Below are 72,089 nucleotides of genomic sequence, written 5' to 3' on the forward strand. Positions count from 1 at the left end.
TTGGTGGACCGAAAACTGTGTCAGAGAGCTCTGCCTGAAAGGGGCATTAACCCGCATCCTAGACCAGTGAAATTTCCCAAAATATTTTTGGCACGAAAAATGCATCCTATACCCCTGAAAGCTCAGAATAGGTTAGCAGCCCAAAGAAGCCCTTAAAATGCATTTTAGGCATAAAAAAATATTGAAAACTTTGGAGGCCCAAAAAAGGGGTTTACAGGCATCCTAGACCCAGTAAAGTCCAGAAAATGTTGGTGGACCAAAAACTGTGTCAGAGAGCTCTGAATGTCCCAAAAACATTTGCAGCCTGAAAGGGGCATTAACCCGCATCATGCACCACTGAAATGTCCCAAAATATTTTTGGCATGAAAAATGCATCCAATAACCATGAAAGCTCAGAATATGTTAGCAGCCCAAAGAAGGCCTTAAATTGCATTTTAGGCATAATAAAATGTTAAAAACTCTAGAGGCCCAAAAAAGGGGTTTACAGGCATCCTAGACACCCTAAAGTCCAGAAAATGTTGTTGGACCAAAAACGGTGTCAGAGAGCTCTGAATGTCCCAAAAACATTTGCAGCCTGAAAGGGGCATTAACCCGCATCCTAGACCACTGAAATTCCCAAAAATATTTTTGCCATGAAAAATGCATCCTACACCCCTGCAAGTTCAGAAAATGGTGGGAACTCTAAAAAAGGCCTTAAAATGCATGTTAGGCCTTCAAAAATGTTGAACACTCTGAAAGGGGCATTAACCCGCATCCTAGACCACTGAAATTCCCAAAAATATTTTTGGCACGAAAAATGCATCCTACACCCTTGAAAGGTCAGAAAATGTTGGCAGCTCAAGAAAAGGCCTTAAAATGCATGTTAGGCCTTCAAAAATGTTGAAAACTTTGGAGGCCCAAAAAAGGGGTTTACAGGCATCCTAGACCCCCTAAAGTCCAGAAAATGTTGTTGGCCCAAAATCGGTGTCAGAGAGCTCTGAATGTCCCAAAAACATTTGCAGCCTGAAAGGGGCATTAACCCGCATCCTAGACCTCTGAAATTCTCAAAATATTTTGTGCACGAAAAATGCATACTACACCGCTGAAAGTTCAGAATATGTTAGCAGCCCAAAAAATGCATTAAAATGCATTTTAGGCCTGCAAAAATTTAGAAAACTTTGGAGGCCCAAAAAAGGGGTTTACAGGCATCATAGACACCCTAAAGTCCAGAAAATGTTGTTGGACCAAAAACGGTGTCAGAGAGCTCTGAATGTCCCCAAAAAATGTGCAGCCAGAAAGGGGCATTAACCCGCATCCTAGACCACTGAAATTCCCAAAAATATTTTTGGCATGAAAAATGCATGCTACACCCCTGAAAGTTCAGAAAACACCACAGAAATGTTGGCAGCTCAAAAAAGGCCTTAAAATGCATCTTAGGCCTGCAAAAATGTTGAAAACTTTGGAGACCCAAAAAAGGGGTTTACAGGCATCCTAGACCCCCTAAAGTCCAGAAAATGTTGTTGGACCAAAATCGGTGCCAGAGAGCTCTGAAAGGGGCATTAACCCGCATCCTAGACCACTGAAATTCCCAAAAATATTTTTGGCACGAAAAATGCATCCTACACCCCTGAAAGGTCAGAAAATGTTGGCAACTCTAAAAAAGGCCTTAACATGCATGTTAGGCCTTCAAAAATGTTGAAAACTATGGAGGCCCAAAAAATGGGGTTACAGGCATCCTAGACCCCCTAAAGTCCATAAAATGTTGGTGGACCGAAAACTGTGTCAGAGAGCTCTGAATATCCCAAAAACATTTGCAGCCTGAAAGGGGCATTAACCCGCATCCTAGACCACTGAAATTCCCAAAAATATTTTTGGCACGGAAAATCCATCCTATACCCCTGAAAGCTCAGAAAACACCCCTGAAATGTTGGCAGCTCAAAAAAGGCCTTAAAATGCATCTTAGGCTTGCAAAAATGTTGAAAACTTTGGAGGCCAAAAAAAGGGGTTTACAGGCAACCTAGACCCCCTAAAGTCCAGACAATGTTGGTGGACCGAAAACTGTGTCAGAGAGCTCTGAATGTCCCAAAAACATTTGTAGCCTGAAAGGGGCATTAACCCGCATCCTAGACCACTGAAATTTCCCAAAATATTTTTGGCATGAAAAATGCATCCCATACCCCTGAAAGCTCAGAATATGTTAGCAGCCCAAAGAAGCCCTTAAAATGCATTTTAGGCATACAAAAATGTTCAAAACTTTGGATGCCCAAAAAAGGGGTTTACAGGCATCCTAGACACCCTAAAGTCCAGAAAATGTTGTTGGACCAAAAACGGTGTCAGAGAGCTCTGAAGGTCCCCAAAAAATTTGCAGCAGGAAAGGGGCATTAACCCGCATCCTAGACCACTGAAATTTCCCAAAATATTTTTGGCACAAAAATGCATCCTATACCCCTGAAGGCTCAGAATATGTTAGCGGCCCAAAGAAGAGCAAGGGAAGAGGACCCAAGGTTGGAGTCCTCCTGTCCCCTGCACACTCTTGGACTACGCAACAAGGGCGTAGATTCTTAAGGATATAGTTAGCAATATTCGTTTTTAAGCACTCTTTAGAGAATAACCAAGAATGTGAGCATAACCAAGAATGTGAGGACATCTGGTACCATGTATCAGATTGTCCAGCAAATTAGATAAAGGGATGTAAATGGACATATTGTGATGTTTGGATACACTCGAACGATACAGAAGTACTATTCGCATAAGTAGCACTACGTGTAGAAAATGTTTGGTAAAATAACTTTGTTTTTCGACCGCTGCTGTTATCATCATATTGTTCAAACTTATGCTACTCTTAATAGAATTTTGATTATGTAGTCAGAAGATGACTTGCAGAATTTTACACACGTAACCACCTTTACTAACAGGGTCCTTTTACATAGCTAAAGATGGCCGCCACATTTCTCGAACATCGGGTTAGTCCGTTGTTGATTTCTATCCCCAGAATCTAGCCCGCCAAATACTAGGCTGTTTGAACACGGCCCCTCGTTTCCATGGGCACCGTGCAAACAACGAGCAGAGAGAAGCACAACTGGATGTACATAGAGGCTGAACAGGTATGCGCTATGTATAGAATACTGTACACGTTTTTGACCGTGTGATCAATGATCCATATGATCTTGAATACTCACTAGCACCACACTGTCCTCCACAGAAAGCATTCGTACTTACGAGCTCCCAGATCTATCTGCACCCGTTCTTCCTGCAATGTTAGATGCAACACAGAGGAATCCTGCACGTCCGCCGTACATTGAACCCTGCCGCAACATACCCGCGTGCTCTACAGCACGAATTATAGCAGGTATATGGTCATTTCCTCACTAATGAACGCATTATTGTACTTGTGAATAGATATTTAGTCACACACAGTGACCCGTACATTAACATTGCTATCCACAGAGATTACCGGAAGTATTGAAGTACCAAGAAAACACCTAAATCGAGGTCTTGGCACTGCAAGCATGTCCACTTGGACTTATTTTTCGCCATAGATGGCTTTTCTGTTACAACATTAAACCTCAATAGGTTAGTACTTTTTTTATGTAAAATATCCTCTTTGTGAAAAAAAAACCTTCTTTGGTGTGTAGTTTGTATTTACCATGCTTAACAGTAAATCTACACTGGTTGAATATGCCCTTAAAATCGAATATGTTTCATTTGTTGAATTGAATTTTAGAAGCCTCCATTATAGCTTCCATTTTTAGATTACTATTGATATTCTATTTGGTTGGATTCCCATTAGAGGTGCACGGGATTATACTAGACAGTGTTTTGAATTTTAAAAAACATGGCCAGATAGTTACTCTGGTCAAACTAAATTGAATGTTTGCACTGTTTAACACACCACATGTAGATACTTAATTTGAATGAAGTAATGCTGCTTGTTGTTTATTTGGTTGACGAACTTACAATTATACCTTCTGTTGATTTTTTCCCTAAATGCATTTTGACTAGACAGTAGATCCACAGAGGCTTCTGAAGAAGAGGTATCACCTTGAAACGCGTCAAGCCATTGAGAGTGGAATTTCCATCAACTTTTGATTATGTTGACATTATAATGTTGTTATGCAATTTCTCCTGTCTTCACTACATTTTTATGTATAAATAAATAGGTGCTCACTTCATCCCTGAACACCTAAAATACAAAAACCATTGTTCCTCTGTTTGATGTTATAAATTTTGTCGAATCAATTCTCTAAAGAGTGCTTAAAAACGAATATTGCTAACTATATCCTTAAGAGTCTACGCCCTTGTTGCGTAGTCCAAGAGTGTGCAGGGGATGGGAGGACTCCAACCTTGGGTCCTCTTCCCTTGCTCTTATTTGCTATAGGGTTTTTGTGCCAAAACCCTCTTTTCCTCCTCTGCACCTCATAAAAGTATCGACACTGCTCCTTGTGGTTTTCAAAATAATATTTTCAAACATCTCCTCTATTTGGGTGTGCACTCATTCCACCACTATACCTAGCAGCCCAAAGAAGGACTTAAATTGCATTTTAGGCCTACAAAAATGTTGAAAACTTTGGAGGCCCAAAAAAGGGGTTTACAGGCACCCTAGACACCCTAAAGTCCAGAAAATGTTGTTGGACCAAAAACGGTGTCAGAGAGCTCTGAATGTCCCAAAACAATTTGCAGCCAGAAAGGGGCATTAACCCGCATCCTAGACCACTGAAATTTCCCAAAATAATTTTGGCACAAAAATGCATCCTATACCCGTGAAAGCTCAGAATATGTTAGCAGCCCAAAGAAGGCCTTAAAATGCATTTAAGGCCTACAAAAATGTTGAAAACTTTGGAGGCCCAAAAAAGGGGTTTACAGACATCCTAGAACCCCTAAAGTCCAGAAAATGTTGGTGGACCAAAAACTGTGTCAGAGAGCTCTGAATGTCCCAAAAACATTTGCAGCCTGAAAGGGGCATTAACCTGCATCCTAGACCACTGAAATTCCCAAAAATATTTTTGGCATGAAAAATTCATCCTACACCCCTGAAAGTTCAGAAAACACCCCTGAAATGTTGGCAGCTCAGAAAAGGCCTTAAAATGCATTTTAGGCTTGCAAAAATGTTGAAAACTTTGGAGGCCAAAAAAAGGGGTTTACAGGCATCCTAGACCCCCTAAAGTCCTGAAAATGGTTGTGGCCCAAAAATGGTGTCAGAGAGCTCTGAATGTCCCAACAACATTTGCAGTCTGAAGGGGGCATTGACCTGTATCCTAGACTTCTGAATTTCCCAAAAATATTTTGTGCACGAAAAATGCATCCTATACCCCTGAAAGTTCAGAATAGGTTATCAGCTCACAAAAAGGCCTTAAAATGCAATATAGGCCTGCAAAAATGTGAAAAATAGTTTGGAGGCCCAAAAAAGGGGGTTTACAGGCAACCTAGACCCCCTAAAGTCCAGACAATGTTGGTGGACCGAAAACTGTGTCAGAGAGCTCTGAATATCCCAAAAACATTTGCAGCCTGAAAGGGGCATTAACCCGCATCCTAGACCACTGAAATTTACCAAGAAATTTTTGGCACAAAAATGCATCCTATACCCCTGAAAGCTCAGAATATGTTAGCAGCCTAAAGAAGGCCTTAAAATGCATTTTAGGCATACAGAAATGTTGAAAACTTTGGAGGCCCAAAAAAGGGGTTTACAGACATCCTAGAAACCCTAAAGTCCAGAAAATGTTGGTGGACCAAAAACTGTGTCAGAGAGCTCTGAATGTCCCAAAAACATTTGCAACCTGAAAGGGGCATTAACCCACATCCTAGACCACTGAAATTCCCAAGAATATTTTTGGCACGAAAAATGCATCCTATACCCCTGAAAGCTCAGAATATGTTAGCAGCCCAAAGAAGCCCTTTAAATTCATTTTAGGCATACAAAAATGTTGAAAACTTTGGAGGCCCAAAAAAGGGGTTTACAGACATCCTAGACACCCTAAAGTCCAGAAAATGATGTTGGACCACAAACGGTGTCAGAGAGCTCTGAATGTCCCAAAACAATTTGCAGCCAGAAAGGGGATTTAACCCGCATCATAGACCACTAAAATTTCCCAAAATATTTTTGGCACAAAAATGCATCCTATACCCCTGAAAGCTCAGAATATGTTAACAGCCCAAAGAAGGCCTTAAAATGCATTTTAGGCCTACAAAAATGTTGAAAACTTTCGAGGCCCAAAAAAGGGATTCACAGACATCCTAGAACCCCTAAAGTCCAGAAAATGTTGGTGGACCGAAAACTGTGTCAGAGAGCTCTGAATATCCCAAAAACATTTGCAGCCAGAAAGGGGCATTAACCCGCATCCTAGACCACTGAAATTTCCCAAAAAAATGTTGGCACAAAAATGCATCCTATACCCCTGAAAGCTCAGAATATGTTAGCAGCCCAAAGAAGGCCTTAAAATGCATTTTAGGCATACAAAAATGTTGAAAACCTTGGAGGCCCAAAAAAGGGGTTTACAGGCATCCTAGACACCCTAAAGTCCAGAAAATGTTGTTGGACCAAAAACGGTGTCAGAGAGCTCTGAATGTACCCAAAAAATTTGCAGCCAGAAACAAGCATTAACCCGCATCCTAGACCACTGAAATTTCCCAAAATATTTTTGGCACAAAAATGCATCCTATACCCCTGAAAGCTCAGAATATGTTAGCAGCCCAAAGAAGGCCTTAAAATGCATTTTAGGCCTACAAAAATGTTGAAAACTTTGGAGGCCAAAAGAAGGGGTTTACAGGCATCCTAGACCCCCTAAAGTCCAGAAAATGGTTGTGGCCCAAAAATGTTGTCAGAGAGCTCTGAATGTCCCAACAACATTTGCAGTCTGAAGGGGGCATTGACCTGCATCCTAGACTTCTGAAATTCCCAAAAATATTTTGTGCACGAAAAATGCATCCTATACCCCTGAAAGCTCAGAATACGTTAGCAGCCCGAAGAAGCCCTTAAAATGCATTTTAGGCATACAAAAATGTTGAAAACTTTGGAGGCCCAAAAAAGGGGTTTACAGGCATCCTAGACACCCTAAAGTCCAGAAAATGTTGTTGGACCAAAAACGGTGTCAGAGAGCTCTGAATGTCCCAAAACAATTTGCAGCCAGAAAGCGGCATTGACCTGCATCCTAGACTTCTGAAATTCCCAAAAATATTTTGTGCATGAAAAATGCATCCTATACCCCTGAAAGCTCAGAATATGTTAGCAGCTCAGAGAAGGCCTTAAAATGCAATATAGGCCTGCAAAAATGTAAATAAATACTTTGGAGGCCCAAAAATAGGGGTTTACAGGCATCCTAGACCCCCTAAAATCCAGAAAATGTTTTTGGACCAGAAACGGTGTTAGAGAGCTCTGAATGTCCCAACAACATTTGCAGCCTGAAAGGGGCATTAACCCGCATCCTAGACCACTGAAATTCCCAAAAATATTTTTGGCATGAAAAATGCATGCTACACCCCTGAAAGTTCAGAAAACACCACAGAAATGTTGGCAGCTCAAAAAAGGCCTTAAAATGCATCTTAGGCCTGCAAAAATGTTGAAAACTTTGGAGGCCCAAAAAAGGGGTTTACAGGCATCCTAGACCCCCAGAAAATGTTGTTGGACCAAAATCTGTGTCAGAGAGCTCTGAATGTCCCAAAAACATTTGCAGCCTGAAAGGGGCATTAACCCGCATCCTAGACCACTGAAATTTCCCAAAATATTTTTGCCATGAAAAATGCATGATACACCCCTGAAAGTTCAGAAAACACCCCAGAAATGTTGCCAGCTCAAAAAAGGCCTTAAAATGCATCTTAGGCCTGCAAAACTGTTGAAAACTTTGGAGACCCAAAAAAGGGGTTTACAGGCAACCTAGACCCCCTAAAGTCCAGACAATGTTGGTGGACCGAAAACTGTGTCAGAGAGCTCTGAATGTCCCAAAAACATTTGTAGCCTGAAAGGGGCATTAACCCGCATCCGAGACCACTGAAATTTCCAAATATTTTTGGCACGAAAAATGCATCCCATACCCCTGAAAGCTCAGAATATGTTAGCAGCCCAAAGAAGCCCTTAAAATGCATTTTAGGCATACAAAAATGTTGAAAACTTTGGATGCCCAAAAAAGGGGTTTACAGGCATCCTAGACACCCTAAAGTCCAGAAAATGTTGTTGGACCAAAAACGGTGTCAGAGAGCTCTGAATGTCCCCAAAAAATTTGCAGCCAGAAAGGGGCATTAACACGCATCCTAGACCACTGAAATTTCCCAAAATATTTTTGGCACAAAAATGCATCCTATACCCCTGAAGGCTCAGAATATGTTAGCGGCCCAAAGAAAAGCAAGGGAAGAGGACCCAAGGTTGGAGTCCTCCTGTCCCCTGCACACTCTTGGATTACGCAACAAGGGCGTAGATTCTTAAGGATATAGTTAGCAATATTCGTTTTTAAGCACTCTTTAGAGAATAACCAAGAATGTGAGCATAACCAAGAATGTGAGGACATCTGGTACCATGTATCAGATTGTCCAGCAAATTAGATAAAGGGATGTAAATGGACATATTGTGATGTTTGGATACACTCGAACGATACAGAAGTACTATTCGCATAAGTAGCACTACGTGTAGAAAATGTTTGGTAAAATAACTTTGTTTTTCGACCGCTGCTGTTATCATCATATTGTTCAAACTTATGCTACTCTTAATAGAATTTTGATTATGTTGTCAGAAGATCACTTGCAGAATTTTACACACGTAACTACCTTTACTAACAGGGTCCTTTTACATAGCTAAAGATGGCCGCCACATTTCTCGAACATCGGGTTAGTCCGTTGTTGATTTGTATCCCCAGAATCTAGCCCGCCAAATACTAGGCTGTTTGAACACGGCCCCTCGTTTCCATGGGCACCATGCAAACAACGAGCAGAGAGAAGCACAACTGGATGTACATAGAGGCTGAACAGGTATGCGCTATGTATAGAATACTGTACACGTTTTTGACCGTGTGATCAATGATCCCTATGATCTTGAATACTCACTAGCACCACACTGTCCTCCACAGAAAGCATTCGTACTTACGAGCTCCCAGATCTATCTGCACCCGTTCTTCCTGCAACGTTAGATGCAACACAGAGGAATCCTGCACGTCCGCCGTACATTGAACCCTGCCGCAACATACCCGCGTGCTCTACCGCACGAATTATAGCAGGTATATGGTCATTTCCTCACTAATGAACGCATTATTGTACTTGTGAATAGATATTTAGTCACACACAGTGACCCGTACATTAACATTGCTATCCACAGAGATTACCGGAAGTATTGAAGTACCAAGAAAACACCTAAATCGAGGTCTTGGCACTGCAAGCATGTCCACTTGGACTTATTTTTCGCCATAGATGGCTTTTCTGTTACAACATTAAACCTCAATAGGTTAGTACTTTTTTATGTAAAATATCCTCTTTGTGAAAAAAAAACCTTCTTTGGTGTGTAGTTTGTATTTACCATGCTTAACAGTAAACATACACTGGTTGAATATGCCCTTAAAATCGAATATGTTTCATTTGTTGAATTGACTTTTAGAAGCCTCCATTATAGCTTCCATTTTTAGATTACTATTGATATTCTATTTGGTTGGATTCCCATTAGAGGTGCACAGGATTATACTAGACAGTGTTTTGAATTTTAAAAAACATGGCCAGATAGTTACTCTGGTCAAACTAAATTGAATGTTTGCACTGTTTAACACACTACATGGAGATACTTAATTTGAATGAAGTAATGCTGCTTGTTGTTTATTTGGTTGACGAACTTACAATTATACCTTCTGTTGATTTTTTCCCTAAATGCATTTTGACTAGACAGTAGATCCACAGAGGCTTCTGAAGAAGAGGTATCACCTTGAAACGCGTCAAGCCATTGAGAGTGGAATTTCCATCAACTTTTGATTATGTTGACATTATAATGTTGTTATGCAATTTCTCCTGTCTTCACTACATTTTTATGTATAAATAAATAGGTGCTCACTTCATCCCTGAACACCTAAAATACAAAAACCATTGATCCTCTGTTTGATGTTATAAATTTTGTCGAATCAATTCTCTAAAGAGTGCTTAAAAACGAATATTGCTAACTATATCCTTAAGAATCTATGCCCTTGTTGTGTAGTCCAAGAGTGTGCAGGGGATGGGAGGACTCCAACCTTGGGTCCTCTTCCCTTGCTCTTATTTGCTATAGGGTTTTTGTGCCAAAACCCTCTTTTCCTCCTCTGCACCTCATAAAAGTATCGACACCGCTCCTTGTGGTTTTCAAAATAATATTTTCAAACATCTCCTCTATTTGGGTGTGCACTCACTCCACCACTATACCTAGCAGCCCAAAGAAGGCCTTAAAATGCATTTTAGGCCTACAAAAATGTTGAAAACTTTGGAGGCCCAAAAAAGGGGTTTACAGACACCATAGAACCCCTAAAGTCCAGAAAATGTTGGTGGACCAAAAACTGTGTCAGAGAGCTCTGAATGTCCCAAAAACATTTGCAGCCTGAAAGGGGCATTAACCTGCATCCTAGACCACTGAAATTCCCAAAAATATTTTTGGCATGAAAAATTCATCCTACACCCCTGAAAGTTCAGAAAACACCCCCGAAATGTTGGCAGCTCAGAAAAGGCCTTAAAATGCATCTTAGGCTTGCAAAAATGTTGAAAACTTTGGAGGCCAAAAAAAGGGGTTTACAGGCATCCTAGACCCCCTAAAGTCCAGAAAATGGTTGTGGCGCAAAAATGGTGTCAGAGAGCTCTGAATGTCCCAACAACATCTGCAGTCTGAAGGGGGCATTGACCTGTATCCTAGACTTCTGAATTTCCCAAAAATATTTTGTGCACGAAAAATGCATCCTATACCCCTGAAAGTTCAGAAAATGTTGTTGGACTAAAAATGGTGTCAGAGAGCTCTGAATGTGCCAAAAACATTTGCAGCCACTGAAATTCCCAAAAATATTTTGTGCACGAAAAATGCATCCTATACCCCTGAAAGTTCTGAATAGGTTATCAGCCCAAAAAAGGCCTTAAAATGCAATATAGGCCTGCAAAAATGTAAAAAAATAGTTTGGAGGCCCACAAAAAGGGCTTTACAGGCAACCTAGACCCCCTAAAGTCCAGACAATGTGGGTGGACAGAAAACTGTGTCAGAGAGCACTGAATATCCCAAAAACATTTGCGGCCTGAAAGGGGCATTAACCTGCATCCTAGACCACTGAAATTCCCAAAAATATTTTTGGCACGAAAAATGCATCCTACACACCTGAAAGGTCAGAAAATGTTGGCAGCTCAAGAAAAGGCCTTAAAATGCATGTTAGGCCTTCAAAAATGTTGAAAACTTTGGAGGCCCAAAAAAGGGGTTTACAGGCACCCTAGACACCCTAAAGTCCAGAAAATGTTGTTCGACCAAAATCGGTGTCAGAGAGCTCTGAATGTCCCAAAACAATTTGCAGCCAGAAAGGGGCATTAACCCGCATCCTAGACCACTAAAATTTCCCAAAATAATTTTGGCACAAAAATGCATCCTATACCCGTGAAAGCTCAGAATATGTTAGCAGCCCAAAGAAGGCCTTAAAATGCATTTTAGGCCTACAAAAATGTTGAAAACTTTGGAGGCCCAAAAAAGGGGTTTACAGACATCCTAGAACCCCTAAAGTCCAGAAAATGTTGGTGGACCAAAAACTGTGTCAGAGAGCTCTGAATGTCCCAAAAACATTTGCAGCCTGAAAGAGGCATTAACCTGCATCCTAGACCACTGAAATTCCCAAAAATATTTTTGGCATGAAAAATTCATCCTACACCCCTGAAAGTTCAGAAAACACCCCTGAAATGTTGGCAGCTCAGAAAAGGCCTTAAAATGCATTTTAGGCTTGCAAAAATGTTGAAAACTTTGGAGGCCAAAAAAAGGGGTTTACAGGCATCCTAGACCCCCTAAAGTCCAGAAAATGGTTGTGGCCCAAAAATGGTGTCAGAGAGCTCTGAATGTCCCAACAACATTTGCAGTCTGAAGGGGGCATTGACCTGTATCCTAGACTTCTGAATTTCCCAAAAATATTTAGTGCACGAAAAATGCATCCTATACCCCTGAAAGTTCAGAATAGGTTATCAGCTCACAAAAAGGCCTTAAAATGCAATATAGGCCTGCAAAAATGTGAAAAATAGTTTGGAGGCCCAAAAAAGGGGGTTTACAGGCAACCTAGACCCCCTAAAGTCCAGAAAATGATGTTGGACCACAAACGGTGTCAGAGAGCTCTGAATGTCCCAAAACAATTTGCAGCCAGAAAGGGGATTTAACCCGCATCATAGACCACTGAAATTTACCAAGAAATTTTTGGCACAAAAATGCATCCTATACCCCTGAAAGCTCAGAATATGTTAGCAGCCTAAAGAAGGCCTTAAAATGCATTTTAGGCCTACAAAAATGTTGAAAACTTTGGAGGCCCAAAAAAGGGGTTTACAGACATCCTAGAAACCCTAAAGTCCAGAAAATGTTGGTGGACCGAAAACTGTGTCAGAGAGCTCTGAATATCCCAAAAACATTTGCAGCCAGAAAGGGGCATTAACCCACATCCTAGACCACTGAAATTCCCAAGAATATTTTTGGCACGAAAAATGCATCCTATACCCCTGAAAGCTCAGAATATGTTAGCAGCCCAAAGAAGGCCTTAAAATGCATTTTAGGCATACAAAAATGTTGAAAACCTTGGAGGCCCAAAAAAGGGGTTTACAGGCATCCTAGACACCCTAAAGTCCAGAAAATGTTGTTGGACCAAAAACGGTGTCAGAGAGCTCTGAATGTACCCAAAAAATTTGCAGCCAGAAAGGAGCATTAACCCGCATCCTAGACCACTGAAATTTCCCAAAATATTTTTGGCACAAAAATGCATCCTATACCCCTGAAAGCTCAGAATATGTTAGCAGCCCAAAGAAGGCCTTAAAATGCATTTTAGGCCTACAAAAATGTTGAAAACTTTGGAGGCCAAAAGAAGGGGTTTACAGGCATCCTAGACCCCCTAAAGTCCAGAAAATGGTTGTGGCCCAAAAATGTTGTCAGAGAGCTCTGAATGTCCCAACAACATTTGCAGTCTGAAGGGGGCATTGACCTGCATCCTAGACTTCTGAAATTCCCAAAAATATTTTGTGCACGAAAAATGCATCCTCTACCCCTGAAAGCTCAGAATACGTTAGCAGCCCGAAGAAGCCCTTAAAATGCATTTTAGGCATACAAAAATGTTGAAAACTTTGGAGGCCCAAAAAAGGGGTTTACAGGCATCCTAGACACCCTAAAGTCCAGAAAATGTTGTTGGACCAAAAACGGTGTCAGAGAGCTCTGAATGTCCCAAAACAATTTGCAGCCAGAAAGCGGCATTGACCTGCATCCTAGACTTCTGAAATTCCCAAAAATATTTTGTGCACGAAAAATGCATCCTATACCCCTGAAAGCTCAGAATATGTTAGCAGCTCAGAGAAGGCCTTAAAATGCAATATAGGCCTGCAAAAATGTAAATAAATACTTTGGAGGCCCAAAAATAGGGGTTTACAGGCATCCTAGACCCCCTAAAATCCAGAAAATGTTTTTGGACCAGAAACGGTGTCAGAGAGCTCTGAATGTCCCAAAAACATGTGCAACCTGAAAGGGGCATTAACCCACATCCTAGACCTCTGAAATTCCCAAAAATATTTTGTGCACGAAAAATTCATACTACACCCTTGAAAGTTCAGAATATGTTAGCAGCCCAAAAAAGGCATTAAAATGCATTTTAGGCCTGCAAAAATTTAGAAAACTTTGGAGGCCCAAAAAGGGGTTTACAGGCATCCTAGACCCCCTAAAGTCCAGAAAATGTTGTTGGACCAAAAATGGTGTCAGAGAGCTCTGAATGTCCCAAAAACATTTTCAGCCACTGAAATTCCCAAAAATATTTTTGGCACGAAAAATGCATCCTACACCCCTGAAAGTTGAGAAAATGTTGGCAGCTCAAGAAAAGGCCTTAAAGCACATGTTAGGCCTTCAAAAATGTTGAAAACTTTGGAGGCCCAAAAAAGGGGTTTACAGGCATCCTAGACCCCCAGAAAATGTTGTTGGACCAAAATCTGTGTCAGAGAGCTCTGAATGTCCCAAAAACATTTGCAGCCTGAAAGGGGCATTAACCCGCATCCTAGACCACTGAAATTTCCCAAAATATTTTTGCCATGAAAAATGCATGCTACACCCCTGAAAGTTCAGAAAACACCCCAGAAATGTTGCCAGCTCAAAAAAGGCCTTAAAATGCATCTTAGGCCTGCAAAACTGTTGAAAACTTTGGAGACCCAAAAAAGGGGTTTACAGGCAACCTAGACCCCCTAAAGTCCAGACAATGTTGGTGGACCGAAAACTGTGTCAGAGAGCTCTGAATGTCCCAAAAACATTTGTAGCCTGAAAGGGGCATTAACCCGCATCCGAGACCACTGAAATTTCCAAATATTTTTGGCACGAAAAATGCATCCCATACCCCTGAAAGCTCAGAATATGTTAGCAGCCCAAAGAAGCCCTTAAAATGCATTTTAGGCATACAAAAATGTTGAAAACTTTGGATGCCCAAAAAAGGGGTTTACAGGCATCCTAGACACCCTAAAGTCCAGAAAATGTTGTTGGACCAAAAACGGTGTCAGAGAGCTCTGAATGTCCCCAAAAAATTTGCAGCCAGAAAGGGGCATTAACACGCATCCTAGACCACTGAAATTTCCCAAAATATTTTTGGCACAAAAATGCATCCTATACCCCTGAAGGCTCAGAATATGTTAGCGGCCCAAAGAAAAGCAAGGGAAGAGGACCCAAGGTTGGAGTCCTCCTGTCCCCTGCACACTCTTGGACTACGCAACAAGGGCGTAGATTCTTAAGGATATAGTTAGCAATATTCGTTTTTAAGCACTCTTTAGAGAATAACCAAGAATGTGAGCATGACCAAGAATGTGAGGACATCTGGTACCATGTATCAGATTGTCCAGCAAATTAGATAAAGGGATGTAAATGGACATATTGTGATGTTTGGATACACTCGAACGATACAGAAGTACTATTCGCATAAGTAGCACTACGTGTAGAAAATGTTTGGTAAAATAACTTTGTTTTTCGACCGCTGCTGTTATCATCATATTGTTCAAACTTATGCTACTCTTAATAGAATTTTGATTATGTTGTCAGAAGATCACTTGCAGAATTTTACACACGTAACTACCTTTACTAACAGGGTCCTTTTACATAGCTAAAGATGGCCGCCACATTTCTCGAACATCGGGTTAGTCCGTTGTTGATTTGTATCCCCAGAATCTAGCCCGCCAAATACTAGGCTGTTTGAACACGGCCCCTCGTTTCCATGGGCACCATGCAAACAACGAGCAGAGAGAAGCACAACTGGATGTACATAGAGGCTGAACAGGTATGCGCTATGTATAGAATACTGTACACGTTTTTGACCGTGTGATCAATGATCCCTATGATCTTGAATACTCACTAGCACCACACTGTCCTCCACAGAAAGCATTCGTACTTACGAGCTCCCAGATCTATCTGCACCCGTTCTTCCTGCAACGTTAGATGCAACACAGAGGAATCCTGCACGTCCGCCGTACATTGAACCCTGCCGCAACATACCCGCGTGCTCTACCGCACGAATTATAGCAGGTATATGGTCATTTCCTCACTAATGAACGCATTATTGTACTTGTGAATAGATATTTAGTCACACACAGTGACCCGTACATTAACATTGCTATCCACAGAGATTACCGGAAGTATTGAAGTACCAAGAAAACACCTAAATCGAGGTCTTGGCACTGCAAGCATGTCCACTTGGACTTATTTTTCGCCATAGATGGCTTTTCTGTTACAACATTAAACCTCAATAGGTTAGTACTTTTTTATGTAAAATATCCTCTTTGTGAAAAAAAACCTTCTTTGGTGTGTAGTTTGTATTTACCATGCTTAACAGTAAACCTACACTGGTTGAATATGCCCTTAAAATCGAATATGTTTCATTTGTTGAATTGACTTTTAGAAGCCTCCATTATAGCTTCCATTTTTAGATTACTATTGATATTCTATTTGGTTGGATTCCCATTAGAGGTGCACGGGATTATACTAGACAGTGTTTTGAATTTTAAAAAACATGGCCAGATAGTTACTCTGGTCAAACTAAATTGAATGTTTGCACTGTTTAACACACTACATGGAGATACTTAATTTGAATGAAGTAATGCTGCTTGTTGTTTATTTGGTTGACGAACTTACAATTATACCTTCTGTTGATTTTTTCCCTAAATGCATTTTGACTAGACAGTAGATCCACAGAGGCTTCTGAAGAAGAGGTATCACCTTGAAACGCGTCAAGCCATTGAGAGTGGAATTTCCATCAACTTTTGATTATGTTGACATTATAATGTTGTTATGCAATTTCTCCTGTCTTCACTACATTTTTATGTATAAATAAATAGGTGCTCACTTCATCCCTGAACACCTAAAATACAAAAACCATTGATCCTCTGTTTGATGTTATAAATTTTGTCGAATCAATTCTCTAAAGAGTGCTTAAAAACGAATATTGCTAACTATATCCTTAAGAATCTATGCCCTTGTTGTGTAGTCCAAGAGTGTGCAGGGGATGGGAGGACTCCAACCTTGGGTCCTCTTCCCTTGCTCTTATTTGCTATAGGGTTTTTGTGCCAAAACCCTCTTTTCCTCCTCTGCACCTCATAAAAGTATCGACACCGCTCCTTGTGGTTTTCAAAATAATATTTTCAAACATCTCCTCTATTTGGGTGTGCACTCACTCCACCACTATACCTAGCAGCCCAAAGAAGGCCTTAAAATGCATTTTAGGCCTACAAAAATGTTGAAAACTTTGGAGGCCCAAAAAAGGGGTTTACAGACACCCTAGAACCCCTAAAGTCCAGAAAATGTTGGTGGACCAAAAACTGTGTCAGAGAGCTCTGAATGTCCCAAAAACATTTGCAGCCTGAAAGGGGCATTAACCTGCATCCTAGACCACTGAAATTCCCAAAAATATTTTTGGCATGAAAAATTCATCCTACACCCCTGAAAGTTCAGAAAACACCCCTGAAATGTTGGCAGCTCAGAAAAGGCCTTAAAATGCATCTTAGGCTTGCAAAAATGTTGAAAACTTTGGAGGCCAAAAAAAGGGGTTTACAGGCATCCTAGACCCCCTAAAGTCCAGAAAATGGTTGTGGCGCAAAAATGGTGTCAGAGAGCTCTGAATGTCCCAACAACATCTGCAGTCTGAAGGGGGCATTGACCTGTATCCTAGACTTCTGAATTTCCCAAAAATATTTTGTGCACGAAAAATGCATCCTATACCCCTGAAAGTTCAGAAAATGTTGTTGGACTAAAAATGGTGTCAGAGAGCTCTGAATGTGCCAAAAACATTTGCAGCCACTGAAATTCCCAAAAATATTTTGTGCACGAAAAATGCATCCTATACCCCTGAAAGTTCTGAATAGGTTATCAGCCCAAAAAAGGCCTTAAAATGCAATATAGGCCTGCAAAAATGTAAAAAATAGTTTGGAGGCCCACAAAAAGGGCTTTACAGGCAACCTAGACCCCCTAAAGTCCAGACAATGTGGGTGGACAGAAAACTGTGTCAGAGAGCACTGAATATCCCAAAAACATTTGCGGCCTGAAAGGGGCATTAACCTGCATCCTAGACCACTGAAATTCCCAAAAATATTTTTGGCACGAAAAATGCATCCTACACACCTGAAAGGTCAGAAAATGTTGGCAGCTCAAGAAAAGGCCTTAAAATGCATGTTAGGCCTTCAAAAATGTTGAAAACTTTGGAGGCCCAAAAAAGGGGTTTACAGGCACCCTAGACACCCTAAAGTCCAGAAAATGTTGTTCGACCAAAATCGGTGTCAGAGAGTTCTGAATGTCCCAAAACAATTTGCAGCCAGAAAGGGGCATTAACCCGCATCCTAGACCACTGAAATTTCCCAAAATAATTTTGGCACAAAAATGCATCCTATACCCGTGAAAGCTCAGAATATGTTAGCAGCCCAAAGAAGGCCTTAAAATGCATTTTAGGCCTACAAAAATGTTGAAAACTTTGGAGGCCCAAAAAAGGGGTTTACAGACATCCTAGAACCCCTAAAGTCCAGAAAATGTTGGTGGACCAAAAACTGTGTCAGAGAGCTCTGAATGTCCCAAAAACATTTGCAGCCTGAAAGAGGCATTAACCTGCATCCTAGACCACTGAAATTCCCAAAAATATTTTTGGCATGAAAAATTCATCCTACACCCCTGAAAGTTCAGAAAACACCCCTGAAATGTTGGCAGCTCAGAAAAGGCCTTAAAATGCATTTTAGGCTTGCAAAAATGTTGAAAACTTTGGAGGCCAAAAAAAGGGGTTTACAGGCATCCTAGACCCCCTAAAGTCCAGAAAATGGTTGTGGCCCAAAAATGGTGTCAGAGAGCTCTGAATGTCCCAACAACATTTGCAGTCTGAAGGGGGCATTGACCTGTATCCTAGACTTCTGAATTTCCCAAAAATATTTAGTGCACGAAAAATGCATCCTATACCCCTGAAAGTTCAGAATAGGTTATCAGCTCACAAAAAGGCCTTAAAATGCAATATAGGCCTGCAAAAATGTGAAAAATAGTTTGGAGGCCCAAAAAAGGGGGTTTACAGGCAACCTAGACCCCCTAAAGTCCAGAAAATGATGTTGGACCACAAACGGTGTCAGAGAGCTCTGAATGTCCCAAAACAATTTGCAGCCAGAAAGGGGATTTAACCCGCATCATAGACCACTGAAATTTACCAAGAAATTTTTGGCACAAAAATGCATCCTATACCCCTGAAAGCTCAGAATATGTTAGCAGCCTAAAGAAGGCCTTAAAATGCATTTTAGGCCTACAAAAATGTTGAAAACTTTGGAGGCCCAAAAAAGGGGTTTACAGACATCCTAGAAACCCTAAAGTCCAGAAAATGTTGGTGGACCGAAAACTGTGTCAGAGAGCTCTGAATATCCCAAAAACATTTGCAGCCAGAAAGGGGCATTAACCCACATCCTAGACCACTGAAATTCCCAAGAATATTTTTGGCACGAAAAATGCATCCTATACCCCTGAAAGCTCAGAATATGTTAGCAGCCCAAAGAAGGCCTTAAAATGCATTTTAGGCATACAAAAATGTTGAAAACCTTGGAGGCCCAAAAAAGGGGTTTACAGGCATCCTAGACACCCTAAAGTCCAGAAAATGTTGTTGGACCAAAAACGGTGTCAGAGAGCTCTGAATGTACCCAAAAATTTTGCAGCCAGAAAGGAGCATTAACCCGCATCCTAGACCACTGAAATTTCCCAAAATATTTTTGGCACAAAAATGCATCCTATACCCCTGAAAGCTCAGAATATGTTAGCAGCCCAAAGAAGGCCTTAAAATGCATTTTAGGCCTACAAAAATGTTGAAAACTTTGGAGGCCAAAAGAAGGGGTTTACAGGCATCCTAGACCCCCTAAAGTCCAGAAAATGGTTGTGGCCCAAAAATGTTGTCAGAGAGCTCTGAATGTCCCAACAACATTTGCAGTCTGAAGGGGGCATTGACCTGCATCCTAGACTTCTGAAATTCCCAAAAATATTTTGTGCACGAAAAATGCATCCTCTACCCCTGAAAGCTCAGAATACGTTAGCAGCCCGAAGAAGCCCTTAAAATGCATTTTAGGCATACAAAAATGTTGAAAACTTTGGAGGCCCAAAAAAGGGGTTTACAGGCATCCTAGACACCCTAAAGTCCAGAAAATGTTGTTGGACCAAAAACGGTGTCAGAGAGCTCTGAATGTCCCAAAACAATTTGCAGCCAGAAAGCGGCATTGACCTGCATCCTAGACTTCTGAAATTCCCAAAAATATTTTGTGCACGAAAAATGCATCCTATACCCCTGAAAGCTCAGAATATGTTAGCAGCTCAGAGAAGGCCTTAAAATGCAATATAGGCCTGCAAAAATGTAAATAAATACTTTGGAGGCCCAAAAATAGGGGTTTACAGGCATCCTAGACCCCCTAAAATCCAGAAAATGTTTTTGGACCAGAAACGGTGTCAGAGAGCTCTGAATGTCCCAACAACATTTGCAGCCTGAAAGGGGCATTAACCCGCATCCTAGACCACTGAAATTCCCAAAAATATTTTTGGCATGAAAAATGCATGCTACACCCCTGAAAGTTCAGAAAACACCACAGAAATGTTGGCAGCTCAAAAAAGGCCTTAGAATGCATCTTAGGCCTGCAAAAATGTTGAAAACTTTGGAGGCCCAAAAAAGGGGTTTACAGGCATCCTAGACCCCCAGAAAATGTTGTTGGACCAAAATCTGTGTCAGAGAGCTCTGAATGTCCCAAAAACATTTGCAGCCTGAAAGGGGCATTAACCCGCATCCTAGACCACTGAAATTTCCCAAAATATTTTTGCCATGAAAAATGCATGCTACACCCCTGAAAGTTCAGAAAACACCCCAGAAATGTTGCCAGCTCAAAAAAGGCCTTAAAATGCATCTTAGGCCTGCAAAACTGTTGAAAACTTTGGAGACCCAAAAAAGGGGTTTACAGGCAACCTAGACCCCCTAAAGTCCAGACAATGTTGGTGGACCGAAAACTGTGTCAGAGAGCTCTGAATGTCCCAAAAACATTTCTAGCCTGAAAGGGGCATTAACCCGCATCCGAGACCACTGAAATTTCCAAATATTTTTGGCACGAAAAATGCATCCCATACCCCTGAAAGCTCAGAATATGTTAGCAGCCCAAAGAAGCCCTTAAAATGCATTTTAGGCATACAAAAATGTTGAAAACTTTGGATGCCCAAAAAAGGGGTTTACAGGCATCCTAGACACCCTAAAGTCCAGAAAATGTTGTTGGACCAAAAACGGTGTCAGAGAGCTCTGAATGTCCCCAAAAAATTTGCAGCCAGAAAGGGGCATTAACACGCATCCTAGACCACTGAAATTTCCCAAAATATTTTTGGCACAAAAATGCATCCTATACCCCTGAAGGCTCAGAATATGTTAGCGGCCCAAAGAAAAGCAAGGGAAGAGGACCCAAGGTTGGAGTCCTCCTGTCCCCTGCACACTCTTGGACTACGCAACAAGGGCGTAGATTCTTAAGGATATAGTTAGCAATATTCGTTTTTAAGCACTCTTTAGAAAATAACCAAGAATGTGAGCATGACCAAGAATGTGAGGACATCTGGTACCATGTATCAGATTGTCCAGCAAATTAGATAAAGGGATGTAAATGGACATATTGTGATGTTTGGATACACTCGAACGATACAGAAGTACTATTCGCATAAGTAGCACTACGTGTAGAAAATGTTTGGTAAAATAACTTTGTTTTTCGACCGCTGCTGTTATCATCATATTGTTCAAACTTATGCTACTCTTAATAGAATTTTGATTATGTTGTCAGAAGATCACTTGCAGAATTTTACACACGTAACTACCTTTACTAACAGGGTCCTTTTACATAGCTAAAGATGGCCGCCACATTTCTCGAACATCGGGTTAGTCCGTTGTTGATTTGTATCCCCAGAATCTAGCCCGCCAAATACTAGGCTGTTTGAACACGGCCCCTCGTTTCCATGGGCACCATGCAAACAACGAGCAGAGAGAAGCACAACTGGATGTACATAGAGGCTGAACAGGTATGCGCTATGTATAGAATACTGTACACGTTTTTGACCGTGTGATCAATGATCCCTATGATCTTGAATACTCACTAGCACCACACTGTCCTCCACAGAAAGCATTCGTACTTACGAGCTCCCAGATCTATCTGCACCCGTTCTTCCTGCAACGTTAGATGCAACACAGAGGAATCCTGCACGTCCGCCGTACATTGAACCCTGCCGCAACATACCCGCGTGCTCTACCGCACGAATTATAGCAGGTATATGGTCATTTCCTCACTAATGAACGCATTATTGTACTTGTGAATAGATATTTAGTCACACACAGTGACCCGTACATTAACATTGCTATCCACAGAGATTACCGGAAGTATTGAAGTACCAAGAAAACACCTAAATCGAGGTCTTGGCACTGCAAGCATGTCCACTTGGACTTATTTTTCGCCATAGATGGCTTTTCTGTTACAACATTAAACCTCAATAGGTTAGTACTTTTTTATGTAAAATATCCTCTTTGTGAAAAAAAAACCTTCTTTGGTGTGTAGTTTGTATTTACCATGCTTAACAGTAAACCTACACTGGTTGAATATGCCCTTAAAATCGAATATGTTTCATTTGTTGAATTGACTTTTAGAAGCCTCCATTATAGCTTCCATTTTTAGATTACTATTGATATTCTATTTGGTTGGATTCCCATTAGAGGTGCACGGGATTATACTAGACAGTGTTTTGAATTTTAAAAAACATGGCCAGATAGTTACTCTGGTCAAACTAAATTGAATGTTTGCACTGTTTAACACACTACATGGAGATACTTAATTTGAATGAAGTAATGCTGCTTGTTGTTTATTTGGTTGACGAACTTACAATTATACCTTCTGTTGATTTTTTCCCTAAATGCATTTTGACTAGACAGTAGATCCACAGAGGCTTCTGAAGAAGAGGTATCACCTTGAAACGCGTCAAGCCATTGAGAGTGGAATTTCCATCAACTTTTGATTATGTTGACATTATAATGTTGTTATGCAATTTCTCCTGTCTTCACTACATTTTTATGTATAAATAAATAGGTGCTCACTTCATCCCTGAACACCTAAAATACAAAAACCATTGTTCCTCTGTTTGATGTTATAAATTTTGTCGAATCAATTCTCTAAAGAGTGCTTAAAAACGAATATTGCTAACTATATCCTTAAGAATCTATGCCCTTGTTGCGTAGTCCAAGAGTGTGCAGGGGATGGGAGGACTCCAACCTTGGGTCCTCTTCCCTTGCTCTTATTTGCTATAGGGTTTTTGTGCCAAAACCCTCTTTTCCTCCTCTGCACCTCATAAAAGTATCGACACCGCTCCTTGTGGTTTTCAAAATAATATTTTCAAACATCTCCTCTATTTGGGTGTGCACTCACTCCACCACTATACCTAGCAGCCCAAAGAAGGCCTTAAAATGCATTTTAGGCTTACAAAAATGTTGAAAACTTTGGAGGCCCAAAAAAGGGGTTTACAGACACCCTAGAACCCCTAAAGTCCAGAAAATGTTGGTGGACCAAAAACTGTGTCAGAGAGCTCTGAATGTCCCAAAAACATTTGCAGCCTGAAAGGGGCATTAACCTGCATCATAGACCACTGAAATCCCCAAAAATATTTTTGGCATGAAAAATTCATCCTACACCCCTGAAAGTTCAGAAAACACCCCTGAAATGTTGGCAGCTCAGAAAAGGCCTTAAAATGCATCTTAGGCTTGCAAAAATGTTGAAAACTTTGGAGGCCAAAAAAAGGGGTTTACAGGCATCCTAGACCCCCTAAAGTCCAGAAAATGGCTGTGGCGCAAAAATGGTGTCAGAGAGCTCTGAATGTCCCAACAACATCTGCAGTCTGAAGGGGGCATTGACCTGTATCCTAGACTTCTGAATTTCCCAAAAATATTTTGTGCACGAAAAAGGCATCCTATACCCCTGAAAGTTCAGAAAATGTTGTTGGACTAAAAATGGTGTCAGAGAGCTCTGAATGTGCCAAAAACATTTGCAGCCACTGAAATTCCCAAAAATATTTTGTGCACGAAAAATGCATCCTATACCCCTGAAAGTTCTGAATAGGTTATCAGCCCAAAAAAGGCCTTAAAATGCAATATAGGCCTGCAAAAATGTAAAAAATAGTTTGGAGGCCCACAAAAAGGGCTTTACAGGCAACCTAGACCCCCTAAAGTCCAGACAATGTTGGTGGACAGAAAACTGTGTCAGAGAGCACTGAATATCCCAAAAACATTTGCGGCCTGAAAGGGGCATTAACCTGCATCCTAGACCACTGAAATTCCCCAAAATATTTTTGGCATGAAAAATTCATCCTACACCCATGAAAGTTCAGAAAACACCCCTGAAATGTTGGCAGCTAAGAAAAGGCCTTAAAATGCATCTTAGGCTTGCAAAAATGTTGAAAACTTGGAGGCCAAAAAAGGGGTTTACAGGCATCCTAGACCCCCTAAAGTCCAGAAAATGTTGTTGGACCAAAATCGGTGCCAGAGAGCTCTGAAAGGGGCATTAACCCGCATCCTAGACCACTGAAATTCCCAAAAATATTTTTGGCACGAAAAATGCATCCTACACCCCTGAAAGGTCAGAAAATGTTGGCAGCTCAAGAAAAGGCCTTAAAATGCATGTTAGGCCTTCAAAAATGTTGAAAACTTTGGAGGCCCAAAAAAGGGGTTTACAGGCATCCTAGACCCCCTAAAGTCCAGAAAATGTTGTTGGACCAAAATCGGTGTCAGAGAGCTCTGAATGTCCCAAAAACATTTGCAGCCTGAAAGGGGCATTAACCCGCATCCTAGACCACTGAAATTCCCAAAAATATTTTTGGCATGAAAAATGCATCCTACACCCCTGAAAGTTCAGAAAATGTTGGCAACTCAAAAAAGGCCTTAAAATGCATCTTAGGCTTGCAAAAATGTTGAAAACTTTGGAGGCCAAAAAAAGGGGTTTACAGGCAACCTAGACCCCCTAAAGTCCAGACAATGTTGGTGGACCGAAAACTGTGTCAGAGAGCTCTGAATGTCCCAAAAACATTTGCGGCCTGAAAGGGGCATTAACCTGCATCCTAGACCACTGAAATTCCCAAAAATATTTTTGGCACGAAAAATGCATCCTACACACCTGAAAGGTCAGAAAATGTTGGCAGCTCAAGAAAAGGCCTTAAAATGCATGTTAGGCCTTCAAAAATGTTGAAAACTTTGGAGGCCCAAAAAAGGGGTTTACAGGCACCCTAGACACCCTAAAGTCCAGAAAATGTTGTTCGACCAAAATCAGTGTCAGAGAGCTCTGAATGTCCCAAAACAATTTGCAGCCAGAAAGGGGCATTAACCCGCATCCTAGACCACTGAAATTTCCCAAAATAATTTTGGCACAAAAATGCATCCTATACCCGTGAAAGCTCAGAATATGTTAGCAGCCCAAAGAAGGCCTTAAAATGCATTTTAGGCCTACAAAAATGTTGAAAACTTTGGAGGCCCAAAAAAGGGGTTTACAGACATCCTAGAACCCCTAAAGTCCAGAAAATGTTGGTGGACCAAAAACTGTGTCAGAGAGCTCTGAATGTCCCAAAAACATTTGCAGCCTGAAAGAGGCATTAACCTGCATCCTAGACCACTGAAATTCCCAAAAATATTTTTGGCATGAAAAATTCATCCTACACCCCTGAAAGTTCAGAAAACACCCCTGAAATGTTGGCAGCTCAGAAAAGGCCTTAAAATGCATTTTAGGCTTGCAAAAATGTTGAAAACTTTGGAGGCCAAAAAAAGGGGTTTACAGGCATCCTAGACCCCCTAAAGTCCAGAAAATGGTTGTGGCCCAAAAATGGTGTCAGAGAGCTCTGAATGTCCCAACAACATTTGCAGTCTGAAGGGGGCATTGACCTGTATCCTAGACTTCTGAATTTCCCAAAAATATTTAGTGCACGAAAAATGCATCCTATACCCCTGAAAGTTCAGAATAGGTTATCAGCTCACAAAAAGGCCTTAAAATGCAATATAGGCCTGCAAAAATGTGAAAAATAGTTTGGAGGCCCAAAAAAGGGGGTTTACAGGCAACCTAGACCCCCTAAAGTCCAGAAAATGATGTTGGACCACAAACGGTGTCAGAGAGCTCTGAATGTCCCAAAACAATTTGCAGCCAGAAAGGGGATTTAACCCGCATCATAGACCACTGAAATTTACCAAGAAATTTTTGGCACAAAAATGCATCCTATACCCCTGAAAGCTCAGAATATGTTAGCAGCCTAAAGAAGGCCTCAAAATGCATTTTAGGCCTACAAAAATGTTGAAAACTTTGGAGGCCCAAAAAAGGGGTTTACAGACATCCTAGAAACCCTAAAGTCCAGAAAATGTTGGTGGACCGAAAACTGTGTCAGAGAGCTCTGAATATCCCAAAAACATTTGCAGCCAGAAAGGGGCATTAACCCACATCCTAGACCACTGAAATTCCCAAGAATATTTTTGGCACGAAAAATGCATCCTATACCCCTGAAAGCTCAGAATATGTTAGCAGCCCAAAGAAGGCCTTAAAATGCATTTTAGGCATACAAAAATGTTGAAAACCTTGGAGGCCCAAAAAAGGGGTTTACAGGCATCCTAGACACCCTAAAGTCCAGAAAATGTTGTTGGACCAAAAACGGTGTCAGAGAGCTCTGAATGTACCCAAATAATTTGCAGCCAGAAAGGAGCATTAACCCGCATCCTAGACCACTGAAATTTCCCAAAATATTTTTGGCACAAAAATGCATCCTATACCCCTGAAAGCTCAGAATATGTTAGCAGCCCAAAGAAGGCCTTAAAATGCATTTTAGGCCTACAAAAATGTTGAAAACTTTGGAGGCCAAAAGAAGGGGTTTACAGGCATCCTAGACCCCCTAAAGTCCAGAAAATGGTTGTGGCCCAAAAATGTTGTCAGAGAGCTCTGAATGTCCCAACAACATTTGCAGTCTGAAGGGGGCATTGACCTGCATCCTAGACTTCTGAAATTCCCAAAAATATTTTGTGCACGAAAAATGCATCCTCTACCCCTGAAAGCTCAGAATACGTTAGCAGCCCGAAGAAGCCCTTAAAATGCATTTTAGGCATACAAAAATGTTGAAAACTTTGGAGGCCCAAAAAAGGGGTTTACAGGCATCCTAGACACCCTAAAGTCCAGAAAATGTTGTTGGACCAAAAACGGTGTCAGAGAGCTCTGAATGTCCCAAAACAATTTGCAGCCAGAAAGCGGCATTGACCTGCATCCTAGACTTCTGAAATTCCCAAAAATATTTTGTGCACGAAAAATGCATCCTATACCCCTGAAAGCTCAGAATATGTTAGCAGCTCAGAGAAGGCCTTAAAATGCAATATAGGCCTGCAAAAATGTAAATAAATACTTTGGAGGCCCAAAAATAGGGGTTTACAGGCATCCTAGACACCCTAAAATCCAGAAAATGTTTTTGGACCAGAAACGGTGTCAGAGAGCTCTGAATGTCCCAACAACATTTGCAGCCTGAAAGGGGCATTAACCCGCATCCTAGACCACTGAAATTCCCAAAAATATTTTTGGCATGAAAAATGCATGCTACACCCCTGAAAGTTCAGAAAACACCACAGAAATGTTGGCAGCTCAAAAAAGGCCTTAGAATGCATCTTAGGCCTGCAAAAATGTTGAAAACTTTGGAGGCCCAAAAAAGGGGTTTACAGGCATCCTAGACCCCCAGAAAATGTTGTTGGACCAAAATCTGTGTCAGAGAGCTCTGAATGTCCCAAAAACATTTGCAGCCTGAAAGGGGCATTAACCCGCATCCTAGACCACTGAAATTTCCCAAAATATTTTTGCCATGAAAAATGCATGCTACACCCCTGAAAGTTCAGAAAACACCCCAGAAATGTTGCCAGCTCAAAAAAGGCCTTAAAATGCATCTTAGGCCTGCAAAACTGTTGAAAACTTTGGAGACCCAAAAAAGGGGTTTACAGGCAACCTAGACCCCCTAAAGTCCAGACAATGTTGGTGGACCGAAAACTGTGTCAGAGAGCTCTGAATGTCCCAAAAACATTTGTAGCCTGAAAGGGGCATTAACCCGCATCCGAGACCACTGAAATTTCCAAATATTTTTGGCACGAAAAATGCATCCCATACCCCTGAAAGCTCAGAATATGTTAGCAGCCCAAAGAAGCCCTTAAAATGCATTTTAGGCATACAAAAATGTTGAAAACTTTGGATGCCCAAAAAAGGGGTTTACAGGCATCCTAGACACCCTAAAGTCCAGAAAATGTTGTTGGACCAAAAACGGTGTCAGAGAGCTCTGAATGTCCCCAAAAAATTTGCAGCCAGAAAGGGGCATTAACACGCATCCTAGACCACTGAAATTTCCCAAAATATTTTTGGCACAAAAATGCATCCTATACCCCTGAAGGCTCAGAATATGTTAGCGGCCCAAAGAAAAGCAAGGGAAGAGGACCCAAGGTTGGAGTCCTCCTGTCCCCTGCACACTCTTGGACTACGCAACAAGGGCGTAGATTCTTAAGGATATAGTTAGCAATATTCGTTTTTAAGCACTCTTTAGAGAATAACCAAGAATGTGAGCATGACCAAGAATGTGAGGACATCTGGTACCATGTATCAGATTGTCCAGCAAATTAGATAAAGGGATGTAAATGGACATATTGTGATGTTTGGATACACTCGAACGATACAGAAGTACTATTCGCATAAGTAGCACTACGTGTAGAAAATGTTTGGTAAAATAACTTTGTTTTTCGACCGCTGCTGTTATCATCATATTGTTCAAACTTATGCTACTCTTAATAGAATTTTGATTATGTTGTCAGAAGATCACTTGCAGAATTTTACACACGTAACTACCTTTACTAACAGGGTCCTTTTACATAGCTAAAGATGGCCGCCACATTTCTCGAACATCGGGTTAGTCCGTTGTTGATTTGTATCCCCAGAATCTAGCCCGCCAAATACTAGGCTGTTTGAACACGGCCCCTCGTTTCCATGGGCACCATGCAAACAACGAGCAGAGAGAAGCACAACTGGATGTACATAGAGGCTGAACAGGTATGCGCTATGTATAGAATACTGTACACGTTTTTGACCGTGTGATCAATGATCCCTATGATCTTGAATACTCACTAGCACCACACTGTCCTCCACAGAAAGCATTCGTACTTACGAGCTCCCAGATCTATCTGCACCCGTTCTTCCTGCAACGTTAGATGCAACACAGAGGAATCCTGCACGTCCGCCGTACATTGAACCCTGCCGCAACATACCCGCGTGCTCTACCGCACGAATTATAGCAGGTATATGGTCATTTCCTCACTAATGAACGCATTATTGTACTTGTGAATAGATATTTAGTCACACACAGTGACCCGTACATTAACATTGCTATCCACAGAGATTACCGGAAGTATTGAAGTACCAAGAAAACACCTAAATCGAGGTCTTGGCACTGCAAGCATGTCCACTTGGACTTATTTTTCGCCATAGATGGCTTTTCTGTTACAACATTAAACCTCAATAGGTTAGTACTTTTTTATGTAAAATATCCTCTTTGTGAAAAAAAAACCTTCTTTGGTGTGTAGTTTGTATTTACCATGCTTAACAGTAAACCTACACTGGTTGAATATGCCCTTAAAATCGAATATGTTTCATTTGTTGAATTGACTTTTAGAAGCCTCCATTATAGCTTCCATTTTTAGATTACTATTGATATTCTATTTGGTTGGATTCCCATTAGAGGTGCACGGGATTATACTAGACAGTGTTTTGAATTTTAAAAAACATGGCCAGATAGTTACTCTGGTCAAACTAAATTGAATGTTTGCACTGTTTAACACACTACATGGAGATACTTAATTTGAATGAAGTAATGCTGCTTGTTGTTTATTTGGTTGACGAACTTACAATTATACCTTCTGTTGATTTTTTCCCTAAATGCATTTTGACTAGACAGTAGATCCACAGAGGCTTCTGAAGAAGAGGTATCACCTTGAAACGCGTCAAGCCATTGAGAGTGGAATTTCCATCAACTTTTGATTATGTTGACATTATAATGTTGTTATGCAATTTCTCCTGTCTTCACTACATTTTTATGTATAAATAAATAGGTGCTCACTTCATCCCTGAACACCTAAAATACAAAAACCATTGTTCCTCTGTTTGATGTTATAAATTTTGTCGAATCAATTCTCTAAAGAGTGCTTAAAAACGAATATTGCTAACTATATCCTTAAGAATCTATGCCCTTGTTGCGTAGTCCAAGAGTGTGCAGGGGATGGGAGGACTCCAACCTTGGGTCCTCTTCCCTTGCTCTTATTTGCTATAGGGTTTTTGTGCCAAAACCCTCTTTTCCTCCTCTGCACCTCATAAAAGTATCGACACCGCTCCTTGTGGTTTTCAAAATAATATTTTCAAACATCTCCTCTATTTGGGTGTGCACTCACTCCACCACTATACCTAGCAGCCCAAAGAAGGCCTTAAAATGCATTTTAGGCTTACAAAAATGTTGAAAACTTTGGAGGCCCAAAAAAGGGGTTTACAGACACCCTAGAACCCCTAAAGTCCAGAAAATGTTGGTGGACCAAAAACTGTGTCAGAGAGCTCTGAATGTCCCAAAAACATTTGCAGCCTGAAAGGGGCATTAACCTGCATCATAGACCACTGAAATCCCCAAAAATATTTTTGGCATGAAAAATTCATCCTACACCCCTGAAAGTTCAGAAAACACCCCTGAAATGTTGGCAGCTCAGAAAAGGCCTTAAAATGCATCTTAGGCTTGCAAAAATGTTGAAAACTTTGGAGGCCAAAAAAAGGGGTTTACAGGCATCCTAGACCCCCTAAAGTCCAGAAAATGGCTGTGGCGCAAAAATGGTGTCAGAGAGCTCTGAATGTCCCAACAACATCTGCAGTCTGAAGGGGGCATTGACCTGTATCCTAGACTTCTGAATTTCCCAAAAATATTTTGTGCACGAAAAAGGCATCCTATACCCTTGAAAGTTCAGAAAATGTTGTTGGACTAAAAATGGTGTCAGAGAGCTCTGAATGTGCCAAAAACATTTGCAGCCACTGAAATTCCCAAAAATATTTTGTGCACGAAAAATGCATCCTATACCCCTGAAAGTTCTGAATAGGTTATCAGCCCAAAAAAGGCCTTAAAATGCAATATAGGCCTGCAAAAATGTAAAAAATAGTTTGGAGGCCCACAAAAAGGGCTTTACAGGCAACCTAGACCCCCTAAAGTCCAGACAATGTTGGTGGACAGAAAACTGTGTCAGAGAGCACTGAATATCCCAAAAACATTTGCGGCCTGAAAGGGGCATTAACCTGCATCCTAGACCACTGAAATTCCCCAAAATATTTTTGGCATGAAAAATTCATCCTACACCCATGAAAGTTCAGAAAACACCCCTGAAATGTTGGCAGCTAAGAAAAGGCCTTAAAATGCATCTTAGGCTTGCAAAAATGTTGAAAACTTGGAGGCCAAAAAAGGGGTTTACAGGCATCCTAGACCCCCTAAAGTCCAGAAAATGTTGTTGGACCAAAATCGGTGCCAGAGAGCTCTGAAAGGGGCATTAACCCGCATCCTAGACCACTGAAATTCCCAAAAATATTTTTGGCACGAAAAATGCATCCTACACCCCTGAAAGGTCAGAAAATGTTGGCAGCTCAAGAAAAGGCCTTAAAATGCATGTTAGGCCTTCAAAAATGTTGAAAACTTTGGAGGCCCAAAAAAGGGGTTTACAGGCATCCTAGACCCCCTAAAGTCCAGAAAATGTTGTTGGACCAAAATCGGTGTCAGAGAGCTCTGAATGTCCCAAAAACATTTGCAGCCTGAAAGGGGCATTAACCCGCATCCTAGACCACTGAAATTCCCAAAAATATTTTTGGCATGAAAAATGCATCCTACACCCCTGAAAGTTCAGAAAATGTTGGCAACTCAAAAAAGGCCTTAAAATGCATCTTAGGCTTGCAAAAATGTTGAAAACTTTGGAGGCCAAAAAAAGGGGTTTACAGGCAACCTAGACCCCCTAAAGTCCAGACAATGTTGGTGGACCGAAAACTGTGTCAGAGAGCTCTGAATGTCCCAAAAACATTTGTAGCCTGAAAGGGGCATTAACCCGCATCCTAGACCACTGAAATTTACCAAGAAATTTTTGGCACAAAAATGCATCCTATACCCCTGAAAGCTCAGAATATGTTAGCAGCCTAAAGAAGGCCTTAAAATGCATTTTAGGCATACAGAAATGTTGAAAACTTTGGAGGCCCAAAAAAGGGGTTTACAGACATCCTAGACACCCTAAAGTCCAGAAAATGTTGGTGGACCAAAAACTGTGTCAGAGAGCTCTGAATGTCCCAAAAACATTTGCAACCTGAAAGGGGCATTAACCCACATCCTAGACCACTGAAATTCCCAAGAATATTTTTGGCACGAAAAATGCATCCTATACCCCTGAAAGCTCAGAATATGTTAGCAGCCCAAAGAAGCCCTTTAAATTCATTTTAGGCATACAAAAATGTTGAAAACTTTGGAGGCCGAAAAAAGGGGTTTACAGACATCCTAGACACCCTAAAGTCCAGAAAATGATGTTGGACCACAAACGGTGTCAGAGAGAACTGAATGTCCCAAAACAATTTGCAGCCAGAAAGGGGCATTAACCCGCATCATAGACCACTAAAATTTCCCAAAATATTTTTGGCACAAAAATGCATCCTATACCCCTGAAAGCTCAGAATATGTTAACAGCCCAAAGAAGGCCTTAAAATGCATTTTAGGCCTACAAAAATGTTGAAAACTTTCGAGGCCCAAAAAAGGGGTTCACAGACATCCTAGAACCCCTAAAGTCCAGAAAATGTTGGTGGACCGAAAACTGTGTCAGAGAGCTCTGAATATCCCAAAAACATTTGCAGCCAGAAAGGGGCATTAACCCGCATCCTAGACCACTGAAATTTCCCAAAAAAATGTTGGCACAAAAATGCATCCTATACCCCTGAAAGCTCAGAATATGTTAGCAGCCCAAAGAAGGCCTTAAAATGCATTTTAGGCATACAAAAATGTTGAAAACCTTGGAGGCCCAAAAAAGGGGTTTACAGGCATCCTAGACACCCTAAAGTCCAGAAAATGTTGTTGGACCAAAAACGGTGTCAGAGAGCTCTGAATGTACCCAAAAAATTTGCAGCCAGAAAGGAGCATTAACCCGCATCCTAGACCACTGAAATTTCCCAAAATATTTTTGGCACAAAAATGCATCCTATACCCCTGAAAGCTAAGAATATGTTAGCAGCCCAAAGAAGGCCTTAAAATGCATTTTAGGCCTACAAAAATGTTGAAAACTTTGGAGGCCAAAAGAAGGGGTTTACAGGCATCCTAGACCCCCTAAAGTCCAGAAAATGGTTGTGGCCCAAAAATGTTGTCAGAGAGCTCTGAATGTCCCAACAACATTTGCAGTCTGAAGGGGGCATTGACCTGCATCCTAGACTTCTGAAATTCCCAAAAATATTTTGTGCACGAAAAATGCATCCTATACCCCTGAAAGCTCAGAATACGTTAGCAGCCCGAAGAAGCCCTTAAAATGCATTTTAGGCATACAAAAATGTTGAAAACTTTGGAGGCCCAAAAAAGGGGTTTACAGGCATCCTAGACACCCTAAAGTCCAGAAAATGTTGTTGGACCAAAAACGGTGTCAGAGAGCTCTGAATGTCCCAAAACAATTTGCAGCCAGAAAGCGGCATTGACCTGCATCCTAGACTTCTGAAATTCCCAAAAATATTTTGTGCACGAAAAATGCATCCTATACCCCTGAAAGCTCAGAATATGTTAGCAGCTCAGAGAAGGCCTTAAAATGCAATATAGGCCTGCAAAAATGTAAATAAATACTTTGGAGGCCCAAAAATAGGGGTTTACAGGCATCCTAGACCCCCTAAAATCCAGAAAATGTTTTTGGACCAGAAACGGTGTCAGAGAGCTCTGAATGTCCCAACAACATTTGCAGCCTGAAAGGGGCATTAACCCGCATCCTAGAGCACTGAAATTCCCAAAAATATTTTTGGCATGAAAAATGCATGCTACACCCCTGAAAGTTCAGAAAACACCACAGAAATGTTGGCAGCTCAAAAAAGGCCTTAAAATGCATCTTAGGCCTGCAAAAATGTTGAAAAATTTGGAGACCCAAAAAAGGGGTTTACAGGCATCCTAGACCCCCTAAAGTCCAGAAAATGTTGTTGGACCAAAATCGGTGCCAGAGAGCTCTGAAAGGGGCATTAACCCGCATCCTAGACCACTGAAATTCCCAAAAATATTTTTGGCACGACAAATGCATCCTACACCCCTGAAAGGTCAGAAAATGTTGGCAGCTCAAGAAAAGGCCTTAAAATGCATGTTAGGCCTTCAAAAATGTTGAAAACTTTGGAGGCCCAAAAAAGGGGTTTACAGGCATCCTAGACCCCCAGAAAATGTTGTTGGACCAAAATCTGTGTCAGAGAGCTCTGAATGTCCCAAAAACATTTGCAGCCTGAAAGGGGCATTAACCCGCATCATAGACCACTGAAATTTCCCAAAATATTTTTGCCATGAAAAATGCATGCTACACCCCTGAAAGTTCAGAAAACACCCCAGAAATGTTGCCAGCTCAAAAAAGGCCTTAAAATGCATCTTAGGCCTGCAAAACTGTTGAAAACTTTGGAGACCCAAAAAAGGGGTTTACAGGCAACCTAGACCCCCTAAAGTCCAGACAATGTTGGTGGACCGAAAACTGTGTCAGAGAGCTCTGAATGTCCCAAAAACATTTGTAGCCTGAAAGGGGCATTAACCCGCATCCGAGACCACTGAAATTTCCAAATATTTTTGGCACGAAAAATGCATCCCATACCCCTGAAAGCTCAGAATATGTTAGCAGCCCAAAGAAGCCCTTAAAATGCATTTTAGGCATACAAAAATGTTGAAAACTTTGGATGCCCAAAAAAGGGGTTTACAGGCATCCTAGACACCCTAAAGTCCAGAAAATGTTGTTGGACCAAAAACGGTGTCAGAGAGCTCTGAATGTCCCCAATAAATTTGCAGCCAGAAAGGGGCATTAACACGCATCCTAGACCACTGAAATTTCCCAAAATATTTTTGGCACAAAAATGCATCCTATACCCCTGAAGGCTCAGAATATGTTAGCGGCCCAAAGAAAAGCAAGGGAAGAGGACCCAAGGTTGGAGTCCTCCTGTCCCCTGCACACTCTTGGACTACGCACAAGGGTGTAGATTCTTAAGGATATAGTTAGCAATATTCGTTTTTAAGCACTCTTTAGAGAATAACCAAGAATGTGAGCATAACCAAGAATGTGAGGACATCTGGTACCATGTATCAGATTGTCCAGCAAATTAGATAAAGGGATGTAAATGGACATATTGTGATGTTTGGATACACTCGAACGATACAGAAGTACTATTCGCATAAGTAGCACTACGTGTAGAAAATGTTTGGTAAAATAACTTTGTTTTTCGACCGCTGCTGTTATCATCATATTGTTCAAACTTATGCTACTCTTAATAGAATTTTGATTATGTTGTCAGAAGATCACTTGCAGAATTTTACACACGTAACTACCTTTACTAACAGGGTCCTTTTACATAGCTAAAGATGGCCGCCACATTTCTCGAACATCGGGTTAGTCCGTTGTTGATTTGTATCCCCAGAATCTAGCCCGCCAAATACTAGGCTGTTTGAACACGGCCCCTCGTTTCCATGGGCACCATGCAAACAACGAGCAGAGAGAAGCACAACTGGATGTACATAGAGGCTGAACAGGTATGCGCTATGTATAGAATACTGTACACGTTTTTGACCGTGTGATCAATGATCCCTATGATCTTGAATACTCACTAGCACCACACTGTCCTCCACAGAAAGCATTCGTACTTACGAGCTCCCAGATCTATCTGCACCCGTTCTTCCTGCAACGTTAGATGCAACACAGAGGAATCCTGCACGTCCGCCGTACATTGAACCCTGTCGCAACATACCCGCGTGCTCTACCGCACGAATTATAGCAGGTATATGGTCATTTCCTCACTAATGAACGCATTATTGTACTTGTGAATAGATATTTAGTCACACACAGTGACCCGTACATTAACATTGCTATCCACAGAGATTACCGGAAGTATTGAAGTACCAAGAAAACACCTAAATCGAGGTCTTGGCACTGCAAGCATGTCCACTTGGACTTATTTTTCGCCATAGATGGCTTTTCTGTTACAACATTAAACCTCAATAGGTTAGTACTTTTTTATGTAAAATATCCTCTTTGTGAAAAAAAAACCTTCTTTGGTGTGTAGTTTGTATTTACCATGCTTAACAGTAAACCTACACTGGTTGAATATGCCCTTAAAATCGAATATGTTTCATTTGTTGAATTGACTTTTAGAAGCCTCCATTATAGCTTCCATTTTTAGATTACTATTGATATTCTATTTGGTTGGATTCCCATTAGAGGTGCACGGGATTATACTAGACAGTGTTTTGAATTTTAAAAAACATGGCCAGATAGTTACTCTGGTCAAACTAAATTGAATGTTTGCACTGTTTAACACACTACATGGAGATACTTAATTTGAATGAAGTAATGCTGCTTGTTGTTTATTTGGTTGACGAACTTACAATTATACCTTCTGTTGATTTTTTCCCTAAATGCATTTTGACTAGACAGTAGATCCACAGAGGCTTCTGAAGAAGAGGTATCACCTTGAAACGCGTCAAGCCATTGAGAGTGGAATTTCCATCAACTTTTGATTATGTTGACATTATAATGTTGTTATGCAATTTCTCCTGTCTTCACTACATTTTTATGTATAAATAAATAGGTGCTCACTTCATCCCTGAACACCTAAAATACAAAAACCATTGTTCCTCTGTTTGATGTTATAAATTTTGTTGAATCAATTCTCTAAAGAGTGCTTAAAAACGAATATTGCTAACTATATCCTTAAGAATCTATGCCCTTGTTGCGTAGTCCAAGAGTGTGCAGGGGATGGGAGGACTCCAACCTTGGGTCCTCTTCCCTTGCTCTTATTTGCTATAGGGTTTTTGTGCCAAAACCCTCTTTTCCTCCTCTGCACCTCATAAAAGTATCGACACCGCTCCTTGTGGTTTTCAAAATAATATTTTCAAACATCTCCTCTATTTGGGTGTGCACTCACTCCACCACTATACCTAGCAGCCCAAAGAAGGCCTTAAAATGCATTTTAGGCTTACAAAAATGTTGAAAACTTTGGAGGCCCAAAAAAGGGGTTTACAGACACCCTAGAACCCCTAAAGTCCAGAAAATGTTGGTGGACCAAAAACTGTGTCAGAGAGCTCTGAATGTCCCAAAAACATTTGCAGCCTGAAAGGGGCATTAACCTGCATCATAGACCACTGAAATTCCCAAAAATATTTTTGGCATGAAAAATTCATCCTACACCCCTGAAAGTTCAGAAAGCACCCCTGAAATGTTGGCAGTTCAGAAAAGGCCTTAAAATGCATCTTAGGCTTGCAAAAATGTTGAAAACTTTGGAGGCCAAAAAAAGGGGTTTACAGGCATCCTAGACCCCCTAAAGTCCAGAAAATGGTTGTGGCGCAAAAATGGTGTCAGAGAGCTCTGAATGTCCCAACAACATCTGCAGTCTGAAGGGGGCATTGACCTGTATCCTAGACTTCTGAATTTCCCAAAAATATTTTGTGCACGAAAAAGGCATCCTATACCCCTGAAAGTTCAGAAAATGTTGTTGGACTAAAAATGGTGTCAGAGAGCTCTGAATGTGCCAAAAACATTTGCAGCCACTGAAATTCCCAAAAATATTTTGTGCACGAAAAATGCATCCTATACCCCTGAAAGTTCTGAATAGGTTATCAGCCCAAAAAAGGCCTTAAAATGCAATATAGGCCTGCAAAAATGTAAAAAATAGTTTGGAGGCCCACAAAAAGGGCTTTACAGGCAACCTAGACCCCCTAAAGTCCAGACAATGTTGGTGGACAGAAAACTGTGTCAGAGAGCACTGAATATCCCAAAAACATTTGCGGCCTGAAAGGGGCATTAACCTGCATCCTAGACCACTGAAATTCCCCAAAATATTTTTGGCATGAAAAATTCATCCTACACCCATGAAAGTTCAGAAAACACCCCTGAAATGTTGGCAGCTAAGAAAAGGCCTTAAAATGCATCTTAGGCTTGCAAAAATGTTGAAAACTTGGAGGCCAAAAAAGGGGTTTACAGGCATCCTAGACCCCCTAAAGTCCAGAAAATGTTGTTGGACCAAAATCGGTGCCAGAGAGCTCTGAAAGGGGCATTAACCCGCATCCTAGACCACTGAAATTCCCAAAAATATTTTTGGCACGAAAAATGCATCCTACACCCCTGAAAGGTCAGAAAATGTTGGCAGCTCAAGAAAAGGCCTTAAAATGCATGTTAGGCCTTCAAAAATGTTGAAAACTTTGGAGGCCCAAAAAAGGGGTTTACAGGCATCCTAGACCCCCTAAAGTCCAGAAAATGTTGTTGGACCAAAATCGGTGTCAGAGAGCTCTGAATGTCCCAAAAACATTTGCAGCCTGAAAGGGGCATTAACCCGCATCCTAGACCACTGAAATTCCCAAAAATATTTTTGGCATGAAAAATGCATCCTACACCCCTGAAAGTTCAGAAAATGTTGGCAACTCAAAAAAGGCCTTAAAATGCATCTTAGGCTTGCAAAAATGTTGAAAACTTTGGAGGCCAAAAAAAGGGGTTTACAGGCAACCTAGACCCCCTAAAGTCCAGACAATGTTGGTGGACCGAAAACTGTGTCAGAGAGCTCTGAATGTCCCAAAAACATTTGTAGCCTGAAAGGGGCATTAACCCTCATCCTAGACCACTGAAATTTCCCAAAATATTTTTGGCATGAAAAATGCATCCCATACCCCTGAAAGCTCAGAATATGTTAGCAGCCCAAAGAAGCCCTTAAAATGCATTTTAGGCATACAAAAATGTTCAAAACTTTGGATGCCCAAAAAAGGGGTTTACAGGCATCCTAGACACCCTAAAGTCCAGAAAATGTTGTTGGACCAAAAACGGTGTCAGAAAGCTCTGAAGGTCCCCAAAAAATTTGCAGCAGGAAAGGGGCATTAACCCGCATCCTAGACCACTGAAATTTCCCAAAATATTTTTGGCACAAAAATGCATCCTATACCCCTGAAGGCTCAGAATATGTTAGCGGCCCAAAGAAGAGCAAGGGAAGAGGACCCAAGGTTGGAGTCCTCCTGTCCCCTGCACACTCTTGGACTACGCAACAAGGGCGTAGATTCTTAAGGATATAGTTAGCAATATTCGTTTTTAAGCACTCTTTAGAGAATAACCAAGAATGTGAGCATAACCAAGAATGTGAGGACATCTGGTACCATGTATCAGATTGTCCAGCAAATTAGATAAAGGGATGTAAATGGACATATTGTGATGTTTGGATACACTCGAACGATACAGAAGTACTATTCGCATAAGTAGCACTACGTGTAGAAAATGTTTGGTAAAATAACTTTGTTTTTCGACTGCTGCTGTTATCATCATATTGTTCAAACTTATGCTACTCTTGATAGAATTTTGATTATGTTGTCAGAATATGACTTGCAGAATTTTACACACGTAACCACCTTTACTAACAGGGTCCTTTTACATAGCTAAAGATGGCCGCCACATTTCTCGAACATAGGGTTAGTCCGTTGTTGATTTCTATCCCCAGAATCTAGCCCGCCAAATACTAGGCTGTTTGAACACGGCCCCTCGTTTCCATGGGCACCGTGCAAACAACGAGCAGAGAGAAGCACAACTGGATGTACATAGAGGCTGAACAGGTATGCGCTATGTATAGAATACTGTACACGTTTTTGACCGTGTGATCAATGATCCATATGATCTTGAATACTCACTAGCACCACACTGTCCTCCACAGAAAGCATTCGTACTTACGAGCTCCCAGATCTATCTGCACCCGTTCTTCCTGCAATGTTAGATGCAACACAGAGGAATCCTGCACGTCCGCCGTACATTGAACCCTGCCGCAACATACCCGCGTGCTCTACCGCACGAATTATAGCAGGTATATGGTCATTTCCTCACTAATGAACGCATTATTGTACTTGTGAATAGATATTTAGTCACACACAGTGACCCGTACATTAACATTGCTATCCACAGAGATTACCGGAAGTATTGAAGTACCAAGAAAACACCTAAATCGAGGTCTTGGCACTGCAAGCATGTCCACTTGGACTTATTTTTCGCCATAGATGGCTTTTCTGTTACAACATTAAACCTCAATAGGTTAGTACTTTTTTTATGTAAAATATCCTCTTTGTGAAAAAAACCCCTTCTTTGGTGTGTAGTTTGTATTTACCATGCTTAACAGTAAATCTACACTGGTTGAATATGCCCTTAAAATCGAATATGTTTCATTTGTTGAATTGAATTTTAGAAGCCTCCATTATAGCTTCCATTTTTAGATTACTATTGATATTCTATTTGGTTGGATTCCCATTAGAGGTGCACGGGATTATACTAGACAGTGTTTTGAATTTTAAAAAACATGGCCAGATAGTTACTCTGGTCAAACTAAATTGAATGTTTGCACTGTTTAACACACTACATGTAGATACTTAATTTGAATGAAGTAATGCTGCTTGTTGTTTATTTGGTTGACGCACTTACAATTATACCTTCTGTTGATGTTTTCCCTAAATGCATTTTGACTAGACAGTAGATCCACAGAGGCTTCTGAAGAAGAGGTATCACCTTGAAACGCGTCAAGCCATTGAGAGTGGAATTTCCATCAACTTTTGATTATGTTGACATTATAATGTTGTTATGCAATTTCTCCTGTCTTCACTACATTTTTATGTATAAATAAATAGGTGCTCACTTCATCCCTGAACACCTAAAATACAAAAACCATTGTTCCTCTGTTTGATGTTATAAATTTTGTCGAATCAATTCTCTAAAGAGTGCTTAAAAACGAATATTCCTAACTATATCCTTAAGAATCTACGCCCTTGTTGCGTAGTCCAAGAGTGTGCAGGGGATGGGAGGACTCCAACCTTGGGTCCTCTTCCCTTGCTCTTATTTGCTATAGGGTTTTTGTGCCAAAACCCTCTTTTTGTGCCAAAACCCTCTTTTCCTCCTCTGCACCTCATAAAAGTATCGACACCGCTCCTTGTGGTTTTCAAAATAATATTTTCAAACATCTCCTCTATTTGGGTGTGCACTCATTCCACCACTATACCTAGCAGCCCAAAGAAGGCCTTAAATTGCATTTTAGGCCTACAAAAATGTTGAAAACTTTGGAGGCCCAAAAAAGGGGTTTACAGGCACCGTAGACACCCTAAAGTCCAGAAAATGTTGTTGGACCAAAAACGGTGTCAGAGAGCTCTGAATGTCCCAAAACAATTTGCAGCCAGAAAGGGGCATTAACCCGCATCCTAGACCACTGAAATTTCCCAAAATAATTTTGGCACAAAAATGCATCCTATACCCGTGAAAGCTCAGAATATGTTAGCAGCCCAAAGAAGGCCTTAAAATGCATTTTAGGCCTACAAAAATGTTGAAAACTTTGGAGGCCCAAAAAAGGGGTTTACAGACATCCTAGAACCCCTAAAGTCCAGAAAATGTTGGTGGACCAAAAACTGTGTCAGAGAGCTCTGAATGTCCCAAAAACATTTGCAGCCTGAAAGGGGCATTAACCTGTATCCTAGACTTCTGAAATTCCCAAAAATATTTTTGGCATGAAAAATTCATCCTACACCCCTGAAAGTTCAGAAAACACCCCTGAAATGTTGGCAGCTCAGAAAAGGCCTTAAAATGCATTTTAGGCTTGCAAAAATGTTGAAAACTTTGGAGGCCAAAAAAAGGGGTTTACAGGCATCCTAGACCCCCTAAAGTCCAGAAAATGGTTGTGGCCCAAAAATGGTGTCAGAGAGCTCTGAATGTCCCAACAACATTTGCAGTCTGAAGGGGGCATTGACCTGTATCCTAGACTTCTGAATTTCCCAAAAATATTTTGTGCACGAAAAATGCATCCTATACCCCTGAAAGTTCAGAATAGGTTATCAGCCCACAAAAAGGCCTTAAAATGCAATATAGGCCTGCAAAAATGTGAAAAATAGTTTGGAGGCCCAAAAAAGGGGGTTTACAGGCAACCTAGACCCCCTAAAGTCCAGACAATGTTGGTGGACGGAAAACTGTGTCAGAGAGCTCTGAATATCCCAAAAACATTTGCAGCCTGAAAGGGGCATTAACCCGCATCCTAGACCACTGAAATTTACCAAGAAATTTTTGGCACAAAAATGCATCCTATACCCCTGAAAGCTCAGAATATATTAGCAGCCTAAAGAAGGCCTTAAAATGCATTTTAGGCATACAGAAATGTTGAAAACTTTGGAGGCCCAAAAAAGGGGTTTACAGACATCCTAGAAACCCTAAAGTCCAGAAAATGTTGGTGGACCAAAAACTGTGTCAGAGAGCTCTGAATGTCCCAAAAACATTTGCAACCTGAAAGGGGCATTAACCCACATCCTAGACCACTGAAATTCCCAAGAATATTTTTGGCACGAAAAATGCATCCTATACCCCTGAAAGCTCAGAATATGTTAGCAGCCCAAAGAAGCCCTTTAAATTCATTTTAGGCATACAAAAATGTTGAAAACTTTGGAGGCCGAAAAAAGGGGTTTACAGACATCCTAGACACCCTAAAGTCCAGAAAATGATGTTGGACCACAAACGGTGTCAGAGAGAACTGAATGTCCCAAAACAATTTGCAGCCAGAAAGGGGCATTAACCCGCATCATAGACCACTAAAATTTCCCAAAATATTTTTGGCACAAAAATGCATCCTATACCCCTGAAAGCTCAGAATATGTTAACAGCCCAAAGAAGGCCTTAAAATGCATTTTAGGCCTACAAAAATGTTGAAAACTTTCGAGGCCCAAAAAAGGGGTTCACAGACATCCTAGAACCCCTAAAGTCCAGAAAATGTTGGTGGACCGAAAACTGTGTCAGAGAGCTCTGAATATCCCAAAAACATTTGCAGCCAGAAAGGGGCATTAACCCGCATCCTAGACCACTGAAATTTCCCAAAAAAATGTTGGCACAAAAATGCATCCTATACCCCTGAAAGCTCAGAATATGTTAGCAGCCCAAAGAAGGCCTTAAAATGCATTTTAGGCATACAAAAATGTTGAAAACCTTGGAGGCCCAAAAAAGGGGTTTACAGGCATCCTAGACACCCTAAAGTCCAGAAAATGTTGTTGGACCAAAAACGGTGTCAGAGAGCTCTGAATGTACCCAAAAAATTTGCAGCCAGAAAGGAGCATTAACCCGCATCCTAGACCACTGAAATTTCCCAAAATATTTTTGGCACAAAAATGCATCCTATACCCCTGAAAGCTAAGAATATGTTAGCAGCCCAAAGAAGGCCTTAAAATGCATTTTAGGCCTACAAAAATGTTGAAAACTTTGGAGGCCAAAAGAAGGGGTTTACAGGCATCCTAGACCCCCTAAAGTCCAGAAAATGGTTGTGGCCCAAAAATGTTGTCAGAGAGCTCTGAATGTCCCAACAACATTTGCAGTCTGAAGGGGGCATTGACCTGCATCCTAGACTTCTGAAATTCCCAAAAATATTTTGTGCACGAAAAATGCATCCTATACCCCTGAAAGCTCAGAATACGTTAGCAGCCCGAAGAAGCCCTTAAAATGCATTTTAGGCATACAAAAATGTTGAAAACTTTGGAGGCCCAAAAAAGGGGTTTACAGGCATCCTAGACACCCTTAAGTCCAGAAAATGTTGTTGGACCAAAAACGGTGTCAGAGAGCTCTGAATGTCCCAAAACAATTTGCAGCCAGAAAGCGGCATTGACCTGCATCCTAGACTACTGAAATTCCCAAAAAATTTTGTGCACGAAAAATGCATCCTATACCCCTGAAAGCTCAGAATATGTTAGCAGCTCAGAGAAGGCCTTAAAATGCAATATAGGCCTGCAAAAATGTAAATAAATACTTTGGAGGCCCAAAAATAGGGGTTTACAGGCATCCTAGACCCCCTAAAATCCAGAAAATGTTTTTGGACCAGAAACGGTGTCAGAGAGCTCTGAATGTCCCAACAACATTTGCAGCCTGAAAGGGGCATTAACCCGCATCCTAGACCACTGAAATTCCCAAAAATATTTTTGGCATGAAAAATGCATGCTACACCCCTGAAAGTTCAGAAAACACCACAGAAATGTTGGCAGCTCAAAAAAGGCCTTAAAATGCATCTTAGGCCTGCAAAAATGTTGAAAACTTTGGAGACCCAAAAAAGGGGTTTACAGGCATCCTAGACCCCCTAAAGTCCAGAAAATGTTGTTGGACCAAAATCGGTGCCAGAGAGCTCTGAAAGGGGCATTAACCCGCATCCTAGACCACTGAAATTCCCAAAAATATTTTTGGCACGACAAATGCATCCTACACCCCTGAAAGGTCAGAAAATGTTGGCAGCTCAAGAAAAGGCCTTAAAATGCATGTTAGGCCTTCAAAAATGTTGAAAACTTTGGAGGCCCAAAAAAGGGGTTTACAGGCATCCTAGACCCCCAGAAAATGTTGTTGGACCAAAATCTGTGTCAGAGAGCTCTGAATGTCCCAAAAACATTTGCAGCCTGAAAGGGGCATTAACCCGCATCATAGACCACTGAAATTTCCCAAAATATTTTTGCCATGAAAAATGCATGCTACACCCCTGAAAGTTCAGAAAACACCCCAGAAATGTTGCCAGCTCAAAAAAGGCCTTAAAATGCATCTTAGGCCTGCAAAACTGTTGAAAACTTTGGAGACCCAAAAAAGGGGTTTACAGGCAACCTAGACCCCCTAAAGTCCAGACAATGTTGGTGGACCGAAAACTGTGTCAGAGAGCTCTGAATGTCCCAAAAACATTTGTAGCCTGAAAGGGGCATTAACCCGCATCCGAGACCACTGAAATTTCCAAATATTTTTGGCACGAAAAATGCATCCCATACCCCTGAAAGCTCAGAATATGTTAGCAGCCCAAAGAAGCCCTTAAAATGCATTTTAGGCATACAAAAATGTTGAAAACTTTGGATGCCCAAAAAAGGGGTTTACAGGCATCCTAGACACCCTAAAGTCCAGAAAATGTTGTTGGACCAAAAACGGCGTCAGAGAGCTCTGAATGTCCCCAAAAAATTTGCAGCCAGAAAGGGGCATTAACACGCATCCTAGACCACTGAAATTTCCCAAAATATTTTTGGCACAAAAATGCATCCTATACCCCTGAAGGCTCAGAATATGTTAGCGGCCCAAAGAAAAGCAAGGGAAGAGGACCCAAGGTTGGAGTCCTCCTGTCCCCTGCACACTCTTGGACTACGCACAAGGGCGTAGATTCTTAAGGATATAGTTAGCAATATTCGTTTTTAAGCACTCTTTAGAGAATAACCAAGAATGTGAGCATAACCAAGAATGTGAGGACATCTGGTACCATGTATCAGATTGTCCAGCAAATTAGATAAAGGGATGTAAATGGACATATTGTGATGTTTGGATACACTCGAACGATACAGAAGTACTATTCGCATAAGTAGCACTACGTGTAGAAAATGTTTGGTAAAATAACTTTGTTTTTCGACCGCTGCTGTTATCATCATATTGTTCAAACTTATGCTACTCTTAATAGAATTTTGATTATGTTGTCAGAAGATCACTTGCAGAATTTTACACACGTAACTACCTTTACTAACAGGGTCCTTTTACATAGCTAAAGATGGCCGCCACATTTCTCGAACATCGGGTTAGTCCGTTGTTGATTTGTATCCCCAGAATCTAGCCCGCCAAATACTAGGCTGTTTGAACACGGCCCCTCGTTTCCATGGGCACCATGCAAACAACGAGCAGAGAGAAGCACAACTGGATGTACATAGAGGCTGAACAGGTATGCGCTATGTATAGAATACTGTACACGTTTTTGACCATGTGATCAATGATCCCTATGATCTTGAATACTCACTAGAACCACACTGTCCTCCACAGAAAGCATTCGTACTTACGAGCTCCCAGATCTATCTGCACCCGTTCTTCCTGCAACGTTAGATGCAACACAGAGGAATCCTGCACGTCCGCCGTACATTGAACCCTGTCGCAACATACCCGCGTGCTCTACCGCACGAATTATAGCAGGTATATGGTCATTTCCTCACTAATGAACGCATTATTGTACTTGTGAATAGATATTTAGTCACACACAGTGACCCGTACATTAACATTGCTATCCACAGAGATTACCGGAAGTATTGAAGTACCAAGAAAACACCTAAATCGAGGTCTTGGCACTGCAAGCATGTCCACTTGGACTTATTTTTCGCCATAGATGGCTTTTCTGTTACAACATTAAACCTCAATAGGTTAGTACTTTTTTATGTAAAATATCCTCTTTGTGAAAAAAAAACCTTCTTTGGTGTGTAGTTTGTATTTACCATGCTTAACAGTAAACCTACACTGGTTGAATATGCCCTTAAAATCGAATATGTTTCATTTGTTGAATTGACTTTTAGAAGCCTCCATTATAGCTTCCATTTTTAGATTACTATTGATATTCTATTTGGTTGGATTCCCATTAGAGGTGCACGGGATTATACTAGACAGTGTTTTGAATTTTAAAAAACATGGCCAGATAGTTACTCTGGTCAAACTAAATTGAATGTTTGCACTGTTTAACACACTACATGGAGATACTTAATTTGAATGAAGTAATGCTGCTTGTTGTTTATTTGGTTGACAAACTTACAATTATACCTTCTGTTGATTTTTTCCCTAAATGCATTTTGACTAGACAGTAGATCCACAGAGGCTTCTGAAGAAGAGGTATCACCTTGAAACGCGTCAAGCCATTGAGAGTGGAATTTCCATCAACTTTTGATTATGTTGACATTATAATGTTGTTATGCAATTTCTCCTGTCTTCACTACATTTTTATGTATAAATAAATAGGTGCTCACTTCATCCCTGAACACCTAAAATACAAAAACCATTGTTCCTCTGTTTGATGTTATAAATTTTGTCGAATCAATTCTCTAAAGAGTGCTTAAAAACGAATATTGCTAACTATATCCTTAAGAATCTATGCCCTTGTTGCGTAGTCCAAGAGTGTGCAGGGGATGGGAGGACTCCAACCTTGGGTCCTCTTCCCTTGCTCTTATTTGCTATAGGGTTTTTGTGCCAAAACCCTCTTTTCCTCCTCTGCACCTCATAAAAGTATCGACACCGCTCCTTGTGGTTTTCAAAATAATATTTTCAAACATCTCCTCTATTTGGGTGTGCACTCACTCCACCACTATACCTAGCAGCCCAAAGAAGGCCTTAAAATGCATTTTAGGCCTACAAAAATGTTGAAAACTTTGGAGGCCCAAAAAAGGGGTTTACAGACACCCTAGAACCCCTAAAGTCCAGAAAATGTTGGTGGACCAAAAACTGTGTCAGAGAGCTCTGAATGTCCCAAAAACATTTGCAGCCTGAAAGGGGCATTAACCTGCATCCTAGACCACTGAAATTCCCAAAAATATTTTTGGCATGAAAAATTCATCCTACACCCCTGAAAGTTCAGAAAACACCCCTGAAATGTTGGCAGCTCAGAAAAGGCCTTAAAATGCATCTTAGGCTTGCAAACATGTTGAAAACTTTGGAGGCCAAAAAAAGGGGTTTACAGGCATCCTAGACCCCCTAAAGTCCAGAAAATGGTTGTGGCGCAAAAATGGTGTCAGAGAGCTCTGAATGTCCCAACAACATCTGCAGTCTGAAGGGGGCATTGACCTGTATCCTAGACTTCTGAATTTCCCAAAAGTATTTTGTGCACGAAAAATGCATCCTATACCCCTGAAAGTTCAGAATAGGTTATCAGCCCAAAAAGGCCTTAAAATGCAATATAGGCCTGCAAAAATGTGAAAAATAGTTTGGAGGCCCAAAAAAGGGGGTTTACAGGCAACCTAGACCCCCTAAAGTCCAGACAATGTTGGTGGACCGAAAACTGTGTCAGAGAGCACTGAATATCCCAAAAACATTTGCAGCCTGAAAGGGGCATTAACCCGCATCCTAGACCACTGAAATTTACCAAGAAATTTTTGGCACAAAAATGCATCCTATACCCCTGAAAGCTCAGAATATGTTAGCAGCCTAAAGAAGGCCTTAAAATGCATTTTAGGCATACAGAAATGTTGAAAACGTTGGAGGCCCAAAAAAGGGGTTTACAGACATCCTAGAAACCCTAAAGTCCAGAAAATGTTGGTGGACCAAAAACTGTGTCAGAGAGCTCTGAATGTCCCAAAAACATTTGCAACCTGAAAGGGGCATTAACCCACATCCTAGACCACTGAAATTCCCAAAAATATTTTTGGCACGAAAAATGCATCCTATACCCCTGAAAGCTCAGAATATGTTAGCAGCCCAAAGAAGCCCTTTAAATTCATTTTAGGCATACAAAAATGTTGAAAACTTTGGAGGCCCAAAAAAGGGGTTTTCAGACATCCTAGACACCCTAAAGTCCAGAAAATGATGTTGGACCGCAAACGGTGTCAGAGAGCTCTGAATGTCCCAAAACAATTTGCAGCCAGAAAGGGGCATTACCCGCATCCTAGACCACTGAAATTTCCCAAAATATTTTTGGCACAAAAATGCATCCTATACCCCTGAAAGCTCAGAATATGTTAACAGCCCAAAGAAGGCCTTAAAATGCATTTTAGGCCTACAAAAATGTTGAAAACTTTCGAGGCCCAAAAAAGGGGTTCACAGACATCCTAGAACCCCTAAAGTCCAGAAAATGTTGGTGGACCGAAAACTGTGTCAGAGAGCTCTGAATATCCCAAAAACATTTGCAGCCAGAAAGGGGCATTAACCCGCATCCTAGACCACTGAAATTTCCCAAAAAAATGTTGCCACAAAAATGCATCCTATACAAGTAAAAGCTCAGAATATGTTAGCAGCCCAAAGAAGGCCTTAAAATGCATTTTAGGCCTACAAAAATGTTGAAAACTTTGGAGGCCCAAAAAAGGGGTTTACAGACATCCTAGAACCCCTAAAGTCCAGAAAATGTTGGTGGACCAAAAACTGTGTCAGAGAGCTCTGAATGTCCCAAAAACATTTGCAGCCTGAAAGGGGCATTAACCTGCATCCTAGACCACTGAAATTCCCAAAAATATTTTTGGCATGAAAAATTCATCCTACACCCCTGAAAGTTCAGAAAACACCCCTGAAATGTTGGCAGCTCAGAAAAGGCCTTAAAATGCATTTTAGGCTTGCAAAAATGTTGAAAACTTTGGAGGCCAAAAAAAGGGGTTTACAGGCATCCTAGACCCCCTAAAGTCCAGAAAATGGTTGTGGCCCAAAAATGGTGTCAGAGAGCTCTGAATGTCCCAACAACATTTGCAGTCTGAAGGGGGCATTGACCTGTATCCTAGACTTCTGAATTTCCCAAAAATATTTTGTGCACGAAAAATGCATCCTATACCCCTGAAAGTTCAGAATAGGTTATCAGCCCACAAAAAGGCCTTAAAATGCAATATAGGCCTGCAAAAATGTGAAAATTAGTTTGGAGGCCCAAAAAAGGGGTTTACAGGCAACCTAGACCCCCTAAAGTCCAGACAATGTTGGTGGACCGAAAACTGTGTCAGAGAGCTCTGAATATCCCAAAAACATTTGCAGCCTGAAAGGGGCATTAACCCGCATCCTAGACCACTGAAATTTACCAAGAAATTTTTGGCACAAAAATGCATCCTATACCCCTGAAAGCTCAGAATATGTTAGCAGCCTAAAGAAGGCCTTACAATGCATTTTAGGCATACAGAAATGTTGAAAACTTTGGAGGCCCAAAAAGGGGTTTACAGACATCCTAGAACCCCTAAAGTCCAGAAAATGTTGGTGGACCGAAAACTGTGTCAGAGAGCTCTGAATATCCCAAAAACATTTGCAGCCAGAAAGGGGCATTAACCCGCATCCTAGACCACTGAAATTTCCCAAAAGAATGTTGGCACAAAAATGCATCCTATACCCCTGAAAGCTCAGAATATGTTAGCAGCCCAAAGAAGGCCTTAAAATGCATTTTAGGCATACAAAAATGTTGAAAACCTTGGAGGCCCAAAAAAGGGGTTTACAGGCATCCTAGACACCCTAAAGTCCAGAAAATGTTGTTGGACCAAAAACGGTGTCAGAGAGCTCTGAATGTACCCAAAAAATTTGCAGCCAGAAAGGAGCATTAACCCGCATCCTAGACCACTGAAATTTCCCAAAATATTTTTGGCACAAAAATGCATCCTATACCCCTGAAAGCTCAGAATATGTTAGCAGCCCAAAGAAGGCCTTAAAATGCATTTTAGGCCTACAAAAATGTTGAAAACTTTGGAGGCCAAAAGAAGGGGTTTACAGGCATCCTAGACCCCCTAAAGTCCAGAAAATGGTTGTGGCCCAAAAATGTTGTCAGAGAGCTCTGAATGTCCCAACAACATTTGCAGTCTGAAGGGGGCATTGACCTGCATCCTAGACTTCTGAAATTCCCAAAAATATTTTGTGCACGAAAAATGCATCCTATACCCCTGAAAGCTCAGAATACGTTAGCAGCCCGAAGAAGCCCTTAAAATGCATTTTAGGCATACAAAAATGTTGAAAACTTTGGAGGCCCAAAAAAGGGGTTTACAGGCATCCTAGACACCCTAAAGTCCAGAAAATGTTGTTGGACCAAAAACGGTGTCAGAGAGCTCTGAATGTCCCAAAACAATTTGCAGCCAGAAAGCGGCATTGACCTGCATCCTAGACTTCTGAAATTCCCAAAAATATTTTGTGCACGAAAAATGCATCCTATACCCCTGAAAGCTCAGAATATGTTAGCAGCTCAGAGAAGACCTTAAAATGCAATATAGGCCTGCAAAAATGTAAATAAATACTTTGGAGGCCCAAAAATAGGGGTTTACAGGCATCCTAGACCCCCTAAAATCCAGAAAATGTTTTTGGACCAGAAACGGTATCAGAGAGCTCTGAATGTCCCAACAACATTTGCAGCCTGAAAGGGGCATTAACCCGCATCCTAGACCACTGAAATTCCCAAAAATATTTTTGGCATGAAAAATGCATGCTACACCCCTGAAAGTTCAGAAAACACCACAGAAATGTTGGCAGCTCAAAAAAGGCCTTAAAATGCATCTTAGGCCTGCAAAAATGTTGAAAACTTTGGAGACCCAAAAAAGGGGTTTACAGGCATCCTAGACCCCCTAAAGTCCAGAAAATGTTGTTGGACCAAAATCGGTGCCAGAGAGCTCTGAAAGGGGCATTAACCCGCATCCTAGACCACTGAAATTCCCAAAAATATTTTTGGCACGACAAATGCATCCTACACCCCTGAAAGGTCAGAAAATGTTGGCAGCTCAAGAAAAGGCCTTAAAATGCATGTTAGGCCTTCAAAAATGTTGAAAACTTTGGAGGCCCAAAAAAGGGGTTTACAGGCATCCTAGACCCCCAGAAAATGTTGTTGGACCAAAATCTGTGTCAGAGAGCTCTGAATGTCCCAAAAACATTTGCAGCCTGAAAGGGGCATTAACCCGCATCATAGACCACTGAAATTTCCCAAAATATTTTTGCCATGAAAAATGCATGCTACACCCCTGAAAGTTCAGAAAACACCCCAGAAATGTTGCCAGCTCAAAAAAGGCCTTAAAATGCATCTTAGGCCTGCAAAACTGTTGAAAACTTTGGAGACCCAAAAAAGGGGTTTACAGGCAACCTAGACCCCCTAAAGTCCAGACAATGTTGGTGGACCGAAAACTGTGTCAGAGAGCTCTGAATGTCCCAAAAACATTTGTAGCCTGAAAGGGGCATTAACCCGCATCCGAGACCACTGAAATTTCCAAATATTTTTGGCACGAAAAATGCATCCCATACCCCTGAAAGCTCAGAATATGTTAGCAGCCCAAAGAAGCCCTTAAAATGCATTTTAGGCATACAAAAATGTTGAAAACTTTGGATGCCCAAAAAAGGGGTTTACAGGCATCCTAGACACCCTAAAGTCCAGAAAATGTTGTTGGACCAAAAACGGCGTCAGAGAGCTCTGAATGTCCCCAAAAAATTTGCAGCCAGAAAGGGGCATTAACACGCATCCTAGACCACTGAAATTTCCCAAAATATTTTTGGCACAAAAATGCATCCTATACCCCTGAAGGCTCAGAATATGTTAGCGGCCCAAAGAAAAGCAAGGGAAGAGGACCCAAGGTTGGAGTCCTCCTGTCCCCTGCACACTCTTGGACTACGCACAAGGGCGTAGATTCTTAAGGATATAGTTAGCAATATTCGTTTTTAAGCACTCTTTAGAGAATAACCAAGAATGTGAGCATAACCAAGAATGTGAGGACATCTGGTACCATGTATCAGATTGTCCAGCAAATTAGATAAAGGGATGTAAATGGACATATTATGATGTTTGGATACACTCGAACGATACAGAAGTACTATTCGCATAAGTAGCACTACGTGTAGAAAATGTTTGGTAAAATAACTTTGTTTTTCGACCGCTGCTGTTATCATCATATTGTTCAAACTTATGCTACTCTTAATAGAATTTTGATTATGTTGTCAGAAGATCACTTGCAGAATTTTACACACGTAACTACCTTTACTAACAGGGTCCTTTTACATAGCTAAAGATGGCCGCCACATTTCTCGAACATCGGGTTAGTCCGTTGTTGATTTGTATCCCCAGAATCTAGCCCGCCAAATACTAGGCTGTTTGAACACGGCCCCTCGTTTCCATGGGCACCATGCAAACAACGAGCAGAGAGAAGCACAACTGGATGTACATAGAGGCTGAACAGGTATGTGCTATGTATAGAATACTGTACACGTTTTTGACCATGTGATCAATGATCCCTATGATCTTGAATACTCACTAGAACCACACTGTCCTCCACAGAAAGCATTCGTACTTACGAGCTCCCAGATCTATCTGCACCCGTTCTTCCTGCAACGTTAGATGCAACACAGAGGAATCCTGCACGTCCGCCGTACATTGAACCCTGTCGCAACATACCCGCGTGCTCTACCGCACGAATTATAGCAGGTATATGGTCATTTCCTCACTAATGAACGCATTATTGTACTTGTGAATAGATATTTAGTCACACACAGTGACCCGTACATTAACATTGCTATCCACAGAGATTACCGGAAGTATTGAAGTACCAAGAAAACACCTAAATCGAGGTCTTGGCACTGCAAGCATGTCCACTTGGACTTATTTTTCGCCATAGATGGCTTTTCTGTTACAACATTAAACCTCAATAGGTTAGTACTTTTTTATGTAAAATATCCTCTTTGTGAAAAAAAAACCTTCTTTGGTGTGTAGTTTGTATTTACCATGCTTAACAGTAAACCTACACTGGTTGAATATGCCCTTAAAATCGAATATGTTTCATTTGTTGAATTGACTTTTAGAAGCCTCCATTATAGCTTCCATTTTTAGATTACTATTGATATTCTATTTGGTTGGATTCCCATTAGAGGTGCACGGGATTATACTAGACAGTGTTTTGAATTTTAAAAAACATGGCCAGATAGTTACTCTGGTCAAACTAAATTGAATGTTTGCACTGTTTAACACACTACATGGAGATACTTAATTTGAATGAAGTAATGCTGCTTGTTGTTTATTTGGTTGACGAACTTACAATTATACCTTCTGTTGATTTTTTCCCTAAATGCATTTTGACTAGACAGTAGATCCACAGAGGCTTCTGAAGAAGAGGTATCACCTTGAAACGCGTCAAGCCATTGAGAGTGGAATTTCCATCAACTTTTGATTATGTTGACATTATAATGTTGTTATGCAATTTCTCCTGTCTTCACTACATTTTTATGTATAAATAAATAGGTGCTCACTTCATCCCTGAACACCTAAAATACAAAAACCATTGTTCCTCTGTTTGATGTTATAAATTTTGTCGAATCAATTCTCTAAAGAGTGCTTAAAAACGAATATTGCTAACTATATCCTTAAGAATCTATGCCCTTGTTGCGTAGTCCAAGAGTGTGCAGGGGATGGGAGGACTCCAACCTTGGGTCCTCTTCCCTTGCTCTTATTTGCTATAGGGTTTTTGTGCCAAAACCCTCTTTTCCTCCTCTGCACCTCATAAAAGTATCGACACCGCTCCTTGTGGTTTTCAAAATAATATTTTCAAACATCTCCTCTATTTGGGTGTGCACTCACTCCACCACTATACCTAGCAGCCCAAAGAAGGCCTTAAAATGCATTTTAGGCCTACAAAAATGTTGAAAACTTTGGAGGCCCAAAAAAGGGGTTTACAGACACCCTAGAACCCCTAAAGTCCAGAAAATGTTGGTGGACCAAAAACTGTGTCAGAGAGCTCTGAATGTCCCAAAAACATTTGCAGCCTGAAAGGGGCATTAACCTGCATCCTAGACCACTGAAATTCCCAAAAATATTTTTGGCATGAAAAATTCATCCTACACCCCTGAAAGTTCAGAAAACACCCCTGAAATGTTGGCAGCTCAGAAAAGGCCTTAAAATGCATCTTAGGCTTGCAAACATGTTGAAAACTTTGGAGGCCAAAAAAAGGGGTTTACAGGCATCCTAGACCCCCTAAAGTCCAGAAAATGGTTGTGGCGCAAAAATGGTGTCAGAGAGCTCTGAATGTCCCAACAACATCTGCAGTCTGAAGGGGGCATTGACCTGTATCCTAGACTTCTGAATTTCCCAAAAGTATTTTGTGCACGAAAAATGCATCCTATACCCCTGAAAGTTCAGAATAGGTTATCAGCCCAAAAAGGCCTTAAAATGCAATATAGGCCTGCAAAAATGTGAAAAATAGTTTGGAGGCCCAAAAAAGGGGGTTTACAGGCAACCTAGACCCCCTAAAGTCCAGACAATGTTGGTGGACCGAAAACTGTGTCAGAGAGCACTGAATATCCCAAAAACATTTGCAGCCTGAAAGGGGCATTAACCCGCATCCTAGACCACTGAAATTTACCAAGAAATTTTTGGCACAAAAATGCATCCTATACCCCTGAAAGCTCAGAATATGTTAGCAGCCTAAAGAAGGCCTTAAAATGCATTTTAGGCATACAGAAATGTTGAAAACGTTGGAGGCCCAAAAAAGGGGTTTACAGACATCCTAGAAACCCTAAAGTCCAGAAAATGTTGGTGGACCAAAAACTGTGTCAGAGAGCTCTGAATGTCCCAAAAACATTTGCAACCTGAAAGGGGCATTAACCCGCATCCTAGACCACTGAAATTCCCAAAAATATTTTTGGCACAAAAAATGCATCCTATACCCCTGAAAGCTCAGAATATGTTAGCAGCCCAAAGAAGCCCTTTAAATTCATTTTAGGCATACAAAAATGTTGAAAACTTTGGAGGCCCAAAAAAGGGGTTTTCAGACATCCTAGACACCCTAAAGTCCAGAAAATGATGTTGGACCACAAACGGTGTCAGAGAGCTCTGAATGTCCCAAAACAATTTGCAGCCAGAAAGGGGCATTACCCGCATCCTAGACCACTGAAATTTCCCAAAATATTTTTGGCACAAAAATGCATCCTATACCCCTGAAAGCTCAGAATATGTTAACAGCCCAAAGAAGGCCTTAAAATGCATTTTAGGCCTACAAAAATGTTGAAAACTTTCGAGGCCCAAAAAAGGGGTTCACAGACATCCTAGAACCCCTAAAGTCCAGAAAATGTTGGTGGACCGAAAACTGTGTCAGAGAGCTCTGAATATCCCAAAAACATTTGCAGCCAGAAAGGGGCATTAACCCGCATCCTAGACCACTGAAATTTCCCAAAAAAATGTTGCCACAAAAATGCATCCTATACCCCTGAAAGCTCAGAATATGTTAGCAGCTCAGAGAAGGCCTTAAAATGCAATATAGGCCTGCAGAAATGTAAATAAATACTTTGGAGGCCCAAAAATATGGGTTTACAGGCATCCTAGACCCCCTAAAGTCCAGACAATGTTGGTGGACAGAAAACTGTGTCAGAGAGCTCTGAATGTGCCAAAAACATTTGCATCCTGAAAGGGGCATTAACCTGCATCCTAGACCACTGAAATTCCCAAAAATATTTTTGGCACGAAAAATGCATCCTACATCCCTGAAAGTTGAGAAAATGTTGGCAGCCCAAGAAAAGGCCTTAAAATGCATGTTAGGCCTTCAAAAATGTTGAAAACTTTGGAGGCCAAAAAAAGGGGTTTACAGGCATCCTAGACCCCCTAAAGTCCAGAAAATGGTTGTAAAATGGTTGTGGCCCAAAAATGGTGTCAGTCAGCTCTGAATGTCCCAACAACATTTGCAGTCTGAAGGGGGCATTGACCTGCATCCTAGACTTCTGAAATTCCCAAAAATATTTTGTGCACGAAAAATGCATCCTATACCCCTGAAAGCTCAGAATACGTTAGCAGCCCGAAGAAGCCCTTAAAATGCATTTTAGGCATACAAAAATGTTGAAAACTTTGGAGGCCCAAAAAAGGGGTTTACAGGCATCCTAGACACCCTAAAGTCCAGAAAATGTTGTTGGACCAAAAACGGTGTCAGAGAGCTCTGAATGTCCCAAAACAATTTGCAGCCAGAAAGCGGCATTGACCTGCATCCTAGACTTCTGAAATTCCCAAAAATATTTTGTGCACGAAAAATGCATCCTATACCCCTGAAAGCTCAGAATATGTTAGCAGCTCAGAGAAGGCCTTAAAATGCAATATAGGCCTGCAAAAATGTAAATAAATACTTTGGAGGCCCAAAAATAGGGGTTTACAGGCATCCTAGACCCCCTAAAATCCAGAAAATGTTTTTGGACCAGAAACGGTGTCAGAGAGCTCTGAATGTCCCAACAACATTTGCAGCCTGAAAGGGGCATTAACCCGCATCCTAGACCACTGAAATTCCCAAAATATTTTTGGCATGAAAAATGCATGCTACACCCCTGAAAGTTCAGAAAACACCACAGAAATGTTGGCAGCTCAAAAAAGGCCTTAAAATGCATCTTAGGCCTGCAAAAATGTTGAAAACTTTGGAGACCCAAAAAAGGGGTTTACAGGCATCCTAGACCCCCTAAAGTCCAGAAAATGTTGTTGGACCAAAATCGGTGCCAGAGAGCTCTGAAAGGGGCATTAACCCGCATCCTAGACCACTGAAATTCCCAAAAATATTTTTGGCACGACAAATGCATCCTACACCCCTGAAAGGTCAGAAAATGTTGACAGCTCAAGAAAAGGCCTTAAAATGCATGTTAGGCCTTCAAAAATGTTGAAAACTTTGGAGGCCCAAAAAAGGGGTTTACAGGCATCCTAGACCCCCAGAAAATGTTGTTGGACCAAAATCGGTGTCAGAGAGCTCTGAATGTCCCAAAAACATTTGCAGCCTGAAAGGGGCATTAACCCGCATCCTAGACCACTGAAATTTCCCAAAATATTTTTGCCATGAAAAATGCATGCTACACCCCTGAAAGTTCAGAAAACACCCCAGAAATGTTGCCAGCTCAAAAAAGGCCTTAAAATGCATCTTAGGCCTGCAAAACTGTTGAAAACTTTGGAGACCCAAAAAAGGGGTTTACAGGCAACCTAGACCCCCTAAAGTCCAGACAATGTTGGTGGACCGAAAACTGTGTCAGAGAGCTCTGAATGTCCCAAAAACATTTGTAGCCTGAAAGGGGCATTAACCCGCATCCGAGACCACTGAAATTTCCAAATATTTTTGGCACGAAAAATGCATCCCATACCCCTGAAAGCTCAGAATATGTTAGCAGCCCAAAGAAGCCCTTAAAATGCATTTTAGGCATACATAAATGTTGAAAACTTTGGATGCCCAAAAAAGGGGTTTACAGGCATCCTAGACACCCTAAAGTCCAGAAAATGTTGTTGGACCAAAAACGGTGTCAGAGAGCTCTGAATGTCCCCAAAAAATTTGCAGCCAGAAAGGGGCATTAACACGCATCCTAGACCACTGAAATTTCCCAAAATATTTTTGGCACAAAAATGCATCCTATACCCCTGAAGGCTCAGAATATGTTAGCGGCCCAAAGAAAAGCAAGGGAAGAGGACCCAAGGTTGGAGTCCTCCTGTCCCCTGCACACTCTTGGACTACGCAACAAGGGCGTAGATTCTTAAGGATATAGTTAGCAATATTAGTTTTTAAGCACTCTTTAGAGAATAACCAAGAATGTGAGCATAACCAAGAATGTGAGGACATCTGGTACCATGTATCAGATTGTCCAGCAAATTAGATAAAGGGATGTAAATGGATATATTGTGATGTTTGGATACACTCGAACGATACAGAAGTACTATTCGCATAAGTAGCACTACGTGTAGAAAATGTTTGGTAAAATAACTTTGTTTTTCGACCGCTGCTGTTATCATCATATTGTTCAAACTTATGCTACTCTTAATAGAATTTTGATTATGTTGTCAGAAGATCACTTGCAGAATTTTACACACGTAACTACCTTTACTAACAGGGTCCTTTTACATAGCTAAAGATGGCCGCCACATTTCTCGAACATCGGGTTAGTCCGTTGTTGATTTGTATCCCCAGAATCTAGCCCGCCAAATACTAGGCTGTTTGAACACGGCCCCTCGTTTCCATGGGCACCATGCAAACAACGAGCAGAGAGAAGCACAACTGGATGTACATAGAGGCTGAACAGGTATGCGCTATGTATAGAATACTGTACACGTTTTTGACCGTGTGATCAATGATCCCTATGATCTTGAATACTCACTAGCACCACACTGTCCTCCACAGAAAGCATTCGTACTTACGAGCTCCCAGATCTATCTGCACCCGTTCTTCCTGCAACGTTAGATGCAACACAGAGGAATCCTGCACGTCCGCCGTACATTGAACCCTGCCGCAACATACCCGCGTGCTCTACCGCACGAATTATAGCAGGTATATGGTCATTTCCTCACTAATGAACGCATTATTGTACTTGTGAATAGATATTTAGTCACACACAGTGACCCGTACATTAACATTGCTATCCACAGAGATTACCGGAAGTATTGAAGTACCAAGAAAACACCTAAATCGAGGTCTTGGCACTGCAAGCATGTCCACTTGGACTTATTTTTCGCCATAGATGGCTTTTCTGTTACAACATTAAACCTCAATAGGTTAGTACTTTTTTATGTAAAATATCCTCTTTGTGAAAAAAAACCCTTCTTTGGTGTGTAGTTTGTATTTACCATGCTTAACAGTAAATCTACACTGGTTGAATATGCCCTTAAAATCGAATATGTTTCATTTGTTGAATTGACTTTTAGAAGCCTCCATTATAGCTTCCATTTTTAGATTACTATTGATATTCTATTTGGTTGGATTCCCATTAGAGGTGCACGGGATTATACTAAACAGTGTTTTGAATTTTAAAAAACATGGCCAGATAGTTACTCTGGTCAAACTAAATTGAATGTTTGCACTGTTTAACACACTACATGGAGATACTTAATTTGAATGAAGTAATGCTGCTTGTTGTTTATTTGGTTGACGAACTTACAATTATACCTTCTGTTGATTTTTTCCCTAAATGCATTTTGACTAGACAGTAGATCCACAGAGGCTTCTGAAGAAGAGGTATCACCTTGAAACGCGTCAAGCCATTGAGAGTGGAATTTCCATCAACTTTTGATTATGTTGACATTATAATGTTGTTATGCAATTTCTCCTGTCTTCACTACATTTTTATGTATAAATAAATAGGTGCTCACTTCATCCCTGAACACCTAAAATACAAAAACCATTCTTCCTCTGTTTGATGTTATACATTTTGTCGAATCAATTCTCTAAAGAGTGCTTAAAAACGAATATTGCTAACTATATCCTTAAGAATCTACGCCCTTGTTGCGTAGTCCAAGAGTGTGCAGGGGATGGGAGGACTCCAACCTTGGGTCCTCTTCCCTTGCTCTTATTTGCTATAGGGTTTTTGTGCCAAAACCCTCTTTTCCTCCTCTGCACCTCATAAAAGTATCGACACCGCTCCTTGTGGTTTTCAAAATAATATTTTCAAACATCTCCTCTTTTTGGGTGTGCACTCATTCCACCACTATACCTAGCAGCCCAAAGAAGGCCTTAAATTGCATTGTAGGCCTACAAAAATGTTGAAAACTTTGGAGGCCCAAAAAAGTGGTTTACAGGCACCCTAGACACCCTAAAGTCCAGAAAATGTTGTTGGACCAAAAACGGTGTCAGAGAGCTCTGAATGTCCCAAAACAATTTGCAGCCAGAAAGGGGCATTAACCCGCATCCTAGACCACTGAAATTTCCCAAAATAATTTTGACACAAAAATGCATCCTATACAAGTAAAAGCTCAGAATATGTTAGCAGCCCAAAGAAGGCCTTAAAATGCATTTTAGGCCTACAAAAATGTTGAAAACTTTGGAGGCCCAAAAAAGGGGTTTACAGACATCCTAGAACCCCTAAAGTCCAGAAAATGTTGGTGGACCAAAAACTGTGTCAGAGAGCTCTGAATGTCCCAAAAACATTTGCAGCCTGAAAGGGGCATTAACCTGCATCCTAGACCACTGAAATTCCCAAAAATATTTTTGGCATGAAAAATTCATCCTACACCCCTGAAAGTTCAGAAAACACCCCTGAAATGTTGGCAGCTCAGAAAAGGCCTTAAAATGCATTTTAGGCTTGCAAAAATGTTGAAAACTTTGGAGGCCAAAAAAAGGGGTTTACAGGCATCCTAGACCCCCTAAAGTCCAGAAAATGGTTGTGGCCCAAAAATGGTGTCAGAGAGCTCTGAATGTCCCAACAACATTTGCAGTCTGAAGGGGGCATTGACCTGTATCCTAGACTTCTGAATTTCCCAAAAATATTTTGTGCACGAAAAATGCATCCTATACCCCTGAAAGTTCAGAATAGGTTATCAGCCCACAAAAAGGCCTTAAAATGCAATATAGGCCTGCAAAAATGTGAAAATTAGTTTGGAGGCCCAAAAAAGGGGTTTACAGGCAACCTAGACCCCCTAAAGTCCAGACAATGTTGGTGGACCGAAAACTGTGTCAGAGAGCTCTGAATATCCCAAAAACATTTGCAGCCTGAAAGGGGCATTAACCCGCATCCTAGACCACTGAAATTTACCAAGAAATTTTTGGCACAAAAATGCATCCTATACCCCTGAAAGCTCAGAATATGTTAGCAGCCTAAAGAAGGCCTTAAAATGCATTTTAGGCATACAGAAATGTTGAAAACTTTGGAGGCCCAAAAAGGGGTTTACAGACATCCTAGAACCCCTAAAGTCCAGAAAATGTTGGTGGACCGAAAACTGTGTCAGAGAGCTCTGAATATCCCAAAAACATTTGCAGCCAGAAAGGGGCATTAACCCGCATCCTAGACCACTGAAATTTCCCAAAGGAATGTTGGCACAAAAATGCATCCTATACCCCTGAAAGCTCAGAATATGTTAGCAGCCCAAAGAAGGCCTTAAAATGCATTTTAGGCATACAAAAATGTTGAAAACCTTGGAGGCCCAAAAAAGGGGTTTACAGGCATCCTAGACACCCTAAAGTCCAGAAAATGTTGTTGGACCAAAAACGGTGTCAGAGAGCTCTGAATGTACCCAAATAATTTGCAGCCAGAAAGGAGCATTAACCCGCATCCTAGACCACTGAAATTTCCCAAAATATTTTTGGCACAAAAATGCATCCTATACCCCTGAAAGCTCAGAATATGTTAGCAGCCCAAAGAAGGCCTTAAAATGCATTTTAGGCCTACAAAAATGTTGAAAACTTTGGAGGCCAAAAGAAGGGGTTTACAGGCATCCTAGACCCCCTAAAGTCCAGAAAATGGTTGTGGCCCAAAAATGTTGTCAGAGAGCTCTGAATGTCCCAACAACATTTGCAGTCTGAAGGGGGCATTGACCTGCATCCTAGACTTCTGAAATTCCCAAAAATATTTTGTGCACGAAAAATGCATCCTATACCCCTGAAAGCTCAGAATACGTTAGCAGCCCGAAGAAGCCCTTAAAATGCATTTTAGGCATACAAAAATGTTGAAAACTTTGGAGGCCCAAAAAAGGGGTTTACAGGCATCCTAGACACCCTAAAGTCCAGAAAATGTTGTTGGACCAAAAACGGTGTCAGAGAGCTCTGAATGTCCCAAAACAATTTGCAGCCAGAAAGCGGCATTGACCTGCATCCTAGACTTCTGAAATTCCCAAAAATATTTTGTGCACGAAAAATGCATCCTATACCCCTGAAAGCTCAGAATATGTTAGCAGCTCAGAGAAGACCTTAAAATGCAATATAGGCCTGCAAAAATGTAAATAAATACTTTGGAGGCCCAAAAATAGGGGTTTACAGGCATCCTAGACCCCCTAAAATCCAGAAAATGTTTTTGGACCAGAAACGGTATCAGAGAGCTCTGAATGTCCCAACAACATTTGCAGCCTGAAAGGGGCATTAACCCGCATCCTAGACCACTGAAATTCCCAAAAATATTTTTGGCATGAAAAATGCATGCTACACCCCTGAAAGTTCAGAAAACACCACAGAAATGTTGGCAGCTCAAAAAAGGCCTTAAAATGCATCTTAGGCCTGCAAAAATGTTGAAAACTTTGGAGACCCAAAAAAGGGGTTTACAGGCATCCTAGACCCCCTAAAGTCCAGAAAATGTTGTTGGACCAAAATCGGTGCCAGAGAGCTCTGAAAGGGGCATTAACCCGCATCCTAGACCACTGAAATTCCCAAAAATATTTTTGGCACGACAAATGCATCCTACACCCCTGAAAGGTCAGAAAATGTTGGCAGCTCAAGAAAAGGCCTTAAAATGCATGTTAGGCCTTCAAAAATGTTGAAAACTTTGGAGGCCCAAAAAAGGGGTTTACAGGCATCCTAGACCCCCAGAAAATGTTGTTGGACCAAAATCTGTGTCAGAGAGCTCTGAATGTCCCAAAAACATTTGCAGCCTGAAAGGGGCATTAACCCGCATCCTAGACCACTGAAATTTCCCAAAATATTTTTGCCATGAAAAATGCATGCTACACCCCTGAAAGTTCAGAAAACACCCCAGAAATGTTGTCAGCTCAAAAAAGGCCTTAAAATGCATCTTAGGCCTGCAAAACTGTTGAAAACTTTGGAGACCCAAAAAAGGGGTTTACAGGCAACCTAGACCCCCTAAAGTCCAGACAATGTTGGTGTACCGAAAACTGTGTCAGAGAGCTCTGAATGTCCCAAAAACATTTGTAGCCTGAAAGGGGCATTAACCCGCATCCGAGACCACTGAAATTTCCAAATATTTTTGGCACGAAAAATGCATCCCATACCCCTGAAAGCTCAGAATATGTTAGCAGCCCAAAGAAGCCCTTAGAATGCATTTTAGGCATACAAAAATGTTGAAAACTTTGGATGCCCAAAAAAGGGGTTTACAGGCATCCTAGACACCCTAAAGTCCAGAAAATGTTGTTGGACCAAAAACGGTGTCAGAGAGCTCTGAATGTCCCCAAAAAATTTGCAGCCAGAAAGGGGCATTAACACGCATCCTAGACCACTGAAATTTCCCAAAATATTTTTGGCACAAAAATGCATCCTATACCCCTGAAGGCTCAGAATATGTTAGCGGCCCAAAGAAAAGCAAGGGAAGAGGACCCAAGGTTGGAGTCCTCCTGTCCCCTGCACACTCTTGGACTACGCAACAAGGTCGTAGATTCTTAAGGATATAGTTAGCAATATTCGTTTTTAAGCACTCTTTAGAGAATAACCAAGAATGTGAGCATAACCAAGAATGTGAGGACATCTGGTACCATGTATCAGATTGTGCAGCAAATTAGATAAAGGGATGTAAATGGACATATTGTGATGTTTGGATACACTCGAACGATACAGAAGTACTATTCGCATAAGTAGCACTACGTGTAGAAAATGTTTGGTAAAATAACTTTGTTTTTCGACCGCTGCTGTTATCATCATATTGTTCAAACTTATGCTACTCTTAATAGAATTTTGATTATGTTGTCAGAAGATCACTTGCATAATTTTACACACGTAACTACCTTTACTAACAGGGTCCTTTTACATAGCTAAAGATGGCCGCCACATTTCTCGAACATCGGGTTAGTCCGTTGTTGATTTGTATCCCCAGAATCTAGCCCGCCAAATACTAGGCTGTTTGAACACGGCCCCTCGTTTCCATGGGCACCATGCAAACAACGAGCAGAGAGAAGCACAACTGGATGTACATAGAGGCTGAACAGGTATGCGCTATGTATAGAATACTGTACACGTTTTTGACCGTGTGATCAATGATCCCTATGATCTTGAATACTCACTAGCACCACACTGTCCTCCACAGAAAGCATTCGTACTTACGAGCTCCCAGATCTATCTGCACCCGTTCTTCCTGCAACGTTAGATGCAACACAGAGGAATCCTGCACGTCCGCCATACATTGAACCCTGCCGCAACATACCCGCGTGCTCTACCGCACGAATTATAGCAGGTATATGGTCATTTCCTCACTAATGAACACATTATTGTACTTGTGAATAGATATTTAGTCACACACAGTGACCCGTACATTAACATTGCTATCCACAGAGATTACCGGAAGTATTGAAGTACCAAGAAAACATAAAAATTATAAATTTTGTCGAATCAATTCTCTAAAGAGTGCTTAAAAATGAATATTGCTAACTATATCCTTAAGAATCTATGCCCTTGTTGCGTAGTCCAAGAGTGTGCAGAGGATGGGAGGACTCCAACCTTGGGTCCTCTTCCCTTGCTCTTATTTGCTATAGGGTTTTTGTGCCAAAACCCTCTTTTCCTCCTCTGCACCTCATAAAAGTATCGACACCGCTCTTTGTGGTTTTCAAAATAATATTTTCAAACATCTCCTCTATTTGGGTGTGCACTCACTCCACCACTATACCTAGCAGCCCAAAGAAGGCCTTAAAATGCATTTTAGGCCTACAAAAATGTTGAAAACTTTGGAGGCCCAAAAAAGGGATTTACAGACACCCTAGAACCCCTAAAGTCCAGAAAATGTTGGTGGACCAAAAACTGTGTCAGAGAGCTCTGAATGTCCCAAAAACATTTGCAGCCTGAAAGGGGCATTAACCTGCATCCTAGACCACTGAAATTCCCAAAAATATTTTTGGCATGAAAAATTCATCCTACACCCCTGAAAGTTCAGAAAACACCTCTGAAATGTTGGCAGCTCAGAAAAGGCCTTAAAATGCATCTTAGGCTTGCAAAAATGTTGAAAACTTTGGAGGCCAAAAAAAGGGGTTTACAGGCATCCTAGACCCCCTAAAGTCCAGAAAATGGTTGTGGCGCAAAAATGGTGTCAGAGAGCTCTGAATGTCCCAACAACATCTGCAGTCTGAAGGGGGCATTGACCTGTATCCTAGACTTCTGAATTTCCCAAAAATATTTTGTGCACGAAAAATGCATCCTATACCCCTGAAAGTTCAGAATAGGTTATCAGCCCAAAAAGGCCTTAAAATGCAATATAGGCCTGCAAAAATGTGAAAAATAGTTTGGAGGCCCAAAAAAGGGGGTTTACAGGCAACCTAGACCCCCTAAAGTCCAGACAATGTTGGTGGACCGAAAACTGTGTCAGAGAGCACTGAATATCCCAAAAACATTTGCAGCCTGAAAGGGGCATTAACCCGCATCCTAGACCACTGAAATTTACCAAGAAATTTTTGGCACAAAAATGCATCCTATACCCCTGAAAGTCAGAATATGTTAGCAGCCCAAAGAAGGCCTTAAAATGCATTTTAGGCATACAGAAATGTTGAAAACGTTGGAGGCCCAAAAAAGGGGTTTACAGACATCCTAGAAACCCTAAAGTCCAGAAAATGTTGGTGGACCACAAACGGTGTCAGAGAGCTCTGAATGTCCCAAAACAATTTGCAGCCAGAAAGGGGCATTACCCGCATCCTAGACCACTGAAATTTCCCAAAATATTTTTGGCACAAAAATGCATCCTATACCCCTGAAAGCTCAGAATATGTTAACAGCCCAAAGAAGCCCTTAAAATGCATTTTAGGCATACAAAAATGTTGAAAACTTTTGAGGCCCAAAAAAGGGGTTTACAGGCATCCTAGACACGTTAAAGTCCAGAAAATGTTGTTGGACCAAAAACGGTGTTAGAGAGCTCTGAAAGGGGCATAACCCACATCCTAGACCACTGAAATTCCCAAAAACATTTTTGGCACGAAAAAATGCATCCTACACCCCTGAAAGTTCAGAAAATGTTGGCAGCTCAAGAAAAGGCCTTAAAATGCATGTTAGGCCTTCAAAAATGTTGAAAACTTTGGAGGCCCAAAAAAGGGGTTCACAGGCATCCTAGACCCCCTAAAGTCCATAAAATGTTGGTGGACCGAAAACTGTGTCAGAGAGCTGTGAATATTCCAAAAACATTTGCAGTCTGAAAGGGGCATTAACCCGCATCCTAGACCACTGAACTTTCCCAAAATATTTTTGGCACGAAAAATGCATCCTATACCCCTGAAAGCTCAGAATATGTTAGCAGCCCAAAGAAGGCCTTAAAATGCATTTTAGGCATACAAAATTCTTGAAAACTCTGGAGGCCCAAAAAAGGGGTTACAGGCATCCTAGACACCCTAAAATCCAGAAAATGGCTGTTGCCCAAAAACGGTGTTAGAGAGCTCTAAATGTCCCAACAAAATTTGCAGTGTGAAGGGGGCCTTAACCCGCATCCTAGACCTCTGAAATTCCCAGAAATATTTTTGGCATGAAAAATGCATCCTACACCCCTGAAAGCTCCGAATAGGATAGCAGCCCAGAAAAGGCCTTAAAATGCATTTTAAGGCCTTCTTTGGGCTGCTAGGTATAGTGGTGGAGTGAGTGCACACCCAAATAGAGGAGATGTTTGAAAATATTATTTTGAAAACCACAAGGAGCGGTGTCGATACTTTTATGAGGTGCAGAGGAGGAAAAGAGGGTTTTGGCACAAAAACCCTATAGCAAATAAGAGCAAGGGAAGAGGACCTAAGGTTGGAGTCCTCCCATCCCCTGCACACTCTTGGACTACGCAACAAGGGCGTAGATTCTTAAGGATATAGTTAGCAATATTTGTTTTTAAGCACTCTTTAGAGAATTGATTCGACAAAATGTATAACATCAAACAGAGGAACAATGGTTTTTGTATTTTAGGTGTTCAGGGATGAAGTGAGCACCTATTTATTTATACATAAAAATGTAGTGAAGACAGGAGAAATTGCATAACAACATTATAATGTCAACATAATCAAAAGTTGATGGAAATTCCACTCTCAATGGCTTGACGCGTTTCAAGGTGATACCTCTTCTTCAGAAGCCTCTGTGGATCTACTGTCTAGTCAAAATGCATTTAGGGAAAAAATCAACAGAAGGTATAATTGTAAGTTCGTCAACCAAATAAACAACAAGCAGCATTACTTCATTCAAATTAAGTATCTACATGTAGTGTGTTAAACAGTGCAAACATTCAATTTAGTTTGACCAGAGTAACTATCTGGCCATGTTTTTTAAAATTCAAAACACTGTCTAGTATAATCCCGTGCACCTCTAATGGGAATCCAACCAAATAGAATATCAATGGTAATCTAAAAATGGAAGCTATAATGGAGGCTTCTAAAATTCAATTCAACAAATGAAACATATTCGATTTTAAGGGCATATTCAACCAGTGTAGGTTTACTGTTAAGCATGGTAAATACAAACTAGACACCAAAGAAGGGTTTTTTTCACAAAGAGGATATTTTACATAAAAAAAGTACTAACCTATTGAGGTTTAATGTTGTAACAGAAAAGCCATCTATGGCGAAAAATAAGTCCAAGTGGATATGCTTGCAGTGCCAAGACCTCGATTTAGGTGTTTTCTTGGTACTTCAATACTTCCGGTAATCTCTGTGGATAGCAATGTTAATGTACGGGTCACTGTGTGTGACTAAATATCTATTCACAAGTACAATAATGCGTTCATGAGTGAGGAAATGACCATGTACCTGCTATAATTCGTGCGGTAGAGCACGCGGGTATGTTGCGGCAGGGTTCAATGTACGGCGGACGTGCAGGATTCCTCTGTGTTGCATCTAACGTTGCAGGAAGAACGGGTGCAGATAGATCTGGGAGCTCGTAAGTACGAATGCTTTCTGTGGAGGACAGTGTGGTGCTAGTGAGTATTCAAGATCATATGGATCATTGATCACACGGTCAAAAACGTGTACAGTATTCTATACATAGCGCATACCTGTTCAGCCTCTATGTACATCCAGTTGTGCTTCTCTCTCTGCTCGTTGTTTGCACGGTGCCCATGGAAACGAGGGGCTGTGTTCAAACAGCCTAGTATTTGGCGGGTTAGATTCTGGGGATAGAAATCAACAACGGACTAACCCGATGTTCGAGAAATGTGGTGGCCATCTTTAGCTATGTAAAAGGACCCTGTTAGTAAAGGTGGTTACGTGTGTAAAATTCTGCAAGTCATCTTCTGACAACATAATCAAAATTCTATTAAGAGTAGCATAAGTTTGAACAATATGATGATAACAGCAGCGGTCGAAAAACAAAGTTATTTTACCAAACATTTTCTACACGTAGTGCTACTTATGCGAATAGTACTTCTGTATCGTTCGAGTGTATCCAAACATCACAATATGTCCATTTACATCCCTTTATCTAATCTGCTGGACAATCTGATACATGGTACCAGATGTCCTCACATTCTTGGTTATGCTCACATTCTTGGTTATTCTCTAAATAGTGCTTAAAAACGAATATTGCTAACTATATCCTTAAGAATCTACGCCCTTGTTGCGTAGTCCAAGAGTGTGCAGGGGACAGGAGGACTCCAACCTTGGGTCCGCTTCCCTTGCTCTTCTTTGGGCCGCTAACATATTCTGAGCCTTCAGGGGTATAGGATGCATTTTTGTGCCAAAAATATTTTGGGAAATTTCAGTGGTCTAGGATGCGGGTTAATGCCCCTTCCTGGCTGCAAATTTTTTGGGGACATTCAGAGCTCTCTGACACCGTTTTTGGTCCAACAACATTTTCTGGACTTTAGGGTGTCTAGGATGCCTGTAAACCCCTTTTTTGGGCATCCAAAGTTTTCAACATTTTTGTATTCCTAAAATGCATTTTAAGGGCTTTTTTGAGCTGCCAACATTTCAGGGGTGTTTTCTGAGCTTTCAGGGGTATAGGATGGATTTTTCGTGCCAAAAATATTTTTGGGAATTTCAGTGGTCTAGGATGCGGGTTAATGCCCCTTTCAGGCTGCAAATGTTTTTGGGACATTCAGAGCTCTCTGACACAGTTTTTGGTCCACCAATATTTTCTGGACTTTAGGGGTTCCAGGATGCCTGTAAACCCCTTTTTTGGGCCTCCAGATTTTTCAACATTTTTGTATGCCTAAAATGCATTTTAAGGCCTTCTTTGGGCTGCTAACATATTCTGAGCTTTCAGGTTTATAGGATGCATTTTTGTGCCAAAAATGTTTTGGGAAATTTCAGTGGTCTAGGATGCGGGTTAATGCCCCTTCCTGGCTGCAAATTTTTTGGGGACATTCAGAGCTCTCTGACACCGTTTTTGGTCCAACAACATTTTCTGGACTTTAGGGTGTCTAGGATGCCTGTAAACCCCTTTTTTGGGCCTCCAAAGTTTTCAACATTTTTGTATGCCTAGAATGCATTTTAAGGGCTTCTTTGGGCTGCTAACATATTCTGAACTTTCAGGGGTATGGGATGCATTTTTCGTGCCAAAAATATTTTGGGAAATTTCAGTGGTCTAGGATGCGGGTTAATGCCCCTTCCTGGCTGCAAATGTTTTTGATATATTCAGACCTCTCTGACACAGTTTTCGGTCCACCAACATTTTATGGACTTTAGGGGATCTAGGATGCCTGTAAACCCCTTTTTTGGGCCTCCAAAGTTTTCAACATTTTTGAAGGCCTAAGTTGCATTTTAAAGCCTTTTTTTGAGTTGCCAACATGTTCTGAACTTTCAGGGGTATAGAATGCATTTTTGTGCAAACAACTTTTGGGAAATTTCAGTGGTCTAGGATGCGGGTTAGTGCCCCTTTCAGGCTGCAAATGCTTTTGGGATATTCGGAGCTCTCTGACACAGTTTTAGGTCCACCAACATTGCCTGGACTTTAGGGGGTATAGGTTGCCTGTAAAACCCCTTTTTTGGGCCTCCAAACTATTTATTACATTTTTGCAGGCCTATATTGCATTTTAAGGCCTTTTTTGGGCTGATAACCTATTCTGAACTTTCAGCGGTATAGGATGCATTTTTCGTGCACAAAATATTTTTGGGAATTTCAGAAGTCTAGGATGCAGGTCAATGCCCCCTTCAGACTGCAAATGTTGTTGGGACATTCAGAGCTCGCTGACACCATTTTTGGGCCACAACCATTTTCTGGACTTTAGGGGGTCTAGGATGCCTGTAAACCCCTTTTATTGGCCTCCAAAGTTTTGAATGATTTTTGCAAGCCTAAGATGCATTTTAAGGTCTTTTCTGAGCTGCCAACATTTCAGGGTGTTTTTCTGAACTTTCAGGGGTGTAGGATGAATTTTTCATGCCAAAAATATTTTTGGGAATTTCAGTGGTCTAGGATGCAGGTTAATGCCCCTTTCAGGCTGCAAATGTGTTTGGGATATTCAGAGCTCTCCGACACAGTTTTCGGTCCACCAACATTGTCTGGACCTTAGGGGGTCTAGGTTGCCTGTAAACCCCTTTTTTGGGCCTCCAAACTATTTTTCACATTTTTGCAGGCCTATATTGCATTTTAAGGCCTTTTTGTGGGCTGATAACCTATTCTGAACTTTCAGGGGTATAGGATGCATTTTTCGTGCACAAAATATTTTTGGGAATTTCAGAAGTCTAGGATGCAGGTCAATGCCCCCTTCAGACTGCAAATGTTGTTGGGACATTCAGAGCTCTCTGACACAGTTTTTGGTCCACCAACATTTTCTGGACTTTAGGGGTTCTAGGATGTCTGTAAACCCCTTTTTTGGGCCTCCAAAGTTTTCAACATTTTTGCACGCCTAAAATGCATTTTAAGGCCTTCTTTGGGCTGCTAACATATTCTGAGATTTCAGGGGTATAGGATGCATTTTTGTGCCAAAAATATTTTGGGTAATTTCAGTGGTCTAGGATGCCGGTTAATGCCCCTATCTGGCTGCAAATTGTTTTGGGACATTCAGAGCTCTCTGACACCGTTTTTGGTCCAACAACATTTTCTGGACTTTAGGGTTTCTAGGATGCCTGTAAACCCCTTTTTTGGGCCTCCAAACTATTTTTTACATTTTTGCAGGCCTATATTGCATTTTAAGGCCTTTTTTGGGCTGATTCCCTATTCTGAACTTTCAGGGGTATAGGATGCATTTTTCGTGCACAAAACATTTTTGGGAATTTCAGAAGTCTAGGATGCAGGTCAATGCCCCCTTCAGACTTCAAATGTTGTTGGGACATTCAGAGCTCTCTGACACCATTTTTGGGCCACAACCATTTTCTGGACTTTAGGGGGTCTAGGATGCCAGTAACCCCTTTTTTTGGCCTCCAAAGTTTTCAACATTTTTTCAAGCCTAAGATGCATTTTAAGGCCTTTTCTGAGCTGCCAACATTTCGGGGGTGTTTTCTGAACTTTCAGGGGTGTAGGATGAATTTTTCATGCCAAAAATATTTTTAGGAATTTCAGTGGTCTATGATGCAGGTTAATGCCCCTTTCAGGCTGCAAATGTTTTTGGGATATTCAGAGTTCTCTGACACAGTTTTCGGTCCACCAACATTGTCTGGACTTTAGGGGGTCTAGGTTGCCTGTAAACCCCTTTTTTGGGCCTCCAAAGTTTTCTAAATTTTTGTAGGCCTAAAATGCATTTTAAGGCCTTCTTTGGGCTGCTAACATATTCTGAGTTTCAGGGGTATAGGATGCATTTTAAGTGCCAAAAATATTTTTGGGAATTTCAGTGGTCTAGGATGCGGGTTAATGCCCCTTTCAGGTTGCACATGTTTTTGGGACATTCGGAGCTCTCTGACACCGATTTTGGTCCAACAACATTTTCTGGACTTTAGGGGTTCTAGGATGTCTGTAAACCCCTTTTTTGGGGCTCCAAAGTTTTCAACATTTTTGTAGGCCTAAAATGCATTTTAAGGCCTTCCTTGGGCTGCTAACATATTCTGATCTTTCAGGGGTATAGGATGCATTTTTGTGCCAAAAATATTTTGGGAAATTTCAGTGGTCTAGGATTCGGGTTAATGCCCCTTTCAGGCTGCAAATGTTTTTGGGACATTCAGAGCTCTCTGACACAGTTTTTGGTCCACCAATATTTTCTGGACTTTAGGGGTTCCAGGATGCCTGTAAACCCCTTTTTTGGGCCTCCAGATTTTTCAACATTTTTGCATGCCTAAAA

This window comes from Ambystoma mexicanum, chromosome 9, assembly GCF_040938575.1.
Source record: "Ambystoma mexicanum isolate Mex_15411 chromosome 9, UKY_AmexF1_1, whole genome shotgun sequence".
NCBI lineage: Eukaryota > Metazoa > Chordata > Amphibia > Caudata > Ambystomatidae > Ambystoma > Ambystoma mexicanum.